The sequence below is a fragment of the Papaver somniferum genome, chromosome 3, assembly GCF_003573695.1.
Source record: "Papaver somniferum cultivar HN1 chromosome 3, ASM357369v1, whole genome shotgun sequence".
Lineage (NCBI taxonomy): Eukaryota > Viridiplantae > Streptophyta > Magnoliopsida > Ranunculales > Papaveraceae > Papaver > Papaver somniferum.
This window is the reverse complement of record NC_039360.1, coordinates 10,123,332-10,195,420: the sequence shown is the minus strand read 5'-3', so window position 1 is coordinate 10,195,420 and position 72,089 is coordinate 10,123,332. Positions and strand designations below refer to the sequence as shown.

Genomic DNA, 72,089 nt, shown 5'->3' with positions numbered 1-72,089 from the left:
GGCGCGGCATGCCAAAGTGCAAGGGTTGCATGGCATGTGCCAATGGCATGGGTGGAATGCCTTGGTCGTATGTTGCACGTTGGGTGTAAGTGGCAATGCCAGGTTGCAAGGGTTGCGTGGCATGTGTGGCGTGCCTTGGACGTAGGTTGCACATTGGGTGCAAGTGGCAATGCCAAGTTTTCAAGTGTTGCTTGGCATGTGCCAATGGCATGCGCGGCGACTTTGGCCTTGGGTTGCACGGTTTTGGCATGCCAGGTTGCAAGAGTCGCTTGGCATGTACCAATGACGCGTGTGGCGGCTTGGCCTAGGCTTGGCATGCCAGGTTGCAAGAGTTTCTTGGCATGTTCCAATGGCGCGTGTGGTGGCTTGGCCAAGGGTTTGTATGGTTTGGCATGCCAGGTTGCAAGAGTCGCTTGGCATGTTCCAATGGCGCGTTTGGTGGCTTGGCCTAGGGTTTGCACGGTTTGGCATGCGAGGTTGCAAGAGTCTCTTGGCATGTGTCAATGGCGCGTGTGGCGGCTTGGCTCCTAGGTTCGCACGGTTTGGCATGCCCTAAGTTGCAAGAGTTGCTTGGCATGTGCCAATGGCGCGTGTGGCGGCTTGGCCCCTAGGTTTGCACGGCTTTGGCATGCCCTAAGTTGCAAGAGTTTCTTGGCATGTTCCAATGGCGCGTGTGGCGGCTGGGCCCCTAGGTTTGCACGACTTTGGCATGCCTTAAGTTGCAAGAGCTTCTTCGCATGTGTCAATGGCCCGTGTGGCGGCTGGGCCCCTAGGTTTGCACGGCTTTGGCATGCCCTAAGTTGCAAGAGCTGCTTGGCATGTGCCAATGGCGCGTGTGGCGCAATGATTGTGCAGCTCGGATTTGGCATGGTTGCCATGAAGCGCAATGATTGTGCGGCTTGGTTTTGGCATGGTTGTCATGAAGCGCAATGATTGTGCGGGTTGGTTTTGGCATGGTTTCCATGAAGCGCAATGATTGCACGGTGCATGCAACTGCTATGCATTGTGTGATGGTTGCACGGTACGTGCATTCCGGCATGTTTGCCATGCTTTTGCGCAGTGATTACGCGGTATGTGTAAGTGGCATGATTGTCATGCTTTTGCACAGTGATTGCACGGTACGTGCAATTGCTATGTATTGCGTGATGATTGCACGGTATGTGCATTGGCATGTTTGCCATGCTTTTGCACAATGGTTGTGCGGTATGCGTAGACTTAGGGTTTTGTGTATCGAAAACCCTAATTCAGTGTTTGAAAAGGGGTACCCTGGTAATTTTTACATAAACGCGTTAAATGCTCTAATAAATGTGTTTAGTGTCACCGGTGACGTCATGCTATACGTAAGGTTTTACGGTTTTACCCCTTGTCTAAAAACCACCATCAACACCTAGCCCAAAAAGTATATGGATAGTATATGGAACTATTTGTATGTTGTTTTGTAGAGAGAAGTAGTGTATTTATAGGATGGTGGCCAAATTTGGCATTTATAGTGCCTAAGTACAAGTCAATCAATGAAATTGTACTTGCAAAAAATTTGAATTTTGAATCCGCCGGCGAGGTTTGTTTTCTCCAAGATGCCGATGAAATCAGGCCGGCAGGGTAGAGCTGGAAAACCAGCCAAAACCCACGGATAAATCCGACCCGGCCCGTGAAAACCCGTACCCGGCTTGGCTGGTTGTCTTAACAAACCGGGTTAGGGTTGGAGAAATGTCGGCTTGTGTGAGAACGGATAAACCCGACACGTCCCGTAAATCCGCGGATATAACCCGTATACCCGCAGTTCCATTTATGCCGCGTGTCCCTATCAATTTTTATACGTGTCTGAGGCTCTGAGCATAAATAAAACATAAAAGACCCCAGCGTTATCTTCTCTGAATCTCTGCTTTCTACTTCTTTCTTCTTCTCCGTCCGCAGCGGCAGCTGCAGATCCGCAGTTCACTGATTGGTTGAATGTTGAAATCGATCTTGAAAGACTTGACTTGAATCTTCACAATCACCGAACTCCTGGGTAAGTGTGATTTCTAATTGATTTTAATCTTCAAAAAAAACGAGTCTTCTTCTCCATCTTAACTTCTACAGATAGTGATTCGATTAGTTTGAATTTTTTCAGATTTTGGAATTGGGGTTTTGTTAATAATCTCTGCTAATTCTTCATCTTGTTGTGGAAGATTCAGAGTTGAGGACAGGTAATCTTCTAATCCTATCTTCTTTAGTTCTTCTGTGTACTGTGTTTATGTAATTCATGTCATGTCTGATAATTTCTCTATATTGGTAATGCTTCAAACTTTGACTGCTCAATCAATGACCAAAGTTGATGATTGAGTCATTTTGCAAGTCAATTGTTGGTGTTAGTCCATGAACCATGATAGTAGACAGTAGTAACAATCTGATGGATTTTGTTTTCTTTTCTTGTCCAAGTTATTTTCCCTTATTGGTTTGAATTCTTTGAGTGTTTTGTTATTTAACCATGATAGTAACTAGTAAGTAATGTACTGATTTTTGTGTCTTTGACCTATTCTTTGTGGCTCCATCCAGATTCCAGGATGTCAAGTGTACAATAACAAACTCATTATAATGATGTTATGAGTAGTGACGGTGAGGATGATGATGTTGAGATGGTAGATCCTTTGGATGGCTCTACAACTGTTGATTGTGCACCTGCACCAGTTTCAGGTGAAAAGGAACATAAACTTAGATCTGATGTTTGGGAATATTTTGATCTCATTAAATATAAAGATGGATCAAAGAAGGGAGTGTGGAAGGCTTGTAAAGTGGGATATAAATATGATAGCCAGAAAGGTGGAACCTCATCTATGAAAAGGCATAAGTGCCGTGAGCGTCATTCTCAGGACATAGGGAAAATGATTTTATCTGCAAAGAATGGCCAGTTGTCTTCCCGCGTACGCAAAATTGATCAGATGAAGTTTCGGGATCTTATTTCAGAATTACTCATTGCAAGAAATGTCACATTGGCTTTGGTGGAGTGGAAAGAATTTAGGGACATATGTGCTTATCTAAATGAGGATGCTAAACCAATATCAAGGAATACTGGGAAAGCCGATATTGTCAAAAAAACATAATGCACAAAAAGAAGTTATTCTAAACATATTGAAACTTGCTCCAGGTACGATTCAAAATTTCAAATCCTGCTGACCCACACTATATGTTTTGTTTTATACTTTTATGTATGTGTAATTGATTATGATAAGATGTGATGATATGTATGTGTAATCCTTACAGGTAGGATGTGTCTAACATTAGACATGTGGACCTCAGTTACGACTACATGGTATATAAGCTTAACTGTCCACTTTCTTGATCAAAATTGGGAATTAAAGAAGTATCTACTGAATTTTTGTGAACTTCCACCACCTCATACAGGTGAAGCACTTACTTGAGTGTTCAGATCTTTTATTTTATGTGCATGTGATATTTTACTTCAGTCTTGAGATCTTCCACCACCTCATACATGTGAACTGAAGTACTTAATTGGGAGTTTAACTTTTGTGTTCCACTACCTCATACAGGTGAAAACCTTTCTGCCAAGCTATTTGCAATGATAGAAGATTTGGGAATTGAAGAAAAAGTATCCAACATCACCTTGGATAATGCTGCAAATAACGGAGCTTGTGCTAGAATTATGCAGAGTAGACTTGTCGCAAAGAAGATCCTGTTTAACAAGGTAAAATACTTTCATGTGCGTTGTTGTGCTCACATCTTAGCTCTTATTGTAAAAGATGGACTTGTGAAGATTGATCCAGTTGTGCTTAAGTTAATAAAGTCAGTGAAGTCGCTTAAAAATTCCCAAGTAAGAAAACAAAAATTCTTGGACATTGTTGATACTTTAGGAATGTCTGCAGCAAGAAGGGGTGTTCGTCAAGATGTTAAGACAAGGTGGGTTTCCACTTTTATTTTGTTATACAGTTAAAGAATGGTATTATTGTTTATAATATACTCATTGAATGTTTGTTACTTTTTTTTTTGATACAGATGAAATTCAACTTATCTTATGTTAGACAGTTGTCTTGTGTATAGAAGTGCTTTCGCTCACTTAAAGGAGGTGGATTCAGACTATAAAGACTGCCCAACTGACGAAGAATGGGATCAAATTGAAGTGGTCACAAAGTTTCTCAAGACGTTTTATGATCTCACAACTTTGTTTTATGGTAGTAAGTATCCTACCTCCAATCTATATTTTGAAGGAGTTTGTCAAGTTCAGGTGTTATTAAAAAAAGAAAGCACAAATGAAATTGTATTCATTAGGGACATGGTGAAAGAGATGCAAGAAAAGTTTAACAGTTATTGGGAGAACTTAAGTCCTATATTGGCTATGACACTTGTGTTAGATCCTAGATTGAAACTAAAGTATCTAAACTTTGCTTATTCCAAGTTGTATCCTGATGTAAGACAATTAGAAAGTAAAGTTGCTGATGTGCGTGAAGATATGAAAAAAATTTATAATGAGTATTACACCTTGTCAAGAGCTTCTGGTAGTGGAACTCAGAATTTTGGTATTCAAACTGGTGCAAATTCTTCCCATCAAGGAAGTGAGCGGATCCAGGTAATTTTAGATCTTACTTATGTCAGTACATGTGGTCTTGTATTATTTTGTGTTTTAACCAAACAAAGTGCGTTTATGAAGTTATATTATATGTCCTCATAGAAGATAACTGGTCCTTGCACTCACTTATTACTTGTTTCATGCAGGAATATGCTGCAGCACAGGAAAGTGGTGGTGATCTGCAATCTGACTTGTCAGAGTTGGATCAATATCTTAGCGAGAAATATGGATTTGTTAATCAACCGCTCGATATCCTAATGTATTGGAAAGCCCAGGAACAACGATTTCCAGTACTTTCAAGAATGGCAGGGGATATTTTGTCAATTCCTATTTCAACCGTCGCTTCGGAATCTGCATTCAGCATTGGTGGAAGGGTAATTGATCGGTTTCGCAGTTCTTTATTACCTGAAAATGCTGAGGCGTTGATAACAACTCGTGATTGGAAACATGGAGTTGGTAAGTGTGCCTAAGTGGCGCCGCGTAATTCAGTAATACTTCATTTAGTTGAATGTGTAAATTTCATATATAACTTTGATTGTTTTTATCCATGTAGGAAAAGAAGATATGGATGAAGACAATGGGATTATTGGAGAAGATGTATTAGGATTTGAAATTGGTGCAGTGGAGGATAGGACAGATGAGAATGGGGAAGTAAGTTCTTATGCGTCTAATTAGTATGCGTACTTCTTCAATATAAAGTGGGGTAATTATGCAAATTCCATGTTTTTTACTTGAATATTTTCTTTTGTTTGATTTATTTTTGCTTGAAATTACAGATTCATATTGAATAGTTGGAGCTACTCAAAGATAGAAATGGAAAATGAGAATTTTTTTGGACAGACAGTTATCGCAGTGTCTCCAAATTTTGTATAAAAAAGATGTTGGAGATGTTTTTTTGGACAGTTATCATTTTTTTCTGATTAACCACAATATACATTTTGTGCAGGAAGTGGTTATTAATATCTTTATTGTTTCACTTGATGATACAAAGTACAAACAATGGTATTACTACGGTTTCGAATGTTTTTTTTCTTTTTTGAAAATATCATGAACTGATGAGTACTAAACTACAATGATTAGTATATTGTGTATCTGTGACTCTGTGAGTCTGTGTTCCTCTCATGATGCAAAACTAGTGTCAAATTATTTTTAAGTTTTGAAATTTTCTTGATCCTTTCATTAAGTTTTTAAATTTCGGTGCGACACCGAGTCACTGACTGTTGAATCTGTAATTTGTTGATTGAATTGAATGGAAATGTCAAATGAATTAGATGAATGTTAGGTTGCATAGAAGGAGTTTTTGATGGCCTGAATGTAGTCGGAAATAATCCAGAAATCAGAGGAAACTCTGTCAATTCGTTCGTTGACTAAGCAGAAACCAGCTAACCCGTGAACCCGCAGGTTTAACCCATTACGGATGCGAGTTGATGAAATGACCACCCGTGAAAAATATCAACCCGCGGGTTTTGACCTGTGTTAACCCGAACCCGTGTAACCTGTAACAAGCCAGCCCTGGCCCGCCCGTTTTCCAGCTCTACGGCAGGGTCATAAATTTGTTACCATGCCGGTCGTGTAAGATTTTAGGCATCAGGAGAAGGTTTTTTTGCCACAAAACCGCCGGAAGGGTTGTTATTTTGTTACCATGTCGGAAGGGTTGTAATTTTGTTACCATGCCGGCCGTGTAAGATTTTAGACATCAGGAGAAGGTTTTTTGCCACAAAACTGCCGGAAGTGTATTGGATCACTACCCTGCCGGCTACCATTCAGCCGGAAGGGTTGTTATTTTGTTACCATGCCGGCCGTGTAAGATTCTAGGCATCAGGAGAAAGGTTTTCTTGCCACACATAGCGGGCAAGGTCTATAACATATTACCTTTCCGGCTAGTGAACAGCCGGCTAGGTATCAAGCGTATTACCTTGCCGGCCCTGGTAACTACACAATTTCCTTTGTCAGGGCCGGCAGTCTGACAATTCACAACCTTGCCGGCCCTGGGACAGCCGGCAGGGTAATTTAAAGGAAGCATTCCGGCATATGTATTAAAACTTTACATAGCTAGACAAAACATTCATTCAACAACTAGAAATCCAACACTTTTTGTCCAAAATGAAAACACGTCCCATAAATGTTAAAAAAATATTTGTCCACACCATTAACTTAAACATTTGTCCACCACAACATAAAGAAATAAACTAAGAAAGCATTCATTGACCACGACCACGTCCACGACGACTACGGCCCCGTTTTGGAGCATTACCTTCACCACCACGACCACTGCTGCTACCTTCACCACCACCACCACTGCTGCTACGAGTCCTCTTTTTATCATCCTTCATCTTGGCTTGTGCTTCTCTCCTAGATTTTTGTTCAGCCTTTACTTGAGCCTCAAGTTGCTTGAACAATATATGGGAATCCTCAATGTCAACATTGGAAGCATAGTCAATGTGCTTGGTTTGCTCTTCAATCGACAAAGGCTCACCTCTTTCTCTCGCAACACAACACCCTCACAAAGGTCTTCATCTGATCCTTCTATTTTCAATTAAACAACAAACAATGAATAGAATGATTAGGTAATGCAATCAATCTTAAAATAGTAAGAGCAAAATCTAAAATACTTACAAAGAACTTAAGTATTGTTGTTGGCTCTTTCGCTTCCAACTTCTTCTTAAGAGCCAATTCTTCAGCAGTCAGTTTCCTAATCACAGTAGGACGAGCCCAATCTAAGTACCACGCCATGTATTTCTCAGTAGCTTCATGACCGGTGGTCACGTCGTCCAAAAGAGTCACATCGATTTGACCGCGACGTCTATCGTCCCAATGTGCTTGAGATGGTTCTGGAACGTAAGCGACGTTCATACCTTTTTGGGATGTGCTACAATCAGTCAATTCTACAGTAAAGGCCGGCTTTGCTACATCGAAATGAGGTTCTTGTAACTCCCCCTAAGCTAGCAACTGACTAATCCAAGAGATTAACAAAATAAAGAGGCATTACGAATCTAAATCAAATACTTAAACATTTGATTAAGAAATCTGCTACAAAAACTTAACCCAAAACTAACCCCGCTCAGAAATATATATACAAGGACTCCTCTCAAATGATATATATATAATAATCATTTGGTTTACAACTGGAATATACAACATAATAAACATATCAGAATGTAACCAACGAAGTCAACTTCTCGGAGCTTTTGATGCGCAACTCTGATCTGTCTCTGCAACTGAAAGTGGGAATGGGTGAGCACATCAACCGTGCCCGGCAGGAATAACATTTAACTTTTAAGTAATCATTGGAAATGATTTGAAAACAATCCATGTTTTCCCTAACACTAAACACGACCAACTTCACATAGGTATACAATCATGTATATGGATCTAAATCCTTCCAAACAATGTATTATATTGGTGACTCGTCCCGCACCTAGATAGCTATATGGTGAAACTCGTCCCGCCACCTAGTTATTGCAATAAAAGTAATGTAGGTATAAATGAAGGAGTTGTATCCTATATACCACAGATGGAAATTCTCAGTTTCCAAACAATCAAATGGAGATTCTTATTTCCCAAACAATTCATATAGACAAACAAAGCATTGCAATTCCTTTCCAACCATGGAAAGATTAAAATAAATCAACAGTACTTTCGGAATTTGAAATAAAACAATGCATGGAATACACAATCCAACAATGCATGAATTTTTTAAACATAAACTTTTGCAAAGGAAAACAACAATAATCACAGAAGAGCTAAATGTAAATTCCCACCTCTTTTGATGATAAGCCACCCCTACCTCGAGATCCACGGTCCATTGGTGCATCCTTTGAATCGATCGTTGTTAATACAGACTAACTGTTAATCATACAAGAACTGTAAGAATCTAGCCAAAATGGCTCATACAAAATCATACAAATGGTTCTAGGTCCATTTATGACTTTACACCTTTTCATTCTCTATCTTTAGCATAGCTAAGGTTTATTAACTCAATTAGATTGATTCTATAATCTATTAACTAAGTTTCATGAATATCTAAAACTTTGCAAAAGAAACTAAAGTCTAAATCAGACCATAAGGGTCCAATACATCAAAATAGGAAACTAAACCTAAGCCCAAGTCCATTAAACAAGCCCATTACCTAAGGCCTGGTCTAGCTAGTCAACAAACGGTCAACATCAGTCATAGTCAAGTCAAGCCTACGGTCAACAAAGTCAACGTCAGGTCAACAGTCCAAGGTTAAAGTCTAACTCGGTCAAGCTGAGTCAGCTACAGTCTAGTCATGTCTAATCAACTGAGTTAAGGTCTGATCCGACTGAGTCAGGTAAGTCAGCTACACTGACTAGGATGACTAACAGGCATACTTCTATTGCATACAAACTTCAACTCTATTCTTACATTCTCAACTTCTTGTTTAACATTACAACATCAAATCATTCAATCTTAAATAACTAGAAACTTCATTTACAAATATACACCAAATTTACCTGCAATTGCGGCTCTAAGCCAAACTCAGATCAGCTCAACTCAACTCTAGCAAAGAATAACCCAAACTACCATTACATCACTAACATATTCAATTTAACTGAACTTCATAATTAAATTACAAACATAATCACAGCTTAATTACCTGCAGTTGTAGTTCTAAGCTTTTACAAGAGAGTTTTAACTCCACACACTCATCAAACCTTCATTCCTATGACTCAGTCACATAACATCAGATTCTCAGTTAGTTCTCATTCATCTTTTCCACAAATTCATCACCACTATGACTCTATCTTATATCTTACAGCACCATCACAGCTAAACTCAATTCAACATCCACCAACACAAAACTCCACCAACACCTTTCCTGTAACAACATCATCATCACTAATTTATTTCCTTGAAGCAAAACCACTTGCATCAGCCAACATAACTATAATACCACCATATCCATTACAGGGGCATCACTTCCAACCCCATGAACAATACCACCAACACCACCAGCCACCATTCTGTAACATATTCAATTCTCACAACAACACATAGCCATTGTTCTTGAGCATAACACCATTGTCCACAACTATAACCAATCCCAACACAACCAGCTCTATCTAACATCATTCTTTCACCTGCAACTGCATTGACCCTACCAATGACAATTGGACAAACTCAACATCACCTGCAACACCAATTCCAATCATTGTACAGAACTATCAACTGTATTTCCATCTCAATTAATACTAATTCTTTTTAAGTATCAACACAGCTCCCATATAAACCCATACATCTTTCAGATATAAATTCATAACAGGCTTAAAAAGTCAATATTAGAAATTACATAACTTAGCTAAGTTTACTTAAAAGAATAAGTACCTCTAATATGCTGCTCAGGCAATTGAACTCATTTCTACTTTTCAACCCCGTAACCATTTACAATGTACACTTATTCCTTGTAATCCCAATTCTTCATGAGTTACCATTTGCAGCTTCTCTGCATCACAGAACCTCTGGACTCAATACCAAACAACCCAGACTAACACCATAAATCACTGAACAAGATAACCTCATTATATAACCATCTCCATCTCAGTTTCATATAATATCATACAAACTCTATAACTAAAATAATTCAGATCCAAAATACTAAAATTCAGATTATTTAGAGGCTTACACAAAACACCAGCATCCTCAAATTATTACTTCACCACCATCAATTTCTTCATCTGAAACTTGACATCAAATCCTACTATAACCCATTCAATCACTGAAAACCCACCTCAAATCCTTCTCACAGACATCAATTCCATGTTCTAATTCTTCCCTGAGTTTTCCCGTGAAACCCAACTCTTCATTTCCTCAAGAACAACTTTATAACATCTAATTACCCCATCTCGATTCTCAATCAATTAAACCCACTCATTAATTCTTCTTATTCATCATAAATCGACTTCCAGTTCATCCTGAGAAACCCCAATTCATTGATTCAATGAATAATTCTTCTTCCTTGTTCTCAATAATCAAAACCCATCCTCTAAAGCTCGGTTTCATCCTCAACCTATCACAAATTCAATACTCTCCAGAAACCCTAACTCAAATTCTAATGATTCTTCCATTGTGTCCCCTATTTCATGTCATACCCATCTATAATAATTCACTTGCAGTTCTAATTTCATCCTCTAAGTCTTCAGAACATCAATTCTTCACGAACACCAATTATCCATAATCGTTTTGTTTTATTTTTCACAGCAGTACCATCACCTTGAACATCTACACATCATCAACTGATCTTCCCAGTTGATCTCACTGATAAACGGCAGGAGAAGAGAACGGAGAAACGAAAAGAAGAAGAAGAACAGAGAAGAGAAAGAGGGGAAGCAGAGAAGAAGAGGAAAGAAGAAGAAAATAAGAAAGAGAGTGAGTTTATCTTCTCGGTTCGATGGGATAAGGATGACCAAATTGCTGAGGCACCCACGCCATGGATAAGGGCTGCCAAGTCGGTTTGTCTATAAAAAAAGAATCCTTCCTTCATACTCATCCGGTGATATCTTCTTCGTCCAGTGTCCGAATGACACGTTCAAGTAGTCCATTTCGCATAACTTCTCAAGTTCTATTCAATGGTACTAATTTCGTATCTAGTTCTTTGTTAGATTAATTCCTAATAATTAATGTTCGTGTTAAACTAATCGAGTTATTATCGGCTAAGACGTCTCTTGACTAGTCTAATAGCGTTGACGAGCTTGAGGATCCTTACAGTTCTTCTTGGACGTAACCTAATTGTCGCATTACCTGATGTGTATCATGCATTTAAAATCCTTCAAACACAGTCATCAAGGGTCCATAGTATAATGCAACAACTTCATTTCTAGGATGGATTAAACCTTGATTTCTATCATCTCGATACGGATCAAATATCACCGACTCCGCAGTCAATTTGTCGATGACGCTTCGGAGTTTCATAAGTTGCTGCGGCATTTCCTTATCCTGAATACCCTTAAAACAGTACCTTTTGCGCTCTTGGCCTATTAACCGCAACACTCTCATCCACTTTGACGTAGGAGTTGTCTTTGAACAAGGAAGGGAAGTGCTCATATATCCAAACCTATGCAAAAAAAAAGTTTAGTAAGAACCTTATCTTACGAGAATTTTACAAATATAAATGTTTTAGACAACAAAAATTACCTGGAAGAGACATGTGTTTCCGTTAACTTGCTTAGTGAGTTCCCTAGAACATTTTGTCAACTCATTGTTCAAGAAAGCGACCACCGCAGTACCCCAAGAATACTCACGCATCTTATGTAAGGGATACAATAGTTGCAAGTAAGCGGCCTCGACTTGGTTTTCGGAACTGTCGGGGAAGATACATTTGCCCAGGGTGTATAGCAAATAAGCGGTCGAGGTAGCATTGATTCGCACCGGGTGCACCATTCCTTCTCTATCAAGGATTGACTGTGTATCCCATAATGTGTCCCTCAACTTCTTCACATTAAACTTCTTGGTTAGACAACCATCCTTCTTGTCAAGAACAGCCTCCGTCTGAACCTGATTCCAACCGAACAATTTCTTGCTCAATTCGTAAATCTTCTCGAAAGAAATCGCATTATCGAATCCCTCAGTGACTGCTTTTCCATCAACCTTGAGGCCTAGAATTTGTTGAGCATCATCGGGAGTTATCGCCATCTCACCGAATGGGAATGACAGAGTATCAGTCTCTCCGTAGAACCTCTCACAAAATGCAGATACGGTAAATTTATCATGATCAATATTCGAACTGTCCACCGCAGGCAACAAACCATAGTTCCTCACAATCACTTTCACCTCCTCACATTCCTTGGCAAGATCCCAAGTATGAGTCACTGAACACGAAGCTTGGCGTCTCATGAGACGGATGTCATACTTGTGATCTTAAATACCAAAAAAAAACAAAATGAAAAGAAATACAAACACTTGACGCAAATTTAATTAAGATAATTACACACTTGAATAAAGAACAAAGACGGATTAAGATTACTTACGATAGTATTATAGATCGTACATGCCCATGAGTCTTTTTATCCAAAAAGAACTTCTCCACCATCTTTTGGGGTCCCTTTTGGAGGCTCACCCTCTTTCAGTGTAACCATGAAGTGTTTGGGAGGCATATGAGAATCAGCTGGTTTAGTGAACACCCTCTTCTTCGTTCCGGTTGAAGTTGAAGCCGAAGCTTCGGTGGGTTCAACAATTTGTTCTCCATCTCCTTCTTCTTCTTATTCTTCCTCTTCCTCTTCAACAATTTCATCTTCGACGGTATTCTTACCTTTATCTCTATCACCATCATCATCATCATCATTACTTCCTCCTCCAGCATCAGCCATGTCTTGCTCACCATCATCATCATCATTGTTACATCCTCCAGCAGCCGGAGTTCCTTCATCAACATCATCAACATCACCTCTTCTACCATATGGAATTGATTGGTTTTCATCTGGAGTATCGTCTGAATCACTAGGATCACATGGTGGTTGAGAATCATTCCTTATACGGATCTTTGTCGTTCCCGGCACAACATATTCCCCTCGATGTGTTAAAGTCAAGAGTTTATCACCAACACGAGGACCTCTTGAAGGAGGAGTACGAGCTTTCAGAGCTTTCTTCTTTGCCTTCTCCATCCTGAACAAGAACAATTAAGAAAAAAAACATCAAAGGCCGGCAGGGTCGACATATATAACCTATCCGGCGGAACAACGTCCAGAAGGGTCGACTAAAATATGTGTGCCGGCTATGCCACAGCCGGCAGGGTATCATTAAAATAGCCTTCCGGCTCACAACAAAAATGTACACAGTAGATACAAGGATTTTTCACTAAACAGGTCGGCAAGGTCCATTACCCATACATCGCCGGATGACAAACAGCCGGCATGGTTTTATATAAATACCCTTCCGGATTCAAAAAATCTAGGCATCAGGAGACATTCAAAGAGAAATAGCCGGCAGGGTAAAAAATAATAAGATGCCGGCTTCATTAAAAAAACTGACGCCGGCAAGGTATACAGTTGAATAACCTGCTGGCCCTGCTAGTAGCAGTTACAAAAACTATACAGTCGGCAAGTTCTTCAACCTTATAGCTTGACGGCCAAACCCTAACTATGAAAATTCGGCAAGGTCGATAACAAAGTACCTTGCCAGCGTCGCAACTGCCAATTCAAAATTTCGAATTTTCTGACCTAATTTGACATGCAAACATGAAATCGAAGTACTAGAGTGAGTTTAAGTAGGCCTTACTTTCTTAATCGCACCATTTCTTCCTTTTTGGCGGCTTCGATTTCTCCTTCTTCGACGGTTTTTTTCTTCACTTTTTGTTGAACTATTTTTGCAATTTCGGGATTGAATTCATTGCACTTTCTATTTGTTTTCTTCATCATACTAGCCCTCGGCGGATCCATTGATGAAGATTAATCGGAGTTTTGGAATCGGCGATTTTAAAGAATTGATAGTCGAGTTTTTTTTATGGTGGTGGTGGTGGGGGTCGGTACGGTGGGGAGGAGAAGAAGAAGATGAACCCCAAACAAAAATATAGTTTGTATTTTTAAAAGCTTTCGATAAGTTTGACCGCTTGTTTAAATTCCTTACTCTTATAGCACCCAACATATTGGGCATGGCTTGTCTTACGGCCTTCATTTCACTTTTGAAAGAATCACATTCCAATTTTATCTCCTTGAACCGTTCCTTGACGAGTTTCAAATACCTTGAGTTGCAATTTCCGTCTAACGCCAAAAAAACGATGAATACACGGTTCCACCAAGTATCCGATATTTGATCAGTGTCTTTTCCTAGATCTTCAAAGTTGTTTGTGACGGTTTTCCAAGCTCTCACAATGGCGCAATTCTCTTCGAAAGTTTAGGGAGTAGTCATGGTGTTTCCTCTTCTTTGTGCTCTTGGATGATAAATGAATGAGAATGAATGTGAAGGTTGAGAATTATGATTTGGGTGAAGAAGGGGTGAGATATGGGTCTCCATTTATAGAGATTAAGGACCTAACAGTCACTTTTTTGAATTTTTAACCGTTGCCCGACTCAACCACATTTGGTGAATTCAAAATTCACATTAACTGCTAAAAGGGTCGTTACTATATATATTAACAAAGTAACGACTCTTGATGATCAAAAGAGTCGTCTATGTGTTTTCTTTACTGATTGACGACTCAACTGTCAAAGAGTCTCTGTGTTAAGTGACATTTAGAGTCATTAATATGTCTTTCTCCAAAAATGACGACTCATGCCAACAATTTCAAATAATCTATAGAGTCGTCACTCGTTTTTTTACAAACCATGACGACCCTTTCTGAACTATAGTTATTGAACCAATATTTGAAGTAATGCATATTATTGAATCCGAAAAAAAACATGATTTTAGTTGAAACAAAATAGAAGAATAACACTTAAAATTGTTCAATAAAAGTAACGACTCTTGATGATCAAAAGAGTCGTCTATGTGTTTTGTTTACTGATTGACGACTCTACTGTCAAAGAGTCTCTTTGTTAAGTGACATTTAGAGTCATTAATATGTCATTCTCCAAAAATGACGACTCATGCCAACAATTTCAAATAATCTATAGAGTCGTCACTCGTTTTTTTACAAACCATGACGACCCTTTCTGAACTATAGTTATTGAACCAATATTTGAAGTCATTTGAATCCGAAAAAAACATACATTTAGTTGAAACAAAATAGAAGGATAACACTTAAAGTTCAATACATTGCGCTAGAAAATCTATACGAGATTAATTATATTGGGCGAATTGTCATTCAACTTCCTCCAAGAGAGTGTAGCAGTCCTCGTGCAAAAACTCATGGCCATACTTTAATTCGTATTGGCTCCGACCCAAAGTATACTGGAAAAATAATTTTTTAATAAGTTAGCGTTGTTGAATAATCATAACCAAATAAATAATTTTTGATGAACGGCCTATTGATTCACAAACTTACTCTACTCATTCGAGGTTCGTTGGGCATAGCCTCAGCCCGAGCTTTCAATTCGTCTCTCAGCAATACGGATTCATTGTATAAATAAGCTTACATTTCCCTTATCTGCGGGAGCGTCCTCCTAGAATGATTTCCGTTTAGTGCTTTGAAAACCTTAAACACACGTTTCCACCAAGCATAGGTGGTTTGATCCAACCCAAGGTAAGGCCCTCTGGTTGGGTCTTCGTTACTGGACACCCATTGCGCTTCCTCATTGGAGTTCTTTATGAGAGTTGTGTGTGATCTAACAATAACAACATCTTCTAGATTATTGAACGGAGTTGGAGCCATTTTTAGTGTTTGAAAGTGATGGGTGACTGTTTTAGGAAGATTGAAAGTGATGGGTGAATAAGTTTGGAGAAGATAGGTCTCTATTTATAGCAAAAATGTACCCAACGGCTATTTATTTTTTTGAATAAGAAACGGTTACTTCTGCAATAATTACTCCTACTAGACAAATTTACCATTGATCAACGTTCCAAGGAGGAAGACGAGCATCTAAGTAAACGTTCCAAGGAGGAAGACGAGCGTCTAAGTAAACTTTCAAAAAAAGAGATAGCCGAAGAGAAAAGGAAAGAAAAGGAAAAATATGCTGAAGATGGTGATCTATGGGAGGATTTCTGCAAAGATTTGGACCATTTGGCTCATTCGAAGACCGAAGTAAAGTACAATGCAAATTTGCAAAAGTTTATTGATGATTGGAGTACGGATCATAAGAAGCTGGTCGACTATTGCCTATATATATGGTTGAATACTTGGAAGGAGAAGTTTGCTTATGCATGGACCAATAAGTACAAGCACTACCAAAATGAGTCCACGAGTATTGCACCCATGGGCGTTTGAAAAAAATTCTTCAAGAGAACACTGGTGGGGTAGTTACGGTACAAGAAGCTATTGACGAGCACACCGAGGATGATCTTAGCAAGATAGTGACTCAGATGGAGTATAGTAAAGACTGTTTTATGAAGCAATACATGGAAGACAAATAATTGCTACGTGGGGTTGCACACCAAGTATCATGGTGGGCAATAAAGCATATGATGACTGAACTTAACACATTTCGAGCGAAAGCTTCCAATGAAAAAGTGATTAAATGTAATTGTACAACTGAGACGTGGCTTGGCCTCCCGTGTAAACATAAGCTTGGTGGGTACAAGGTGATCATTCCCATTGAAGATGTCGATCCTTTTTGGAAGAAACTTTCATTCACCCCAAATCCAACAGGAGCCGCTGATGAACAATTTGGAGACCTGGAGATTGGAAAGTATATCAATGAGAAATATAGAAAAATGAATTGTGCAGGAAGACAGATATTGGTTCCTAATTTGTGGTCGGCTGCCCGTAAGAGCTTGGGAGTAGAAGAATGGACAATCAAACAAAAACCATCGGGTAAACCGACAACTAAAAAGTCGTTTAGAGAAACCGTGAAAGCGGCCAAGAGTTGCAAAAGTGACCTTCCACATCATGAGTATGTCCAGGCGGAATATAAGGAGCATGAGAATTCTTTCTTCCCCAAGGCAAGGGGTCGTCCAAAAAACAAAATTTGACCCAAAGTGAAACAAAAGGAAGACATGGATGTTGTAGAGCATGTGGTCGGTACCCAGCAAAGCCAAATGAGCGGAATGGTGACGATAAGAGGAATAAAGGGTAATCTGCGCACCCCTAGAGTTTCCCAAGGAAGACCACATCGTGTTGCTTACACTTTGTATAAAGAGTATACCGATCAACTTCCTCACGTCATCTTGGATCACCTTTTATCCACCGACGACGTTGACGGCGATGGAAATTGTGGTTACCATGTTGCAACAGAACAATTAAGGCATTTCGACGAGGCCGGCGAACTTAAGCTCACCCAAATTGAATATGCAAGAAAAAAAATGGTGATAGACGCATTTATGTGTCTAATATATCTCAATTGTATATAGTGTTAGTGCTCGATTTTGTACTTAATTGGTTATTTTATTTATTTGTAGGTGTTTTTGGAAAAATAAGGCTTTGTGGAGAAATTGGCTAAAAATGCGGCATTTGGACCTCCGTTGATAACGTACCGGAAGCGCCCCAGAATTGTACCGGAAGTACCCCAGGAATATCCCGGAGGAACCCTGAAAAAGTGCGAAAAACATCCCAGAAAAATCACTAAAGGCACCCAAGTTTTGGTTATTTCCACCCAACAAATTTATTTCAGCCCCACTTGCTATTCGCACCCCATCAGAGGATAGGGGGCATCCCTTCTCAATTTTCAAACTCAAGATTTTGGCGGGAAAGGACTATGCAGCGTCTGGCAGGTTTGGAGATCGAATTTTGGACGTGATTTTAGGAGATTCAATTTCTGTATTTGGTACGTATGGACTCTATATGACTAAACAGGCCTGGTACAATCAATTGGACCCAACCAATTGGGCTGGAATGGCTGGGAGAAGTAATCAAAGTCCCAACAGGACACGGTGTTCTGTTTTGAGTTTCAAAGATTGGTAAGAGATTTTTGGGGGATTTTCTACGATGGACAACCATGTATTTAGTAGAGTTCAAGTTAGAGAAGATTTTGGGAGCAATAGAATAGCTAACAGACGCATACAAAGATCGACAGATGGAATTATTGTTCAAACTGCACGTGAAGAAAAAGGGAGATAAATTCGGATTTAATCGAGTTATTTGGACCCTGTTGTGTATATAAAGGCTGTTGAGAAGTGGTAGGGAGTTTTATCAAGAGTTTGGGGTCGAACCAGAGCCATGGGGAGCGAAGAAGAAGGAGTAGCAACAATGTTCACCTGCTGCCATTAAAGAGCTTCAAGAACACGAAGAACAGACTCTCCAGGACAGTCTTATTTTCAGCAGCGTCAGCAGCTGAGAAGCGTCGTTCTTCAACAGTTCCAGCAGCAGTGGATAAGTGTCGCAGTTCAGCTGCAGTTTTGTGGTATCGTTTATTTTTGGACATGTTCTGTGAGTCTCAAAACCACTATTTTATAACTTTTGACTCTTTTAATCACACTTTGAACTTTGAATTAATATTTTGAGTGTGTGATTGATATGAATAGCTAAACCCCAATACTGGGATGATGGAGGAAGCCATATTTTACACATATAAAAATTATATTTAATTCTTTTATGACTTCTTGCATTTTTATTAAATGTTTTATGATTTTTCTTAATTGATTGTCATTTATTTTGATGGTTTATGCTTGGTCTTAGTACTTTTGATATGCCATGCTTTCGATTTACAGTTAATCTTCTAAAAATCTACCTTGGCAAGAATTAGAGTCCCTATTTTTATGTGAGCTATAATTGTTTTGGAAATAAATATATTAATTATATGAATGATTATGGTGGAATCCTGAGTCCTAGTGTATCTTGATCCTGTGACAAACGTTTGTATATATTTTATGTTTTTAAATCTTTTCAAGTCCGAGCAACGAACTCTTATTTACCGCATTAAAATTATTACTACAACAAATGGCAGAAAAACTAATTGAGGACAAACAACTCTATTTGACAATGCTCATGGAAGGAGATCAAAAATAGAGGGAATTGAAGTTTAGGGAGTTGTTTTCAAACGTGAAATGGAAGAAGGGGTCGAAGAAGTCCGGTTATAAGTTTTGGATGCAAATGCCTTTTGGTGGTCAACTTTTGCCGGACACATTCACTTGTGTTGTAATTTTATTCAGCAAAGGCTTCCCCGGAGACTCTTGTATGTACGTACCCTCAAAAACTAGGTGCGAGGCGGCGATAAAGAAAAGAAGAATTGTAATGGCACGTGTCAATGATAACCATTACATATGCTTGAAGATTTCCGAAGAATTTCCTCTACCACGGGTGTATGTTGATTGGGGAGAGAACACCAAGGAGTGGACAAACCAGTATGAGTATGGAATAAACATTTGGAATGCTATGGACCAACCCCGGTTTACTTAGACATGGGCAATGAATCTATGAGACAAGATGTTTATTCTCAACTTTGCATTGCATTTTGAAGCATACTTTTTGATAATGGTTGTATCTTGAACCCAGATATTTGTATTTTGAAGAATGCTTAATGAATATAATGTGTTTTATCTTGCGGCATAAATGTTTTTCACTCTTGTTTATCTAGAGTCGTTATCCTAGTTGGATTAAAACACCAACGTCCCTCATAAACAATTTTGAATTATTTTACAGAGTCGTCATCCATATATACATACACCTTAACGACTCCAGTTGTACAAATTTGATGGTATCCTGGATGTTTTTTCCAACTAAGAGTCGTCATTTGTATTAACATACATCTTAACGACTCTTATGGTCCTAATGTTGTTCTTCTCCTGGATGTTATTCCAACTAAGAGTCGTCATCCATATATACGTACACCTTAACGACTATAACTGTAAAAATTTGATGGTCTCCTGGATGTTTATTCGCCTATGATTCGTCATATGTATTATCATACATCTTAACGACTTGTACAAATTTGATGGTATCCTGGATGTTTTTTCCAACTAAGAGTCGTCATCTGTATTAACATACACCTTAACGACTCTTATGGTCCTAATGTTGTTCTTCTCCTGGATGTTTTTCCAACTAAGAGTCGTCATCCATATATACATACCCCTTAACGACTCTAACCGTAAGAATTTGATGGTCTCCTGGATGTTTTTCTACTAAGAGTCGTGATCCCTATATACATACACAGTAACGACTCTAGTTATACGCCTAAGAGTAGTCATTACGATAGTGTATACATGGACGACTCTCTTGAAAATAGTAGGAAATACCATATAGTCCTAGGAATAATATATTAGGATGAGTCTAGTCCAATTGACCTAGTCAATTGATTTTTTGGTCCTTTTTGGACAAATAAATTATAGTTTGGTCCTAAAAATTATGTTTTGGTCCTAGGGTATTGTCCACCCACACGAAATATTCTTTTTCTGTTACCAAAATACCCCTACACGTGCTCAATTTATCTTTTGGTCCTAGATATTTATTATTTGGTCCTTTTACCAATATATATAAACAGAAAACCTCTCAATTTCAGTTTTATTTTCTCTCTCCTATCGAAGGTCTTCTCTCGCTGCAGAATTTTTTTTTTAGGGTTTACGGAATCTTTCAAGTTTTCGTTCTTGATACCAAGATCGAGTCGATTTACAGCAGATTAACTTGGTTATGAAGATTGATTTGATTTCGGAGTTAATTTGATTACGGAGGTTGATTTTGGAATTGATTTGATTACAGAGGTTCAGAGATTTGATTTGATTCAGAGATTGATTTGATTACAGAGGTTGATTTGATTACGGATGTTGATTTGATTTTGGAATCACAAATTCGTTGATTCAGAGATTGGTATTTTCCCACCGGTGATTGGTGTTTTTTGGTTCTATCTGAATTCTTCTTGTTGCTGGTAAGTTTTCACGCAATCTTTTCACACAATCCTTTCCTTGATTTGAAGTAATTCTATAGGTCAGCTAAGTTTTTCTTTGATTAGTTTGTTTTTTGAATTTTTAGAGCAATGAATGAAGTTATTTGTGTTAACTCTTTATTTTGTTAAGGAAGAAGTAGTGTTACTGCTTTGTTTATGTATTAGGATGTTAACGAATGAAGTCATTCTGTTGTTACGGCTTCATTCTAAGAATGAACTCTTTCTTTTGTCAAGGAATAAGCTATTAGTGCTATTATGATGTTAATGAATGAAGTCATGTAAGGCTTATTTGATGAAGTCTACAGAATGGACTTTATTTTTGGAATGAAGTCTGCAGAATGGACTTCATTTTTGGAACGAAGTTTACAGAATGACTTCATTCCAAGAATGAAATTCATTCCAAGAGTGAACTTCATTTTTTTTCAAGGAAAAAGTACTCTTCTGCTTTATCTGCTTGTTAGAATGTTATTGAATGAAGTTATGGTGTTTCATTTTTCAGATTCAGTATGACGCTCTCAAGTTGTTATGCAGTTGTGTACTACAAAGGGAAGAGTAATCCATTGGAAGTTTCTTTAGATACGATGATGCGTGACCTCAAAATACATGTTTGCGATTATTGGAGAAACTTGACTCCTCGGAGCATAAGATTTAGGGATAGCGAAGGTTGTGATAAGGCTGTCATAAATTGTGATTATTCTCTTCAAGGACTAATTGTTGTTACTTGTTCAAAGAATTTTCCAAGTTTTAATTTGTATGTTGAGGAGGCTTCTAATGGTGGTGCTTCTATCTCTTCATCTGGTATTTCTACGCAGTCCCTCAGTGACGATGAATGTAGTGGGTTCACTGAGACTTCAAAAATCAAATACTTGACGGAAGGTCATGAGGAATTAAAACATCTTTTATCTGCAGGGTAGGAGGATATTTTTAAAGGTGTTGGTCAAGTTTTTCATGGTGGTGTTGACGAGGTTTGGTTAGATGTCAGCAAATATTGCAGCAAATCTGGTTATACCGTTGCAAAGATTAAGAATGATAGACTTAGATTCACAGCAAAATGTGGTAGGAATGCAGAAAAGTGTCCTTGGTATCTGCACTGTATTCCAATTGATACCCAGAAAAATGTCTTTGCTATCAAGGAATTTAACGGAGAGCATAAATGTGGTGGTGCTTACAATCTGAAGGAACCACCTGTGAAGAAGAAATTGATAAAGCATATGTTCAAGGATCAAATACAGTTTAACCCGTCTTTAAAGCCTAATGATATGGTTGCTCAGGTGAAGAGTTGTTATGGTATTAACATAAAATACCACCATGCACATAAAGGGAAGGAAGCATCTAAGGCAGAGATATATGGCGATGATGTAAAAAGTTATACAGATCTTGTTTGGTATGTTGAAGCAATAAGGGCTACCAATATTGGAAGCTATATTAAGTTTGAATATGATAACGAGACTCAACATTTTCAGAGGCTTTTCATATGTTTTGCTGCCTGTATGAAAGGATACCGGTTCATTCGTCATATGCTTTACTGTGATGCAACATTTCTCACTGGGAGATTCAAGGGAACATTGATGGATGCCACTGGTGTGAATGGGAACCAAGGTACTTTTCTGGATAACTAATTGTTTTCTTTTTGATTAGTTTTCTACAGTCCATTTTATACAGAATGGACTTCATTTTTGGAATGAAGTCTGGGAAAGTTATATATATATATATATATATATATATAATGATTCTACAGTCCATTTTATACAGAATGGACTTCATTTTTGGAATGAAGCCTATAAAAGATATAGATATTGATTCTACATTTCATGTTATAAAATAGACTTCATTTTTGGAATGAAGCCTATAAAAGTTATAGATATTGATTTTACAGTTCATGTTACAGAATGGACTTCATTTTTGGAATGAAGACTATCTATAACTTTCATGTTCAAGTTTCTTAGTGAACTGGCACTTTTTAGTTCTATTGTTTTCTTTCATTTATGTAGGTTTCTTCCTTTTTGCGTTTGCTTTAGTTCCTTCTGAAGACATCGATGGTTGGGATTGGTTCATGGAAAACTTGCAGCATTGTGTTGACCCTCGTCTTATCACCCTTATCATTGATCGTCATGAAGGGCTGAAGCAAAGTATTCCCTAGTATTTTCCCAACTATTTTCATAATTATTGTTTCTATCATTTGAAGAATAACATCCCCATCAAGAAATCACATGAGAAGTATAAACAAGTTATTGATTTGTTCCATAAAGCTGCATACTGCTACAACATTGCCAAATATGAGTCTGCTTTGAATGAAATGTCCACCATAGGATGTGACTGGGTTTCCAAGTACATCAGAAATATCGATCCCAAGCACTGGGCAAATGCTTTCTTCGTAGGATGTAGGTATGGCACTCACTCATCAAGTATTGCAGAGTCTTTCAATAACTGGATTCGTGAAAGGGATCTGCCTCCAGCTGCTCTTGTTGATGAGCTCAGGATAAAGATTATGAGGATGAGTTCAGAAAGGCGTGAGCTTGGTAGAACTTATCAGGATAGTTTGACTCTCATCTACAAAGCTTTACTGAAGTAACATGTCGATATAGGTCGTCCAAGGAATGTTAACGAGTCAGGTAATGGTATATATGAGGTTCATTCTTGTTAGAGCATAGCTCGGTCAACCTCGCACGCATTGTTATATCAAGCATGTTTGTCAATGTTCGTGATCAAAACTATGAGTCTTGATTTCTAGCCTATTGTAGCTAAGTCTCGGACTAGGATAGGAAAGTGTAGTAAGCTCAAGGACTTCATGGAGATTCATCATACAACGACGAAGATATACACTAAGGAACCGTGGAGCTTCATCAACAAAAAGGTATGTGGAGACTTGAACTTATCTATCACTCGAAATTCTATTTATTCTTCTCCTACTTCTTGAGACGTAAGTCGTATGCTATATATATAGACTATATCATACACACTTGACATTTCGAGCTGAGTATTCAATGCTTATCTTGTTTCTCGAAATCGTGTGCTGGTAAAGCATTTCGCTTTGATCGAGTTTATCTTTACCTAGTGACGAAAGTCATGAAAACATTTCAATTGTCTTTGGAAATTGCTCTGACGAGAAAGGTTGTGAATAACGACTAAATAACGTCCTCTGAGAATGTTTCAATGGTTGTGTTAGAGCGTAGCTCGGTCAACTTCGTATGTGTTGTTATATCAATCATGTTTTTCAATGTTAATGATCAAAACTATGAGTCTTGATTTCTCGCCTATTGTAGCTAAGTCTCGGACTAGGATAGGAAAGTGTAGTAAGCTCAAAGATTTCATGGCGACTCATCATACAACAACGAAGATCTACACCAAGGAACCATGGAGCTTCATCAACAAAAAGGTATGTGGAAACTTGAACATATCTATCACTCGAAAGTATATCTATTCTTCTCCTACTTCTTGAGACGCAAGTCATATGATATATATATAGACTAGATCATACACACTTGACATTTCGAGCTGAGTATTCAATGCTTATCTTGTTTCTCGAAATCGTGTGTTGGTAAAGCATTTCGCTTTAATCGAGTTTATCTTTACCTAGTGACGAAAGTCATGAAAACATTTCAATTGTCTTTGGAAATTGCTCTGACGAGAAAGGTTGTGAATAACGACTAAATAACGTCCTCTGAGAATGTTTCAATGGTCGGAATGTAGAGTTTAAATAACGTAACCATATTACTTGATCTGAAGTTCTTGAACTTTGTTGAGCAAGTGGAATCGGTAGGATTGTGGAATTGGCTTGACAAGTCCGCGAACCCAGTCCGCGAACTGACGGAAGCTCTCATCCCGAGAATTTCTGCTGGGATTTCCAAAACACTCGTTTGCGTGCTCAGTCCGCGAACTGGCGGAAGTTCTAGACCCGAGAATTTCTGCTGAGTTTGGAAAACTCAACCGATTAAACTTAAGTCCGCGAACTTGTTTGTGAACTTAAGGGGTTATAATCTAAAGATGTGCTCTGAACATAGATATTAAATTACTAAGGAATGCTTTATGAAAACCGTGGATATAATGTTCATTGAGACGATTCAATGGAATCGAATCATCTTAATTCAATTGTGTCTTGTGTAGTTACATAAGATATCATAGCAATTGAATGACTCTCTAACTAGTTCGTTTGAGTCAAGTGAACTAGTTATGATGAATGAGGAACCAGGTCAATATGAGAAGCTCATATGGTTGCCTTTTGGTTACTATGTTGAACCAACATAAGTGTACACGTTTGGGCCGGTTTTCACGAACCTGGAAAACGTTTACCGCAAGTGTGTTTGACAAGCTATGTCTTTCAATCTAACGATTGAGAGATATTGGCTTGAATCTAAATCAGGTTTCATCTAACGGTGAATATGGATTGCTTTGTAACTAAGGCAAAACCCTGATTTGAAAGGCTATATATAGGAGACATCTAGCTAGAGCAAAACTTAATCCCCACACGTCTGTGTGATACTAGTGCGCTCGCTAGAGTCGATCTCCATTAACCCTTGAGTTTCTTCTGTAAATTCGGGTTAACGACTTAAAGATTTCATTGGGATTGTGAAGCCAGACCGATACTACTTTTATCGTAGTTGTGTGATCTGATCTTATTTTTCTATCGTACGAGTACAATCGATTGATTGGATGAGAACGTCTGAGTTCTCCGATAGGTAAGATAAAGAAGTCACGAACATCTTCGTCTCACTGTTCGTGATACCTCGATAATCCGCTTGTGTATTCAGAAAGGATTATTGAGAGGTGATTGATTAATCTAGGTTGTTCTTCGGGAATATAAGACCGGATTATCAATTGGTTCCTGTTACCTTGATTTCATATCTAAAGACGGAACAAAACCTAGGATTTATCTGTGGGAGACAGATTTATACTTTGATAGACTTTTCTGTGTGAGACGGATTTGTTTATTTATCAAAGCCTGCGATTTTGGGTCGTGCCAACTCTTTGTTGTGGGTGAGATCATCAAAGGGAATAAAGTACGTAGTATCCTACTGGGATCAGAGGCGTAGAGGTGCAACTGTACCTTGTATCAGTGGGAGATTGATAGGGGTTCAATTATAGTCCAGTCTGAAGTTAGTTTGCAGTAGGCTAGTGTCTGTAGCGGCTTAATACAGTGTGTATCTAATCTGGACTAGGTCCCGGGTTTTTTTTGCATTTGCGGTTTCCTCGTTAACAGAATCTCTGGTGTCTGTGTTATTTCTTTTCCGCATTATATTTATATAATTGAAATAATACAGGTTGTGCGTTAAGATCATCAATTGGAAATCCAACCTTTGGTTGTTGATTGATATTGATTGATCCTTGGACATTGGTCTTTGGTACCGTCCAAGTTATGTCTCTTTGATATAGACTCGCAGATTTCTATTTGCTTGAGTAAAGATCAAATCGAGAGATTGAGATAATAACTCCTTGAGATACTTTTTATCTAGATTGAGTCTGATTGTCTAGTTGATTCTCTAGCAAAGTATTTCGGAGTTAGTTCATACATATTGCTAATCGAAATATTGGGTGGTGTTGTTAGACCCCCGCTTTTTCAATTGGTATCAAAGCAAGCAAACACGTTAAAGACCTTATAAGTCTGTGTTTGTAGCGATCTGATTATGGACGAGTCTATTTCTGATAACATACCAATTCAAAAAACACCAGATAATTCTGAAAGCTTCGTTTCACCTGAGAAAACTTTCACATCCAAATCAATATCTAAACATTCTCTGGATGTAAAAACTGTTGATTGGGAAACACTCCTAGAAGAACAGTTGGATGAACTTTCTGATGAAGGTGATTCAGATATTGATAGAGATGTTGATGAGGAAGTCTCAGAGTATGTTAAGTTTTTGGATTCGTGGAAAACGATGAAGATTACAACTTCTCATATCACACCTCTTCTGACTCCTCTCTGTCGAGAAAACAAGAAATTGAAAAGGATTTACGGAGGTCTTTATGGTCGGAATCAGTCTTGTGAATCGATCCTCAAATATACCGAGGAAAACCTGAGTAGAAAGTCACTTGAATGTGATCGTGTTTATCAAAAATACTTTTTGTTAGAAGAGAAACTTGCAGAAATTGAAACTAGGATTAACTCCCAGCAAGCAAGTTTTGATGACAGAGAAAGCGTTTATCTCGCTCGAGAAAAATGCCTTGAGGCTGATTTAGCTGCTGCTCTTGATAAGGTCAAGATGTTGGAAGATGACTTGAAAAAGTTCAATACTAGTTCAAGCAAATTAACCACTATGCTAGGAGCAAGTAAAAATCATCGTGATACACGAGGATTGGGCTATAAGGGAATGGATGCTCCAAGTATTAACAAAGAGGCAAAAATTTTCAAGGCTAGTGATTCTTCTCAACGAAAGGTTTCCACTGATGACAAAAGTGAAATACCTTCACCAGAAGTTAAGGTTCAAAAGAGAAAGGTATATCAACCTCCCAAGTCAGCACACACGGATCGAGGTAAGAACATTCCTTATGTTTGCCACTATTGCGGGAACAAAGGTCACCTGGAAAGGAGATGTCGTTTCCGTATAAGGAATGAAAAACTTCATGATGTTCTTGTTTGGGCATCACAAGAAGTTGTGAAACCAAGATCATACGTTAAGACTGATCCTCTTAATGTTACAGGTTGTAACTGTTCAACCTTTAGGCAAATGAACCAGTGTTGTGATAAACCTAGATTTGCCTATAAACGTCGTACGAATCCTTTTCACAATCGTAATGGTTATCAAAAGCATAACTTCGTAAAGACGAAGACAAGATCCGATGCTCCCAATTGGAGAAAGACTAACTTGCAAAAGGATAGTCAATCTAATTCTCTTCCGAGAAATCTTGAAGAAATTGATGGGAAGAAGGTTCCAGTTGTTCCTAAACGCAATCAGAAGTGGGTACCAAAGAAAGCTAATGATGATTTGAGTGTGAAAAGGAATGATCTTCCAGAAAATTCCATGACTATGGAGAAAGCAGTATCCATGATGTTGGAACTTAACAAGTTTTTTGAAAAATGGAATTGGATGTGAAAGGTTCTAAAAGCGATCTCTTTCATGATAATTCAAAGGTCACTTGTGGTGAGCAAGACATTGTTCACCCCAACAAAACTTGATTGTGTTGTAAGTGCATCCTCACCAAGGAATTCCCTGCTATGTATACGGTGAGGGAAGCACGAGAATTGGGGCACACAGATTATGTTCGATAAGGTTGTAGAATTCAATTGGACTCTTATAAAAAGGTATGTCTATAAACTTGAGCAATATTTGTGTTTTTATTTGCTTAAAGTACTTATAATGATCTTGTTTATCGTTCATTTCTACCTAACTTGATCTGTGTTTAAGGTTTTATATGTGTAGGTTGGAAAATAATAGTTCGGGATGTTTGAACTTCATGGAACACATACCAAGTATGCATAACACCATTTAAAATCAAAATCCAGGGGTTTAAGTTCGCAAACTCAGTATGCAAACTGGAAAATTCGTGTGCATACTTGCTTGTAGACGTTGATATTTAGTAAACTTGTTTTGGCCGTAATGTCTTCGTCCAAACTCGGAATGACCTCATTCTTTTTGCATTCTCTTTCTATTTGAATTCTCTTCAAAATGGAGATGAGAAACCTTGAATTTGGATGAGTTAAGATGTGCATTACGAGTTTGTCTTGATGCCTAGGAAACTTCTTATGAGAATTTATTCTTGTTTTTGAGAAGGATTACTAGAGTTTGGAATAGCAATTATTGTGATTACACATAACTATGTCCAACGTTTTCATCCTCATATTTTTAGATTTATTGGTTTAAAATTCTAAAAACATTTTGAGGATGATTGTTATTGCAGTATTTTATTGGTTTCATATATCGCAATATTTTATGGGATATGTATTGTTTACGGTCGTGAACTTGAAGGTCCCATATGTTGTCAAAGGTAAAGTCGTTTATGATCGGTATTCGTATTAGCTCAAGGATGAATCGACTTTTGACAATTACAAACGTTAATCCTATGCAATCATGTATTTGATGAAAAATAGGATGTGATCGTTTGTTTTGCAAGGATAAAGTTTATTATGTCACTTCGTGATGCAAAGATAGAATTGATCCTTGTATGTTTATCCACGGTTTTGGTCTTTATTGATCTATTGTTTGTATACCGTGAAGGCTCCATTGAGTGTCTTATGTCGAGCACCTTACAACTAAGTCGATTAACCTTGGCTTTGTTGGTTGTTCCATGAGATATTATATGTTGAACATTATAAACTAAATTAATCATCCTTGGTTATTTAGTTTGTACTCCATAAGCTTCTTTCTCTATTATGTTGAGTACATGTATGGTTAGGTTTGTCATATTCTTGATGAACTTAGTCGGGGTCCCATAATTCTTTTATGTTGAGCCCAAAAATAATTAAATTGATTACTTCGGTGATTAGTTTGATTATTCGTATTCCGATTAGATTAATTATAAGTTCTCTTGTAGTTAATCTAGTTCAAGTTTCAAATATTCCACAATCTCTTGTGTTGAGTATTTGAAATACTATGTTAATAATACTCTTATGGTTATTGTTGTCATATATTTCGTAAGGATTCTCCCTATGTTGAGTATTTGAACGATTGAGTTAGTTATCTCCGTATGGTTAACTTTGTCGTAGCCGGTTGCTCCGTGAGTTTACTTGTGTCGAGCACCTTTCAATTAAATTGATCACTTTTATGGTTTGATTTAGTTGCGTATTCCAATTGAATTAATCATGGGTTTACTTGTGGTTAATTTGGTTGAGTTTTGGATATAAAAGATCATCTTTTTGATTTTTGGCGTCCAAATAAAAATCCTTCTTTTCTTTTGAAATTAAGGTCGCTCATGTTGTTCTCTTGGGAATGACATCAAATGGGGGAGAGTTCTTTTGAACTTGTGCTTAATGGTAATATCTTGCAGGGAGTGCGGCTGTGGAATTTTTAGGGGTTATCTTGTATCTTTAAACTCCTTGATGAATGATGTTAGCTTCGGCTATAAGATTGCATCGTTAAGTTGATGTGTGTCTTTTCTTTTGGTCATGAAATGTCTCTTGTGAAAATTTCATTATGAACCTGTTCTTTTACCTTTGCCAATTTTATTGACAAAAAGGGGGAGAAATATTGTAGGTCACACTACAAATACATATGGTTCTCGGATCATTGTGTAAGGGGGAGTGGTTTCCATGATCGAGATAGAGTATTGACTAAGGGGGAGTGATACATATCACCATAGTATTATTGTTAAAGTCGTGATACAATTGGACTTTGATGTTCATAATAATACTATGACACTGTAAAATAATGATCGAGACTCTTGATTTCTCTCATTATTTGTGCTATGTATCTTCAACAACGGTGATGCTAAACTTACAACCTTTGGGATCATTGGAGTACTTGGAAGGACGAAGATTTCAAGGAACGTTGAAGATTAGACTATGGAATAGGATTAGGAGCCACTAAAGTTTATCTTTTTTGTATTCCATATGTATTAATAGTTTTGTCACTAAAATTGACAAAGGGGATATTGTTAGAGCATAGCTCGGTCGAACTCGCATGCGTTGCTTTATCAAGCATGTTTGTTAATGTTAGTGGTCAAAAATATAAGTCTTGATTTCTAGCCTATTAGCTAAGCCTTGAACTAGGATAGAAAAAGTGTAGTTGAGCTCAAGGACTTCATGGCGATTCAACAGCAACGACGAAGATCTACACCAAGGAACCATGGAACTTCATCAACAAAAAGGTATGTGAAGACTTGAACTTATCTATCACTCGAAAGTCTATCTATGCTATCTCCTACTTCTTATGAGACAAAATTCGTATGCTATATAGACTAAATCAAACACATTTGATATTTCGAGCTGAGTATTCAATGTTTATCTTTTTCTCGAAATTTATGTGTTTGTAAAGCATCTCGCTTTGATCAAGTTTATCTTCATCTTTCAATCATATTTGAGAATTGCTCTGACGTGGATACGATCTGTGAATAACGGTTGGGATAGCGTCCTCTGAGAATGTCTCAATGATTGAAATGAGAGTTTAGATTACATAACCATGTATTCCTTGATTCGAAGTTTTCGAACTTTGTTGAGCAAGAAGAATCGGGTGGATTGTGGAATTGGCTTGCCAAGTCCGCAAACCCAGTCCGCAGACTCAGTCCACAAACTGGCGGAAGTTTTCGAACCGAAAATTTTTGTTGGGTTTTTCCACTAACTCGTTTGTGTGCTCAGTCCGCGAACTGGCGGAAGTGCTCGACCCGAGAATTTCTGCTGAGTTTGGAAAACTCAACCGATTAAACTTAAGTCCGCGAACTTGTTTGTGAACTTAAGGGGTTATGATCTAAAGATGTGCTCTGAACAAAGATATTAAATTACTAAGGAATGCTTTATGCAAACTGTGGATATAATGTTCATTGAGCCGATTCAATCGAATCGAATCATCTTAATTCAATTATGTATTATGTAGTTACATAAGATCTCATAACAATTGAATGACTCTATAACTAGTTCGTTTGAGTCAAGTGAACTAGTTATGATGAATGAGGACCCAGGTCAATATGAGAAGCTCATATGGTTGCCTTTTGGTTACTATGTTGAACCAACATAAGTGTACACGTTTGGGACGGTTTTCACGAACTTGGAAAACGTTTACCACAAGTGTGTTTGACAAGCTATGTCTTTCAATCTAACGGTTGAGATATATATGGGTTGCTTTGTAACTAAGGCAAAACCCTGATTTGAAAGGCTATATATAGGAGACATCTAGCTAGAGCAAAACTTAATCCCCACACGTCTGTGTGATACTAGTGCACTCACTAGAGTCGATTTCCATTAACCCTTGAGTTTCTTCACTAAATTCGGGTTAACGACTTAAAGACTTCATTGAGATTTTGAAGCCAGACCGATACTACTTTTATCATAGTTGTGTGATCTGATCTTATTTTTCTATCGTACGAGTACAATCGATTGATTGGCTTGAGAACTTCTGAGTTCTCCGATAGGTAAGATAAAGAAGTCACGAACATCTTCGTCTCACTGTTGGTGATTCCTCGATAATCCGCTTGTGTATTCAGGAAGGATTATTGAGAGGTGATTGATTAATCTAGGCTGTTCTTCGGGAATATAAGACCGGATTATCAATTGGTTCATGTTACCTTGATTTCATATCTAAAGACGGAACAAAACTTAGGATTTATCTGTGGGAGACAGATTTATCCTTTGATAGACTTTTCTGTGTGAGACAGATTTGTTTATTTATCAAAGCCTGCGATTTTGGGTCGTAGCAACTCTTTGTTGTGGGTGAGATCAGCAAAGGGAATCAAGTACGTAGTATCCTGATGGGATCAGAGGCGTAGAGGTGCAACTGTACCTTGTATCAGTGGGAGACTGATAGGGGTTCAACTATAGTCCAGTCTGAAGTTAGTTTGCAGTAGGCTAGTGTCTGTAGCGGCTTAATACAGTGTGTATCTAATCTGGACTAGGTCTCGGGGTTTTTCTGCATTTGTGGTTTCCTCGTTAAAAAGATCTCTGGTGTCTGTGTTATTTCTTTTCCGCATTATATTTATATAATTGAAATAATACAGGTTGTGCGTTAAGATCATCAATTGGAAATCCAACCTTTGGTTGTTGATTGATATTGATTGATCCTTGGACATTGGTCTTTGGTACCTTCCAAGTTATCTCTCTTTGATATATACTCGCAGATTTCTTTTTGCTTGAGTAAAGATCAAATCGAGAGATTGAGATAATAACTCCTTGGGATACTTTTTATATAGATTGAGTCTGACTGTCTAGTTGATTCTCTAGCAAAGTATTTCGGAGTTAGTCCATACAGATTTCTAATCAAAATATTGGGTGGTGTTGTTAGACCCCCGCTTTTTCAAATGACATATCAAATTGCTCGATTGAACTAGGGTAGACGCGTCCGTTTCTAAAACCTTAATTCATATTTGCGGCAATATGCTACTATCGCAACTCGATCATAACCACTCGTCTTCGCCAGCCGAATTGAGTGGCTTAGATCTGATTTTACATAGCCCAGGAGATGTCAACATACTCACTAGCGGATCGACTTCACACATGGCCGATTGGCCTGTTTGAATCAGCTCCCGGAGCTTGAAAATCGACTAACCAAAATAGGGTATTTGCACGGCTGCCAAAACCTAAATCAACGACAGCTGACAGCTGCTTCAAAACCGTCTCGTTCGTCCATCTTTGACGTCTTGGTCGGACGTATTAGATCGAATACTAGTCGATCGATGGGGCGAAAAAACTATCACCGTCCACCTCTCCTTCACAGGAAATGATCGTCCAAGTGATAGCTCGCCCATACGGTTCTCAATTGATCATCCAAAGGTGATCGATCATGCTGCCTTTTTAAGACGCCAAATCTGCGACTTACTCAGTCAAGCTCTCAAACAATGATGCTTCATGCACATCGATTATTTTGAGCTGCTTAAAGCCGATGCTTTACGTGCATCGAATACATACGATATTTTATATCGACCTCATAAAAAACTTAGTTGTTTAACCTAATAGCACCATATGTTATTATTTGCGGCAAGTCCCATGACTTGACCCACTTGCTCGAGAAATCAAACATGTCACAAACTTGGGATACTTACTGGGGTATTGGTATGACAGTTTACAGCGCGGCGTGCAACGCCCCCACTATGAGAACGTTTCAGGAGGACGAACGGTTAATAACAATAAGAGTAGTGGGTGAAGGAGTGACCACGTGATGATCACCAGCTCTTATACAACACCACTACTCCACTACTTAATCTTCTCAACTTCCTATGAGATCAGGATTGCGCTCAAATGACTTGTATAAATAGGTTTTCAACCTATTTCGACAACAAGAAGACAAGTGTTATTAACACAGTATCCAGAAAACACCAAGAACTGATAGCTTACGTTCTGTAAGCCAGTTCCACATTTTGATCTCAAACACCTTCTTCGCTTCTCTCCATCATATCAACCCCTTCTCCTTCACCTTGTGACCGAATTGAATCTGGAACATCCATTTCTTGGTTTATTCCAGAGTCTTACAGATTGATCTCTCGAATCTAAAAGTACTCCCGCGCAGTGCATTGTTTAGGGTTTGAATTCGTTTCTCATCAACACACCTAAATTTACCAAAAACAGCGGAACCAATTTTCACCCACGAACACCTGTTTCTTCTCTTTGAGATTAGAACCATATTGATCAATTTGAAAGCAAATTGTCCGAATCCATTACCAAGATACGGAGACCTTCAAACGGTGAAGAAGATGGAAAATCCGGGACTAACAATTTGAATGCAGACTTAGTTTGAGTTTTGGGGGATGTAGAAGATGTATGCAATGGATGCAGACTAGGATAAACAGAGTTATCATGAGATTCAAAAATAGACGAAGCAATTGATTCAGAAGAGATTGGAGAAGTTAAATTTTCTTGGGCATCTTCAAATGGGGGAAATGAGAAAGACAATCTTCGATTAACTAAGAAAGTTTCTGGTTCTAGCATAGGACTATTAGGATTGGATGGAACCTGTGCCATCCTATTATCTTGTTCCGGGTTGTTTTCAATCTGTGCCATTGAGTTGATAACTCGGCGAGTCTCCGAGTTACCCGATCCAGAAGACTCATAACTTGAGTCATGCAAAGGGATAAAATTTTCAGGCAGGTTAAATGGGAATGTTCTCTTTCATCATAAGTTATCTATCCCAACACCTCGTATGACGATTAACAACCGCAGGAATAATACTAGGATGCTCAACAATGGGATGATCTTCTCTAAATAGCTCATACAATGTTTCTCCATTTCCTGGGATAACCAAATATTGTTCTACAGACTCCATATTTCCATGAGCATCAGTGTTGTCTTGAGGGTTCCAAATATGGATATGCGTATTATCCAACCAAAAAATGTCGTCCCCCAGAACCGGAGAATGCATAGAGATATCATAGATATCCTCCAATGGCCTATGTTGTAGAATGGCACATTTATTGATCTTATGTCCAAAACGGTGGCAATTTGAACAGATTCTAGAGGGGAGGTTGTGATAGGTGAAAACTATCTCTCTTTCAGGGTAATGTTCCACCTTAACTAGAAGCTTCATAACTAGTGGTTTTTCAATGTTAACCCACACCAAGACTCTTGGTTCACATTCAAAGTTGCCCCTTTTTATTCGACTAACTGCCCTACCCTGCTAGCAATTAAACCAGTGTGTTCTCCTAATCTATGTTCATGTCTTGTGTTTGAGACACTATCCCAAAGTTGGATTTCTTTAACATCTTCAGTTGTTATTTGCATACCTGGAGATGCAGATGTAACAAATAGAACATTACCATAAGGATACCATGGACCAATTGAAGCTATCCATTTCAGATCTTCGGCCGTACGAAAAGTTATGATGAATAAATTTGGATCAATTTCACGGATTTGTAAACTTATATTAAGACCCCAGAAGTGACGCAATACTCCTCTTATATCTTAAGTTTTATAGACTTCAGTGGAGAAAATTCTAGCCAGTTTGTTGTTGTCTTTAATACCGTAATCTCTCATTAAGGATGGGGGAGTTGGTTGAATACCAATATTCGTGTAATTTGCATTTCTCTGAGCTACATAAAGACCACTAAGATACTTATATAAGTTATTGCTACTCATATTGAATAATAAAGAGGGATCAGAGAATCAACCAGAGGTAGTAGAGCAAAACCGCAAGAAAGGAGGAAGAAAAGATAGTTGGGACATTAGAAAAGAAGAGGATCAACGGAAACATGAATTAAAAAGACTGTCTACATTATTCCAACAGCCCAAATTTCTCGAAAGACTCACCTTAAAGAAATGAAAGAATCTAATTTAGATTAAACCTCAACCAATCAAAACACGACAACAAAAGGAGAGAAGAAATAGAGCACGGAGGATACATGGCTCATTAAATATCTTGGATTATACAAAAGAGTGACACCCTAGTCAGAGACAATAAAATACACGATAGAAAGCAATAGCAGCAGGAATTAAATGCTAACATAATTTGACTAAATTCATATGCCTATTAGGTTTGAGGAAAATAAAGGTTATAAGGAAGAATAAAGGTACCCTAAATGAGTTTGAATATCGTGATGTTCCAAGGCAAGGAGATTGAACATGTAGGAGTCTAAATCAATAGGATATCCATGTATTTTCTAGGTTAGCCTGCATCTTATTAATGCAAAAATGCCACTAATCAAATATATTCTGAGAGATCGAAGAACACAAAAAGATAAGACATCTGAGTTTATCTAAAAAAAACTTAAAGAGGTTTAAAGGGTTTAAATGCAAAGAGAAACCCAAGGGGCTCCCTAGGCTATAAAAGCCACAATCCGGCACCGATAAGGACTATTACAGAGAAGATTGAGAGAAGATCAAGTGAAAATAGAAAGAAATGGCTTGTAATCACTGTGTAATTCCTTTAGGGGCTCAGATTTCATCAACTAAGGTTATACGATGTCAGGAAGGGCAACTACATCGAACGCAGTATTAACGATGTGCAGTCTGTCAACAAGAAACTTTCTTGTATCCTGCTCGGGCACAGAGATTGGCACTATGCAATTTAAGTATAGCAGAAAAAGAAAGGTTGGGAAAGCAAGCCATCAAGGACTTTCAAACCAGGTTGGCCACCGGAGTTCCGGTGACTTCCAATAATTTCCTATCTGAATATCCTCCAGGAATGGATTATGCCTATGTACACGAGAAGTTGGCAATCTATCAGAAAATACGAGGATGAGGCTTAATAATGATGGACGAATCAAAAGACGAAGGCTGAAAGAAACAAGAAAGAAATAAGCACCAGGGGGAGAAGCCAGTAACTGTTATCGTTTTATATTTTCATGTTTTATGTTTTTAGGAATTATGTTGAAGGTCGTTTGGGTTTTCTTTTTATTAGGAGATACGTAATGTTTGGACTCAATACTGTGTCTTGAGCCCTACGTATTCGGTCTGGATTCTGAGACCAACTTGGATAGTCTGGATTCTGAGACCAACTTGGATAGTCCATGTAGATGGTCTGTTTACGTAAGTAGCAAACTTGAGACCCAAGTATGATTTAAATTTATGAATCTCCACTAGATTATTCCCTGCAACAATCAAATCATCTACATAGACCAAGACATTAAGCTGCATGTCTCCCTTGGTCATAGTAAAAAGAGAGTAGTCTGAGTATGCTTGCCGAAAACCATATTTCTTCAATGTTGTTGATAGTTTGGCAGACCAACAACGAGGAGCCTGTCTTAAACCATATAATGATTTCTTCATTTTACACACCATATTTGTCTGACCTTTGGCAAATCCAGGTGGTATCTTCATATACACCTCTTCCTCCAAGTATCCATGAAGAAATGCATTATGTACATCCATCTGATGTACTTCCCAATGTTTAACTGCTGCGACAGCTAGAAAAGTACGTACCGTTGTCATTTTTGCAACTGGTGCAAATGTCTCTTTGTAATCCAACCCTTCAACCTGATGATTCCCAAAGATCACCAATCGTGCTTTTAATCGTACCAACTTCCCATTTTCATCATACTTCTCCGTGTAAATCCATTTAATCCCTAGTGCTCTCTTTCCCGATGGTAATTCTTGCAATTCCCAGGTAACTTGTTCTTCCAAAGCTCAGATTTCTGCTTCCATGGCTTTCCTCCACCCTAGATGCTTCATGGCTTCTTTAAAGTTGCGCGGTTCAGACCCAGCTGTTATAGCTGCAAGATATTTCTTATGCACAGCAGAAAATTTATCACAACTAACATAATATGTCAAAGGATAAGGCGTACCTGAGGATGATGACTGTGTAGAATGAGGATGAGGTAGACTATTTTCTCGAATGGTGTGCGTCACAAATCCTTTTAGTCTGCTATAAGGGATATTCTGACGCTTCCCTTTACCCATGTCACCCTCAACTACAACATCATTGCGAGAAGCAATATTTTCTTCATGTTGTTTCGGAACATCGTATTGTATTCTCTCACCCATACCCTCGGACTCAACTGAAACACCAGCACCTGCAGTCTCAGTAGAAGCACCAGCATCCTCGGTCTCGGCTGAAGCACCAGCGCTGTCTGTCTTAGTTGAAACTCCACCTTGAGGAGCTAATACTGCTTCTTCTCCGTTTTCATCCTCACTCCAGTACTCATCAGGACTGGACTGAACCCTCTCAGCCGATACACCTTGCATATCAGTCGCAGATGAAGCGTTAAATCTCGACTGCATCATCTCAGTCGCCATCTTACTCGATACACCATCAGTCTTAAACGGAAATTGATGTTCAAAAAACTTGACATCTCTTGACACCCGAAATTGTTTCGTGTCTAAATCATATACTTGCCATGCCTTTTTACCAAACGGATAACCAAGGAAGACACACCTTCTTCCTCTACTCGCAAACTTATCCCCTTTACTACTTTGATCATGCACATAGCACAGGCATCCGAATACCTTCAACTGATGATATGGAGGTTGTTTTCCAAACAAAAGTTCATATGGAGTTTTATGATCTAAAATAGGTGTAGGCGTATGATTGATAAAATACGCATCCGTCAATGCGCATTCCCCCCAAAACCTTATTGGCAAATTGGCTTGAAATCTCAAAGCCCTTGCCACATTCATTATATGTTGATGTTTTCTCTCAACTCTTCCATTCTGTTGTGGTGTACCTACACAGGATGTCTCAAACACTATCCCATTAGTTCGAAAGTATCCACGCAATATATTGAACTCAGTTCCATTATCACTTCTAACAATTTTGATTTTTTTATTAAACTGATGCTTCACAAGAGCAATGAAGTTAAGAAATGTCTGTTCAACTTCAGTTTTGTTTCGAAGCAAATAAATCAACACACCTCTTGAAAAATCATCTACTATTGTCAAAAAATAATGTGCTCCACACGATGACTGAGTCTTATACGGACCCCATAAATCTATATGAACCAACTCAAAAATACAACTGGATTTACTGAGACTACTAGCAAAACTACTCCTATGATGTTTTGCTCGTGGACAAATATCACAAGCATCATTATTCTTCTTTATTAATCTACTCACTCCTTGTAACTTCTGCAAAACTTTTTCTGAAGGATGTCCCATACGCCGATGCCATAGCTCATACGTATCTCCACTAACATCCATAACTTCAACTTGAGGCACACCACATAAAATATACAGTCCACCTTGTCTCTCAGCCACTCCAATCATCCTCCTCGTCAACCGGTCCTGTATAAGACATAAACTGTTAGTACATTGGATAATACGTCTTTTCTCATCAATAAGTTGTGTAACCGAAATTAAGTTACAAGTTATCTGAGGCACATAAAGCGCATTCTCTACTCTCAAACCCCCAGGAAGGATAACAGTTCCTATCTTCTCAGAAAGTGCATACTTCCCATCTGGAAGTCCAATAGTGCATGCCTTAATATCTTTTATCTCTATCATGTCATCCCTTTTATATGTGACATGATTTGTAGCTCCCGTATCTACAATCCAAACCGTTTTATTCTTCTTACCTTGGAGCTGAGGCGTGGATTTTCTTGAGTTTAAAAACTCAAGCACCTGTTGAAGCTGTGTTGTTGTGACTCCGGTCAAACCTGACGCTTCTGATGAGGGCGCTCCACCTGACTGCCTTGTGTCTGATATATTAAGGTTGTGTGCTCGAACCTGGTTACCTGCACCTTATCCTCGACCACCTCTACCACCGGTAAAGTTAGTGCCACCACGCTCTCTACCATTGGTTCTGCCTCCTCGACCAGATCCTCTTCCGCCTCTAAGTATGTCTCCCCACCATTCTGGGTATCCAATACGTTGAAAACACTCATCCTCTGAGTGTCCATCTCTGGTACAGTACTTGCAATGCTTGTTAGGATCATATGTATTTTTGAGTTGACGTTGATCAGATTGTACTCTGAATGCCATCACATTGTCATGTACCTCCGTAGACATGGCTACTTCTCTTGTACGCAGACGCTCCGAATTCACCATTGTCTGGTATGCTACATCTGTTGATGGTAACGGGTCTCTAGCCAACAGTTGTTCACGCACGGAACTATACACAGAGTCTAATCCAATCAAAAAATAATGCAGAAATTCTTCTTCTCTCAACATACTTACTTGTGATGCGATATTACAAGTGCACTTACCACACTTGCACTGAGGTACCTTCATGTATGTTACCATCTCATCCCATATCTTGTTCAATCTCCCAAAGTACTCAGCTACACCTTCTGCTTTCTTTTGTTTGCACTCACTTAACGAATCTTTCAGCTGACAGATTCTTGTTCCGCTTACAACACAGTATCTTCTCTTCAACTGTGTCCACAGCAGTTTTGCATCATCATAGTCTCCCAAGCTCGATCTAATTGATGAATCTAACGTGTTGCTAATCCATGAAACAAGCATTGACTGGACAATAATCCACTCTTCCAACTGGTCACTATCTTCAGGTTTTGTGATTGTTACATCAACAAAATCAAACTTCCTTTTAGCTATCACTGATCGTCTTATGGCTCTAGCCCATTCATCATAGTTAGTCCCCTTTAAAACAATCGGCGTGATGATGATACCTGGACCATCACTCGATCCTAGATGGTAGACTGGATTCTTCTTCTGCATATCACACTCTATATTTTTCTCTTTGGATGACTCTGTTTCACCATCCATCGTTTTTTTTTTAGGGTTCTTAACCGGCTCGTGATGCCATGTTAAGTTTTGGTAATTCTCTGTCTTTTCATTCATTCATCACGTCTTTACTTATACAAGACCAAACTTGGGTTACAAGACACAAACCTTAGACCTACCGACTTGAGACCGATTACTTGGATCTCAAGTTTGCTACTTACGTAAACAGACCATCTACATGGACTATCCAAGTTGGTCTCAGAATCCAGACTATCCAAATTGGTCTCAGAATCCAGACCGAATACGTAGGGCTCAAGACACAGTCTTGAGTCCAAACACTACGTATCTCCTAATAATCGTCTTGCTTTGGCGCAAATATCTCCAAACACTAAATATCTCCTAATAATATTTCTAGGTATCTTAATTTTTCTATTTGGATTATGGCTTCCGTGTTGTTTCAAAGTTTCAAAATTTAATGAAAGAAGTTTAAAAAAAAAACAGGAAAAGAATCGCCCCTATTCTACTGTCTTACATCTCCTTGCCAACTACAGAACAATTCCTCTAACTAGATCTAGGAGTCAAATTCAAACTTCGAACTAGAAAGCCGGCGGAAAGGAAACAATGAACTTAGACAGGATACAAGTAACCCACAAAGTGGATGAAAAACTGATCAAGATATAAAAATGCAAAGAGAACCGGAAGGATGCAGAATGCCTTATGAATTTAAAGGATATAAAAAGAACAAGCCTATGTATGCAACACATTCAACAGATGTATTAGATGCAGAGGATGCATTAAAAGACTATCTAAAACTCGGAACCCGAATTCCCTAGCTTAAGAAAGTGATCGAACACAACCATGATAATATTTGATATTATTTATCCCTTTCCTAGATCCCATATGACTTGGGATCGAAATCCAGATGAGTAGATTACTCGGAACTCGTAGGAACAAAAAGAAAGATAGACATAAAAAAAAAGAACAAGATCAAGGAAAAGAGTCGTTGAGAGGAGAGAGGGTAGAGCTGCTCGAGTTGCAATGGTTGGTTGCTTGTTGATTTATAAACGCTACAAAAGGACTGTTTTGGTGTAATTTTTACATGCATGGGAGGTACAAGACTTTGCCACTTAGTACAACAGGTAGCGAACTATGAATATCAACATTCTTGTCCTCTAGTGGAATGATAACCATCATCAAAACTTTTTCTTATCTTGTTTGTCGTATATGCGGTAGTCTTGGGCACGAGGTGGTCAGCCAAATTAACAGGTACCATTTACAACAGGGTAATTAGATATTTTTTCATAGGAAAGCTCAACTTAAAATTAACATAGATGCAATTTGGACTTCCTTGAATTTGTATGCAGGTTTTTCTTTAATTGTAAAGAATGATGTAGGAGACTTCAAGATTGGTAGAGCAGGACCATTCACAGTCTCTACCTCTGAAGAAGCGGAAGCCTTAGGATTACTTCAAGGATCGCAATGGACAGCTAAGGAAGGATTGTCAAACTTCTCAGTAGAAGACGACTGCAAAATCTCTTTGATTACCAGAATGGAAGAGAATCTCAATTGGATTGGCAGAATCAGTCTATTTTGGATGAAGTTAAAAACATTTTCAATGCCTGTCAAAAAAATTTGTGTATTAATTTTGCTCCAAAAACAACAAACAATGTGGCAGATATATTGGCAAAGGAAGCCGAATCTTTTAGCGTCCTTAATTGGGAGAATGTTCCCCCTTCTTGTATTCAATCTGCTTTAGAAGTAGATAAATCAAATGTTAGAGTGGTTTCCAACAACTCAACATTCCATGTAAGGGTTACTAACTCTCTAAGTTAGTTCTTTTGGAATGCACTTAACTTCCAAAAAAAAAAAATAGATATTTTTCCTGCCTACTAGGACACCCCCTAACCACCTAAACATTATAAACTTGGAAAAACCCTAATGAAAAAAGTCCAGTTACAGGCCGGGTTTGGACCGGTTTTTCTACCCGTTTTGTTTATTGAGATGAGTATAAATCTGAAAGCCAGCCGCAGAAGCAGCATTTTAAGAGTTTGAAGATCTTCGCTGGTTGTTTTACTGGTAAAAGTCTTTATCTATTTCGGTTTCATTTTCTAAGTGGTTTATCTTAGACTGAACAATTTCTTTGATATTCTTTTATTTTCATTATGTGGTTTATCTTAGATAGGACAATTTCTTTGATATTCTTTTATTTTCATTTTCATTTTCATTTCGGTTTCATTTTCACTTTCTATTTGATTTCTCTGATATTTTTTCCTATGGTTTGGGTGTTAAGTTGGAGATCTTTAGAAGTGGAATACCTGCCGCTTCTTTCAGATCTATTCTTATGAATGATTTCTTTAATATTTTTTCTTATGATTTTTTTCTTCTTCATATGACGGTGCGGCTATGATGTGGTTGGGCCACATCATTCAAGTATGTGGCCCATCTTTAAATAGTGACACGTAGATTTTTTTTTTCCAAAATAGTTTCATTACCTAACTTTTTGTCTTAACTTCCTACTTTTTCTCAAAAAGGTAAAGCAATTACGGGATTTAGAAGGGGCAGTTTTTTAATTTGAGTACGTGTCAACATATGAAGAGGGGTCACATATAAAATATATGTGGACCGACCACATCATAATCCGAGCGTTCTTATGAATCACAGTTGGAGATCTTTAGAGGTGAAATACCTGCGGCTTCTTTCAGATCTATTCTTAATTTTGCGTAACGATGCAAAAGACAAAAATGTATATCTGTTGATCTCTTTTGAATTCATAGTATCTATTGTTGTATGTATGATCCAGTTAAAAGGGAGGGACCCTAAGTTATTTTTTAGATTATATCTAGTTAATGGAGTATAATGTATTTATATCAGCGTCTTTTTCTTTATGAGCGCAATTTTGTGCCCACTCTTTTATTAGAGAGGATTCAGATAGAATTCTCCACAAAGCAATACTTCCGAGTGGAGAGCCTCCGCAAATAAGATCAGAATACCCGACCCAAATTAGTTTATGTACTGCTTTATTTATCAGCTCTGATTTTCCTTGGCAGCCTCTTAAAACTAACATTTAAGGGAATAAAAGGTGTCCCCGAACTGATTTCCTCGGTTGTAGTACGTATCGACTACATCTACAAGGCACCCGAGCAGTGTTTTGGTCCTGGAGATTTTTTATGCACCCTCCAAAATCATCTGAAATTTCATCATTTTGCGTAAATATATTTACAATCATATGTACCTTTGATTTCTTGAAATTTGAAATAAAAACCACTATTCTTTTGCAAGTTGGTCTTTCTCCAATTGGGAACATCTGATCTTGTCTTCGTATTTACGAAGTTATCATTTTGATAACCATTATGATTGTGAAAAGGATTCGTATGACGTTTATAGGCAACTCTAGGTTTATCACAACATTGATTCCTTTGCCTAAAGGTTGGACAATTACAGCCTGTAACGTTAAGGGGATAGTACTCAACACGATAGAACAAAGTAATATTAGAACACACAACTACAGAGAAAATAGTTGGGTCTGGCTTCAGAATCCCAATGAAGTCTTTAAGTCGTCAACCTATAATGGTTTTAGAAAACCTAGGTTAAAGGAGAATCGACTCTACTCGCAACTAGTATAACACAAGAGGTGTGGGGATTAGGTTTCCCAGTTGTTAGAGTTCGCCCTTATACAGTCTTCAAATCAGGGTTTGCAATCAATTTTACCTTGGTAACAAAGCATTCATTATTCACCGTTAGATGAAAACCTGGTTAGATTCAAGCTAATATCTTTCAACCGTTAGATTGTCTTAGCTTGTTACACACAAATGAAATGTACCTTCATTTTTATATGGCCATATGGGTAACCGTACCTAAACGTGTACACTTAGTTGGCTCAAACAATGGTTAAACGAAGTTATCCATATGAACACTTTCATGTCAACCTGGTTCATCTTAATCACAACTAGTTCAAATGATTCAAATGAAACTATTTATAGGGTTGGTCAATTGTTTATATTCTTATAGAATTATACAATACACAATCGAAGCAAAATCAGTTTTGATTCAGTCGAATTAATTCATAAACATTTTAGCAACGGTTTGTTAAGATTGCATTCCTTATTTTATAAATGTATTTGTTCATGAATAACCTATTTTAGAACTTAACCACTCAAGTATGCAAACGAGTTCCCATTGTATTTCACGATCGAACCGATTCACATATTTAGAGTTCCCGGACTTGGTCTTGTTCACCAGTATGCAAACGGGTACGCATACTGTCATTCACGATCGAACTCAGTTGAAATCAGTACGCATACAATTATGCATACTATAGATCCCGGAATTCAACTGTTGAATCAGTACTCATACGGGTATGCAGATTAAATTCTCGGACTTGGAATACACTTGCAACAGTTAACATACAAGTACGCATATTGTGCTATATCCAATCAATGGTTAATTGTTATAAACTCACATTTTAATCATTGAAATATTTTTAGAAGATGAGAATAGCTTTCTCACACAAATTATTAGCTTCAAAGCAATTTTCAAGTGATGAAATGATCAATACGAAACATTATGAGTCTACATCAAATGACTGTCTCACACAAATCAAATAAGATGTTACCAGGCGATTTTCACATGATCATCTTTTCATCTTCGTCAAGAATAAAAGATTTGAACTTGGTTAAAGCGAAATCTTACCAACACATATTTTGAGAAATATGTAAGCGAGTTAAACTCAGGTCGAAATATCAAATGTGTATAATGTAAAGTCTTTATAGCTATACGACTTTTGTCTCAATATGAGATAAAATAGAAAGAGACTTCTGAGTGATAGATGAGTTCAAGTCTGCATATACCTTTTGTTGATGAAGTTTCACAAGCTCCCCTTATTAGTTCTTCGTATTCAATCGATGAACGCCATTAAGTCTAAAGCTCAACTACACATTCTATTCTAATCCGAGAAATAGCTATAAGTAGACTAGAAATCAAGACTTATAGTTTTGACAACTAAACTTGACAAACAAGCTTGAGATAGCAATGCTTGAATAAGCATGGCATGAATTATAAGTGATAATATCTTTTTTTTTTTTTGCTTAGGTGATAACTTTATTCATCTTTCAAAACGATACTAATCGTCAAGTTGATGACGTGGAAGTTAATATAAGGGCTAAAGATCTTGAGTTTGTTGATGTAAATACTCATTATTCGTTACCCGTTGAGGCGTATTTACTAAATCTTGATCCTTATTCTCTTTAATCATTAACGATGCATACTCCTTTCACTATTCAATGAATAAAAATACTCGTATTTGGAAAGAATTACTTCATTAGATGTTCGTTATAAAATTTTATATTTAAGACACTTAGAGAGAACCTTTGTGATTTCTTCATACGGACTCCAATAATACCATATAAAATTTCAGGAGTTTTGGGAGTGCATTTACTTAGGTGTTGAGGCCATATCACGTAACTTGTTCATCCATTTGAGGTTCCATTTTAGCATGTTGTATTACAGACATGAGGGAATAATTTATCTTAGAAACAACCGCCAGATTCCTCACGCGTCGTCTTCAGTAGTCATGTCGTCATGACAGAGTGTGCGGCTGTAGTTTTTATTAAATTCTTGGCATGCTCTATCTCTTATAATGCTACTCCTTAAATTTTATGACCTGATTACCTCTCCTTGACTTATCGGAGAGAAGCATGACCGTATAATGCTCGAGATTTAGTCTTCAAGGAGGACAACTGATACTTTACGGGTAAGAAACGTCTGTGGAGAGGCATGTCAAGATCTCTATCGCATGGACAAGACGTAGCAATTGTTCTTCTTCTGCTATATATCTTGACAAGGACCCATGTGGACTGTTGTACTAAATCATTTGTTAAGATCCATCTTATTTATAATAGGTGATTTGAATACGTACCTACACAAGATTACGATCTGATTACTTGTTTGGTTTGATCTCCTGATTTGATTCAATAACTTTTCATTCCATTGATTACTTAGTTCTAGTTCAATTAGAGTTTACTAATTTTCTCTTAAATCGGTTAACACAGTTAGCTATAAAGGAAATAGGAGAGATAACAGGAAAAAATTATAGTTCTTATTGATTAGGTTAGACTGAATACAATGTCTTAGTTTAAAAGATTAGCCTCTTGTAATTATATACAGTTACATATGTGTGAATCACGCTAAATGTATGTCTAATAACGGTCCACTCATGTCTATGTGGAGATGACGTGACAATCCACTAAGACTTTACTTTCCCTCTAAGTTACTTTCTCGACCCGGACTCTTCATTAGTTATACGTCTCTAGGTTTTGATCCATGACAGCCTTCGGTCTTGTCCTCGTTTCTTGCTTCAAAATTCATGTCTTGCACGTGTCATAATATTATCTATCTAGTCTCGTACGTGGTTGTGTTGCTATATTTACAGGTCGAGCTAGAGCTGAATACTTGTTCTTTTTGTCTTGACATGAGTTCTATCTTGGTGCTGAGCTCTAGGATCTTACAACTGTCGAATTGTTTGGAAAATATTATATTTTTTCATATAAATATTTATTGATTAGACGTGACCCATTGTTTGAATATGGGATTTCGTCCCGAATTACACAATTTTAATTTGTTTGTTTGTTTTTGGGAGAAACAAGGTTATATTGAGAGAAAAAACATATTACAACTCAGGAAAAGAACAAGATTGAGATTACATGAATGCCCTTAAAGGTATCCTATCAGAAATCTATAAACAGTACAAAATTTTTAATCAACACTGCCATTCATCCAAACTTGACCATTTCTTTCATTTTATATGTGTCAAACAATTGCATAACGAATTTTCTCTGAAACCTCCTTACGCCAACCTCCAAAACTAATATAACTTTACTCTTAGAATTGAATAAGTAGCGTATTAGGCATGGTGATCCACGCATCTCTGAAACCCTTGATACGTATTGAATACTATGTGAATACCTGCAATGCGGGAATAAGTGGTCTGCAGATTCTATATCTTGTTGACAAACAAAAAAATTCTCGATTGGAACGTTAATACCTTTGTGCCTCTACATGGAAGGAGATTCTTGAGAATTTGATTTTTTAGAAAAGTAAAAGCAAATTAAACTTTTTAGGATTAAATTTGATTTTTATCATTACTAAATTTTCATATGTTAAGATTATCCGACGAGGTCGCATCTCGCTATAATTCCGTCCACCTTAGAAAGTTTTTCAGTCAGATCTCGTCTCATCGAGATTAAGGATAGCTATAAGTCTCATGGTGTCTGCTCCTAGATTAGACAAAAAATATTGCATATTCTTATCTTCTACTTCTCTCTCCAGATATACCTCGAATACTAACTAGTAACCATATGGCTGCGTTTTTTCATTCAGCAGAACCAGAATTATACTTTTCGCAGAAGAATTCAGCGAGATTGTTTTATTTCTTGATCCTACGATCAAGATGGTTGCGATGTTCAATTCAACGCAACCAAATTCTACTTTCCGAAGTATGATTTAGCACTTCTAGATACTATATTGAAATTACCATAAGACTTGGATGGATATTCTAGCTCGCGTGCATCTAGATTGAAAGACCATAAAACTAGTGGTAATTGAATTTTTGTCCCTACTTTTGATGGTCTATACAATTATCCTTATCACACAATAAATATATCCCTGATGGAAAAATTGAAATTTTATCTAAAAGATTTATTTTCATGTGTTGCCATTTTTAACCTTTTATGTGTTATATATTCTTCTTCTTCTTCACTTCGGATGAAAAAACGAGCAACACGGTTTATCATGGCTGCCGCCACCACTACCATCTCTGACGCCACCACAACCAACACCACCAGTACCATCACCATAACTACCACCACCATATCTTTAATCACGATCCACATCTCCATCTTTCCAGATCGAAAATTACTTTCTCCTTCTCTTCTTAAAACAGCCATCGCCACCACCACCACATCTGCAACTACGACCACCTTCTCCGCCGCTAATGGATTCAGATTTAATCGAACTATCATCAACAGAATTTCCACCACCACCTCTGCAACTACGACCACTTTCTTCTTCTTCTTCTTCTAAAAACTGAATTTGAAATCGGATTCAAATAGATCGAGATCTGTTTTTATGTTGCAATTATAGATCGAGATCTGGTTCAGATTACGATTTATGGTGCTGGTGTAGCAGCGACGGCGGATGAGGTATGTTTCTTTCGGTACTGGTGGTATTGTGAGTGATTGTGACGTAGATTAAAATAGTTTAGAACTAAGAAATTGATGATGTAGACGGAGGTGGTTTTGGTTGGAATGATAAAGTTGGTGTTGGATTTTGGTTCTGGTTGTTTTGGTGGTGGTGGTGGTGGTGGTACTGGAGATGTGTGATTTGTTAGTGGCAGTGTTGGTATGAGTTGTTGTTACAGAGATTGAAGCATGTTGCTGAATGAAATATGATGGTTATCTGGGTTGAATCAGGCAGTGATATTAGATCAACTATGGTTGTTGATCCATATATTTTGGATCAACTCTTGTTGTTGACCCAATTTCTTATCGGATCAGCTATGGTGGTTTTGGTTGGAATGATGAAATTGGTGTTGGATTTTGGTTCTGGTTGTTTTGGTGATGGTGGTGGTGATGGAGATGTGTGATTTGTTGGTGGCGATAATGGTGGAGAAGTACGAATGAGAAATTAGTCATGGAAATAGTAGTAGAAGGGTGGTTCTGGTTGTTGTAGTTGTCGAGATTGGTTTTGAAGCTGGTCTTGGAGCTGTTGGTGTTTATGAAGCTACAGGTAATGATCAACTTGTTGTTGTTTATATGTTTTTATGGGATCAATTGCTGTTATTGATCCATTTTGTGGGATAAACTCCTGTTGTTGACCCAATTTTTTATTGGATCAACTATGGTTATTGATCCATCTATATGGGATCAACTCCTGTTGTTGACCCAATTTTTTATTGGATCAACTATGGTTATTGATCCATCTATATGGGATCAACTACTGTTGTTGATCCTTTGAACTCCTATTGTTGAAGATATTTCATTGGATAAGTATAATCATGCTTGTAGTTTAAATCATGATTTGTAGTTTAAATCATGTAAATTTCTTCCAATATTGAACTTGTGGTGCAATGGTAGCATGACTGACTCCATGTCAGATGATGCGTGTTCGACTCACGCCAAGTTCACTCCATTTTACATGGATCAACTTTCATTGTTGATCCAATTTTACATGGATCAAATTCCATTGTTGATCCACTAAAATTGGATCAACTTCTACTGCTTATCCTTTTTTCTTGGATCAATTATCGTTGTTGATCCCCTAAACTAGATAAACTTCTATTGTTGGTTCTTTTTTTATTTGGATCAACTATTGTTATTGATACAAAAATATTTGAACCAGTGGTAGCGGCGCCGGCGGAGGCAGTGACGGTGGTGGCGGCGGCGGTGATGGTGGTGGTGGCGGCGGTGACGGTGGCGACGGCGGTGGTGGCGACAACAGACTATTGGTGGTGGTGTAATGGTGGTGGTGGTGAAGGAGTGGTGGTGGAATATTAGTGGTGGTGGTTGTTGAACGGTGGTGGTGGTGGAATATTAGTGGTGGTGGTTGTTGAACGGTGGTGGTGGAATGGTAGTTGAATGTTGGTGGTGCTGGTGGTGCTAGTGGTGGTGGCGAAGTGGTACTGGAAGAAATTTGTTCCTTTTTGAAATAAAGAAAAAATATTACTCCCTCCGTACCTATTATATAGGCGGAATTTTGGATTTTGCTTGTACCCATTAGATAGGCGGAATCCTATTTCCAAAATAAATTTTCCTACATATACCCTTATTAATGGTACATAGGTAATTGTATTGAGAATAAGACAAAGCGCAAGACAAGAAAAAACCTGTAAAATTATGAATTCCAAGTAGTTTTTTTAATCTAAGAGAATAGTCTCTCACCGCCTATATGTGTGGTACGGAGGGAGTATACGGGTGAGGATATTAAGGTAATCTAATATTAAATGGATAAGGTTATTAAAAAAGGAGGGACATATTTATCCTGGCTTGATTGGGGTATACCCAGATTAATTGGGGTATACCAAATTTAAAGTCATCCAACCTAGTGTGCTAAGGGGTGTCTAAATGGTGTTAAAAGACCAAATTGTCCCCCCCAAAACCTTGCCGACTGAATCCATCCTAAGAAAGTTTCAAAAAAAATTTCCCAAAACTCTAATCATACATGATGAGATTAAAAAAAAAAAAAGGATCATACGGGTTTTGGGATTGGGTACAAAATAATACTAATCTCAGATACCTTATATTAGGTTAGAAATCAAAATTTATGATTTTTGTGTTTTTGGTCGGCAAGGTCGTAACATGCATATCTTGCCGACTTTTCATAACAGCCATGGGACTATAAATTTTTTCAACAGCCGGCAAGGTATTTTTTGAAGATATTGCCGACTTTTCATAACAACCATGGCGACTGTAATTTTTTTCAACAGCCGGCAGGGTATTTTTTGAAGATCTTGCCGACCAACAAATTTTTTTCAACAGCCGGCAGGGTATTTTTTGAAGACCTTGCCGACTAATAAAAAGACTTAACAGCCGGCAGGGTATTTTTTGAAAACCTTGCCGACTAATACATTTTTCTCAATAGCCGACAGGGTATTTTTTGAAGACCTTGCCGACCAATAATTTTTTTCTATCGTCTCCTGAGTGCCAAAAAAATAAAGTCGGCAAGGTCGACGAATGAAGACCATGCCGGCCAATTTTTATCTTTGATTTTGAGTATGATTTCATACAACAGATTTGCAATCACCTTTTAGAAGTGTTTCGGTTGTGTACTTCATTTTCGTTGCAAGAGATATTCTCAAAAAAAAAAAATCTCATCAAAAATCATCCCACAAAAGTTCAATCGAAAACAAAATTTCATAACTTCGATTCCTAAGTTTTAGTCTATTCAATTAATCTAAGCTCGATTAATTAACCAAATCAGAATTTTTAGTGTTAATTAAACAAGGGCATATTAGTCATTTAGAAAATACAAGGTTAAGGGTGGCTTGGTTTTACTTCATAATGACCAGATTTTGTCTTATTGGGTATACCCCAATTAGTTTGAGTATACCCCAATCTCGCCAGGATATTTATTGTTGCATAAAGATATATTTATAGGGAGTTAAAAGTAGGGACATATAATTAATATACCCATAAAACTAAACCATATCACTAGTCTTGCCAATAAACCTAGACGACTTCCCAATGCAACCTAGACCCTAGTTAGTAATTCTCTGAATCATTCCCGAATGATTCGCGAACGTATCCGAACTGACCGAATCCGAGTGATATTTCCGAACTATTTGAACTCCGAACCTAGTTTTCGGATTATATGGACCCGATGAATGATTCGCGAACGCATTCGAACTGACCGAATCCGAATGATATTTCTGAACTAGAACTCCCATAGGTAACTCTATGACCAGAGTTTTGTTGATTGATTTTTGTTTGATTTTGTATATACTTTATATTTAAATACAATTATTCAGTTAAAATTTTCTATCAGTAGTTGTTTAACCAGTGTTTTATGTGTTGATTTTTGTTAAAAGTCCATAAACTCGTTTTATAATATATTTATGCGATTAAATTGTTTACTTCTTGTTAAATAATCATCTTATAAATCATATACAAATAAAATTAGTCTCGTAATAAGGTCATAAAACTTGTCAACTTATCATATATGTAAACCGGATTCTAAGTGCCGAACTCACATTTATAAAACGAATATGCACGTACGTATGCGTTCCGAACTACTGTCCGAACAACGAACAGTTGATCGGATTTTAGACCGAATCCAACCTATCTAAATCCGTTAATTCTCGTACGTATGTCGTCCGGAACTACTACCCGTGCCCCGAATTGCTAACTAGGACCTAGAATATATCACTGAGTCAAAATAAAATGTCTAAACCGTTGACTAATAAAAGTCACCTAATAACAGGTCCACATAAGTAAGTGGGTCCCAATCTACGATTTCTTACATAAAGAAAGCAACGGATATAATCAACTCGATTGATCTGTGTATTCGGATTCTTCAAGAACGCCCCAGGAATAGCATCAGATCCTCTGCTCCTCATTAAGTACTGAAACAACAAACAATAATTAATGTGTGTGTGTCACTAATTCCAATCATCCCATCTTCCTTCTTCCTTCCTCATCTCTCTAGGAAACATCAAAACAAGTCTCTTTTTTTTTTACTCCTCTTCTCTGGTTCTCATTTTCATCAAAAAATGGGGTTATCATCAAGTAAACCACAAAGATATGATCAAAACCCATCTCCATCTCTACTCCTTTCTTCTTCTTCCTCTTCATACCCAAACCCCCCTAATTCACTCCCTTCAACTTCCTCTTCCTCTTCCTCTTCCTCTTCCTCCTCCTCTTATTCTTATTCTTTTCCTCCACCATCACAACCACCACCACCAAATTGTTACAGCTCTTACCCTCCTCAAACCCCTCCTCCTCCTCCATATAATAATTCACCACCCCCATATCAAAATCCCCCACAACTAAATCACTACCCTATGTATCCTCCTCCACCTCCATATTATCAGCAAAATCTATATTCTTATAATCAAACTAATACTAATCAGTGGCAACAACCTTGGATTAGACCTCATTGGATGATGCCCCAACAACCTATACAACAAGTACTACCATTAGTACCGTATCAAGAAGCTAAGAAAATTAGGAATGATGTGAATGTTCATAAAGATACTATCAAGATTCAGATTGATGACCATAACCCTGATTATCATTTGGTCTCTTTCACTTTTGATGCCCTTGTTGATGGAAGGTATGGGACTCTTAAAATTGTGTGTTTTTTTTAATGAACTTGTTTGTTTAATTCGGGTTCTTAAATTAGTCTCATTTTGATTGTGTAATTTGAATTGTGAATAGAGATGAAATATAAGCAAACTGGTTATTACAATATGAAGCTGTGATTATGGTCAATGGTTTGTGTTTAAGTAATTCATTTGAACATATTTTAGGAATCTAGTAGTTTGCGTGTACTCATAATTGCCAACGGAGGCGTATTAGGAGCTCCAAGTAGATGTTTGTTACCACTATATCATAGCTAAGTTATGGGGACTCAGCTATTTCTTGGAGAACCATGGGGTCTTTTAGGACTCCTAGTTTCAACTTTCAAGTATTTGGAATTGCTCGAGATATTGTAGGGTAGTAAGGATACATGAAGGACTGCTGCAAATATTGTAGCTTAGGCGGATTCAAATATTCAATGATTTCTAAACAAGTTTTGGCATAATGTTTAAGTTGTCTTGTTAAGACCTTTCAAAACTAAAATATTTGAAAGCTTAATTTGTTATCTATAAGTAAACCGTAGTGTGGAGTTTCAATGGATGAAGTGGTGTTTGTAGTTATACAGGATACACATTAATCTTCCGAAAGGGGTTATGCTTGGAGTGGGTCTGTAAATTTTTATTTAGAACTAGTCTAGGTTGCTTAAGTTTGAGAACTTTTTTATAGCCAGTAACTGCACCTAAAGTTTGAGAGCTACATGCTATTCCCTAAAGGAGTATGAGTAGAACAAGACCTTTGGGACTACATAAAATGTTTGGACTCATTATTTTGTCATTCTTTCAGCTCCTGTACTGCGTAGAATACACTTATGATACACAATTTCCCTAGAGAAGTACAGTCTTACATGAACTTATCGTACAGTCCTGCTTTTAGATGCTTTAGTTGGTATGTAATGTATTTCAATTCTTGGATTAGATGCGTTTGGTATGAGATGCGTTATGCTGTGAAAGCTATAGTAGTACTCTAAAAATTTAGCATTGACATTATGATGATTAAATAGTACTCCCTCCATTCCTTTTTAATAGGCTGGTTTTGTTTTTAGAGAAATTTAAGGAAATTAAGAGAACTAATCATTGAAAGTGGTCCTCATGACACTTGTCAATAAAAGAAGTGAAGTGAAATGGTCCCCATGACATTTGTCAGCAAAAGAAGTAAAGTACAATGGTCCACATGACACTTGTCATCAAAAAAAATTAAGAGAAAAGTGGTCCCAGAAAATTAAAGTAACATTTGACTTTCCCAATTAGGAAACCAGCCTATTTTTTTGAAACATTTATTTATAGAAACCAGCCTATTAAAAAGGAACGGAGGGAGTACTATATAAATTGGATTGGGAAATTGGTTTTTATGTTGACATCATTTATATCCACCGGAGAGAAGGAATAAGCTTGTCTTGCTTCCTTAAAGAGTTATGATGAAGGGCCTTAACCCCGGACACTGGTAAAGGAATACGGGTGGATGAAGCTCTATTGATTTAAAAGAGTGGAAGAACTACCTTTGTTGCATGCTAATTTAGATGTTCTCGATATTCTAGTTATATATATTTTTGAGAATCCTTTTCAGAGTGTGGTATTATTTCAAATGAATGATGGGTTTTCGTATTGTCTTAATGATAGCATCACCATTTTTTACTTCGCCAAGGAAGGTGCCAACTGTCAATACTCTCCATTGTATCCCGATGCTTGTATGCCTGTTAGAGTCCTGTTTCAGAAAGGTGTAGGTCAGAAATTTCATCAGCCTTCAGGAACCGGTATCGACTTAGGTTTCTTCGATTTGGAAGATCTATCAAGACCGTCTCCAGGTGACCAGGTGTTCCCGCTTGTAATATATGCCGAAGCATGCCAACCACCTTTGCCTATGATTGAAGATTCTGACCATCCGCTACCCAGTACTTCTCGTGCACAAATTTCTGAAGCTGTCCTTGAGAAGAACAACCAAGGTGCCTTCCAGGTTAAAGTAGTCAAGCAAATATTGTGGATTGACGGGGAGCGCTATGAGTTGCGTGAGATCTATGGGATTGGCAATTCGACAGAACCGGACCTCGATGATAATGATTCAGGGAAAGAATGTGTAATTTGCATGACTGAGCCAAAGGACACAGCTGTCCTTCCTTGTAGACATATGGTGAGTACACAAACCATTTTGTTTTATCTGTTTTTTTTTCCTTCTTATTATTCTTGGGACAAACTTGTTGCTATTTCACTAATGTAGCTATTGGGTAAGCAAAACAAGTTGAGCTAAGACGAAAATACTAACTGATTTGAATCAATGGTGCTTTGTGGGACTCCACAGTTTCCATTGAATCATATTACTTGGGTTCCAAGACCAGATTAGTTGTCCCTGGAAAATAGCATCTGCTGGATTTGGGTTGGGAGTGTAGCCTGTGATAACCCAGAACCTTATTGCCATCATCAAGCATGAATCGCTTTGCCATCATCTTTGTAGTAGAAAGCTATATATATTTGGTAGAAAATGTCATGTTAGTTAGGTTTATTTTTGTCCGAAAGTTTAATGAACAAGTCGTTTGATGATCATCTAATATATTATACCATCGCCACAAACAAAGAAACATTCACATGAAATGGTATCTGTTATGCTTTCAAATTTTGACCTATCCCGGTTGCCTAGCTTGTTTGTAACTCTCTCCATTCTTTGGTTTGTTAAAACTTCTGCCTGGTTTTTGAACTATGGAAAGAAACTCTATTCAGTAGTGTCTCATTATTGCTGCAAACACTTTCTTGATCATAAATTTTGTGCCGGCATTGTGCTCTTAGTTGACAGAAATCTGTTGTATTTTCAGTGTATGTGCAATGAGTGTGCAAACGAGCTGAGGCGCCAAACGAACAAGTGTCCCATATGTCGTCAACCCATCGAGGAACTTCTTGAGATAAAGGTGAGCAAACGTGAACAATGAGATTCAGGACTGCCAAGGTTTTTTCACATTCTTTTTTTCTTTCTTTCCATGCTTGTTATATATACACATGTCTGTTCTCCAAAGAGTTATATTGTTATAATTACCCTCGAGAAAAACATCTCAATAGAATTATTATGATATTTCTTACCAGCACTGCTATTAAACACAACAAGTGTATCTCAATTTCCAGTGTTTTGTTGAAGGAATTTCGATTGTATATACCAACAAAATTAGGGTGGACACTGAAAATAACTTTTATTTTGTTTGAATATTCATCTTCTATGTTAGTGAGTATTTGCCTGCTTTTGCACCACCTGAAACTGTTCAGAAAATACACATACATAAACATTCTTATGATTCCTTAAAGTGATAAGTACATACTTCTGTTATTAAGAATATATGGTTAACTTGACGGAAAGGACTAGTATTTCAGTTGGATACATATTTTTTTCATTCGGTACACCTGCTTGTCTATTAGGTTTCATACCATGAATGCACACTTTGAGAAATCAAAACCTTTATTTTGTTTACCTTTTCTGCAATTCCCACTCTTCAATTTTGTATCCATTACAGGAAAAATAGTATTTGTTCACAAGAAAGTAAGAATGTGGTCAAAAAGAGTAAAGTAAAATGGTCCAGGTGGGAAATGTGGTAAAGAGGGGAAGACCAACTTTTATCTTTAGGTAGGACCAAAAAGGGTAGTAGGAGAATATTTGTTCTGTAAGCAAGCTATTGAGGAAGTAGTAAGGGAGCAGCAGTGCAGACTTGGTATCTTTAAGACTTTGGGATATAGCTCTAGGATCTGTAAGGAGAATAGCAGACAAAAGTTAGGGTTTTCATTTTTATAACTATCAGTAGAAAAGAAAAGAACACACTATTAAGCCTTTGTCAGTCTAGGATCTTGGTGAACTTAGAGAAATGGTCCATGAACTTGAGAGTAAGTTTTTGGTCTTGCCCTACTAGCATTCCACTATCACTTAGAATCAGAAACTGGCACATTCAAGAATGGCTAAACCCCATTCAGCAAACAACAACAACATACAAACAAAAACTACTACTCTTCCTTAAGGAGAAGTTACCTTGAATATTTCTTTGTTGCATTTTCTTTCGTTATCTAACACAAGTACTTTTCCTTGTTCTTAAGGAGTAAAAGGGTTTAAATACACTGTAAGATGGTGGGATCTTTTTGATTTATGGCATTACCCTTTAGTGATTGAGAAGTAAGTTTGCAGGACCATTTAGTTAATGAGATTATTGGCCTTTTTTTGTTTTTCATTATTGATTTCTTGATTCATCCAGCTACCTACTCTGAGATTCAGCTAACGGTACTCTTATAAAACAAGCCAGTTTAGGTTTGTTTCAGTTTTAGGCAATGGATGGGGTACTTCTATCCCGAATTTACTTGCAGGTTGTGATTCTTGTGGACAAACCCCATCAGTTCTTGTAAGATTTTGGTTCCTGGCCGGTGTCGTAAAGTGGTAAAGTTACTGGGTGATGATACCAGTGACCTGAGTTTGAAACTCGGTAGCACCAAAATTTTTTACCGATTAAAAGGATTTTGGTTCCGGGATGAAATTCTACCTACATTTCTCTTGTGTGTTTCCGGGATGAAATTCTACCTACATTTCTCTTGTGTGTTGATGAATGAGGATATGATGGGAGCTAGTGGTTTTTCTTATCTTTTTAGTCCCACCACTGCATGAAAGCATCATGTGGCTTGCAGAAGGAGTCTGTTGGCAGTTCTTTTTATGTGATCTCTCTCAAGTTAGTTACTAAAATATCATACCAGAGAATTGTTGTTTTAATGACTTCTCTTAGCTTTTGACCCGACATAATGAATTACTTTGCTCTTATGATCAGTGAAAAAAAGAGAGAAAGAAATTCATTCCAGATACTAAAGCTTTTCTTTATTCAGACTCTACTCTACAATACCTCATCATGAGATCCCATGCAGTAATATTTGAACGTACAAATATAAAGATCTCAAGATATATCCAGCATGGCCATCTGAACCAGACCTTGATTCTTTGATTTGATTCCACTCATGGGCGCCTAAGAAATTTAGGCATCTGATGAACCTTGCAGCAGCATCCAGCATGGAGTGGTTATGGATGTGGATATCTCCTTTGCACTGTCATGTCGGCAGTGTCACGGAGAGGATGATAAATGGCACATTGCATTTATCACAAAATGTACAATAAATACATGCATGATCATCTTTTCAATCAAGTCATAAAATCATCCCACAAATGCTGGCATACAGTTCTACCAGAAAATATAACACTAGAGTCTTGAACTTATATATTACAAATCAACGGATAAGACAGGGCGTTGCACTGTGAATCTTCCCCAGCAAGCCGAATGTTAACACTTTGTATGCACATCTTATAGTCCACAAAAATCAGATCTAGAAACATAATAAAAAAAACTTGATGACACTCAAAAGGTCATAATTAGCAACTAGGCATGTATAATTTAGAAAATTATTAAACAAAAAGGATTTAAATTTCGAAAATAAAAGGGGGAAAAAATGTTAAAAGAGAATTGTCTAAATGTGAGCTTTTTAGAAGAAGGAATAAGCAAACATGGGGGACTATGAACTTTGGAATGATAAATAATCAACTGTTGATTTCAGTAAAAAGATCATAAAATTCTCTGACTAATTAATGATACTAATTACTACTTGTAGTATTTGAGTATATGGGGAACTCCCTAATTTACGCTAACTTGATCACTATTAATTAACAAACAAGTTATCTTTTTAATTAAATTTTTAGTTACTATTGATTTGGTTTTGATCTCTTTTTTGTTTTTTTAACTCTTTCTAACCATTTTTATAAGCTAAAGTTTGTAGGCTTATGCGAATGGGGCTTCCTTTATTTACGCCAAAACACTAAACCTCAAAATTAGCAAACAAAAGAAAGGAATTTCGCTCTTTAGGGTTTCGTTTCACATTCTCGTTACTTGGAAATTTGTGAGCCAGATTTCAGTGAAGAATTAAAATTCTTTCAACACAGATATAGATACTCTAGTAGAACAGTAAAATCGCAAAATTTGTGAATATTTTAAAGCCAGTAGAATTGCAAAATGTCCAGATTTCTGCATCTAATGTCTGAATTTGAAGTTCATCACCCATATCCTGATACTCGTAAAAGCAGTTTCATATATACCAATAGTTGATTCAAATGCTGTAAGATCAAAAAATACTTGAACAACACGCTCGGCAAAAGAAAAATTCCCATCTTAAAACCCAAAGAAAGAAAAGCCACCAAAGGTATGAACAGTGCACTCCAAAGTCCAAACTAGTAAGTTTGGCAAGCAAAGAATGAATGTCACCATCCAACGGCCATGTGGTGGTCACATGTGACATATAGTAAATAGTAGTAGTAGCAGTACCACCACACCTAGATGCCCAATGTGTACCAAAACCCTACCTGGTAACAAAATTACTAAACTTGTATAAAATACCAAAAATCAAATTTCACAGTTTACCTCAACAGATCAACCTATCTCTAGCTTGATTGTTAGCACAATTTGTCATTCTATCCATGTAAAAATAAAATCAACCCTTTAATTTTTTTTGACAGCAGTAGTAATTACTTACTATAGATTTACACACAAAATACCTCTTCTGTGACCTACAAACTTGAAAGCCTATAAAGCTTGTATCAATGAAACACATTTTTAGGGTTTTGGGATATTTTGTCTATGACTCAGACACTCACTAGACTAGTACATTTTTACAGGCAATTAAAAGGACTTCTCAAAGATAAAAATAATAATTGAAAAATAAAAATAAAGGACAAATTTTTCTTCACTTGGGGTTGTGGTGAAGCTTTTAAGAAAGATAACAACAATAACTTTGTTAATAAAGTTAAGATTTATAAAGTAAGAATTTTAAAAATAAAATTTGACTTCATATTATTGAGTAAATTTATTTTATAATTAACTAAGATTTTTTTAATTAAACCAGGTGATACTGGGGGGGATTATTTTATACTAATAGGGAAACCTAGTTAGGCATCATGATGATCATATCCTTAAGTTTCTTTCAACACTCTATCAGAGGATTAGTACTGCTAATCCCTTTGTTTAATCTTTAAGTACAATTCATAACACGAATGTTTTATCTCTCTTTCACGTGACACCTTCTGTTGCACGTGACAAATAAATTAACCATCCACTTGACTTGTTTAGTCCAAAACTAGTGTACTTAATAATAATAATTCAAGAATTTCACTAATATTATTCTCAAGTGATAGCTTATACCCATCACAAAGATATAAAACAAACTTGCATAACGAGTGTAAACATGACTATAACATTATTTCTTTTCTTTGAATAACAACGATCACGATAAAATGTTGTTTTAGAATTGTATCATATTTGTTGTGCAAAGTGTTCTTTTATTCTTTCACAGGAATTTAAAGAAAAATGCTTTAGTTTGAGTTGAAAAGAGTGATATATTTTACCAAATTATTTTTATTCAACTTAAAATAAGATAATTATTAGTGTTTGTTATTAACTGAGGAAAAAATATCGTGTCATTTTTTTCTTGCACTAAAACTCATAATGCGTGACCTATGTTTTGATCTGGGACCATTAATCTTGAACCAAGATAATTTTTCTTCATTTTTTACTTTCCTGAAATATGATATTTGCCCCTCCTTTTGTCCAGCTCTCTCGTAGCCTAGGTGACCTGAGTAATATAAACCTCTCAATCAGAAACCCGAACTATAATTTTGTACACGCTTAAGATTAAAAAAAATTGGTTGATATATGATCGTTATTTTATTTTGTTTTTGATTATGTAGTCAGTCAGTAAAAAAAGTTACACAAGGTGGCTAAGGTAATTTTTAGAATAACCATCAGTTTTAATAATTTTTAGAATTATATCATATTTGTTGTGCGAAGCGTTATTTTTTCTTTCACAGAAATATAAAGAATAAAACTTTAGCTTGGGATGAAAAGAGTGATATATTTTACCAAATTATTTCTATTCAGCTTAAAGAAATAAGTTAATTACTATGTTTGTTGTTATTGGACAATTTTAATCTCTTTCGACAATTTCTTTCTTGTTTGTTTGGAAAAGGAAAAAACCTAAAGTCATTTTTTTCTTGCTGTAAAACTCATAACGTGTAACTTAAGTTTTTAATCTAAAACATTAAACTTGAAACATGATAATTGTTGTTCTATTTTATTTTATTTTTTTCTGTTTTTCTGAATGGATATATGCCTTTTTTTTGTATCCGCTCTCTCATAGCCTAGGTGACCTTAGTGGAATAACCTTTCCGATTCAAAGACTTGAAATCTTATTTTGTGTAGACTCAAGTTTAAAATTTTCATACTGATATATGATCGGATTAATATTTATTTTGTTATGTAGTCATCATCTTGGTCAGCAAAAAAAAATTATACAGGATGGCTAAAGTAATTGTTAGAATAACCATTGGTTTATTTTCAAAATTAGAACATCAGTACAAAATATGATCGATAATTTTAAAATTCAAGGGAAGTCGATGGTAATCAACGAGTCTCAGTACCATGTGATTAGTAATTTCGTCCAACATTTAGAAATTAAATCCACTTAAAGGATAAAATACTCTAGAAAACACGCACCAACTCGCACTCGTAAATTCGTTACAATAACCTTGATTACTATTTAGAGTATTGGGTGGTAATTAGAACTTGTTTTGATTAAACATATAAAATGTTGTTAAACATGAAAAAAGAATAATGTTGTATAACCCTCCTATTGAAAGATTGGAAATCTTATTTTGTGCACATCCAAGATGGCTAAGGTAATTGTCAGAATAATAATTGGTTTCAATATTTTCAAAATTACAACGTCAGTACAAAATATGATCGATAATTTTAAAATTCAAGGGAAGTCAATAATTATATTCTATTTGAACTCAATCCGTCACTTGTAATCGACGAGTCTCATCACCCCGTGTATTACTTTTTTGTCTAACATTTAGAAATTAAATCCACTTTTTGAAAGACAAAATTGTAACTATCATTTGGACATACTTTAGAAAACACACATCAATTCGTATCAGAAAATTCGCTACAATAACCTTGGATTACTTTTTTTTATTACTATTTAGAGTATCGGGCGGTAATTAGAATTTTTTATGGTTAAACATATAAAATGTTGTCAAACAAGAAAAAGGAATAATTAGCTTGTAAGTAAAAATTAGTTAGGGCACATTAATCCAAAGATGTAAAGAAACAAAGAAGCAATAATTGTGAAGGCTTCCTCCTATAATAATTTAGGTTGGCTTTACTTCCCTGACTTACTTACCTGACTATCCATCTGACATAACATAAGGTTCATTCACACATTTCGTGTTTACCATTTAATTTTTGGTAAATTCTAAAGAAAGATTCAGTAAAACCAAATGCACAGAGTAATAATAAAGTTTGATGCAGTAGAATAGAAGAAAAGAAAAAATCCAAGCCATAAGCCAAGCCAAGCCGATCAAAGAAAAAAAAGTACGGTCACAAAACATAACGCCAATAAATTAAGGTGAAAAAAGAAAGAAAGGAAACTCAACTCATATCTCCTCTCTCTGTGTGTCTTCAAAAATACAACCCTGAAATAGAGGAAACAGAGGGTGAAAGGGAAGTTACAGTCCCAGTCTCTCTTCTTCTTCTTCTCCTTCTCCTTCTCCTTCATTACTCACTGCTACCCACCTCTCTCTCTCTCTCTCTCTCTCTCTCTCTCCATTAAAAACACTCTGAGCTTTGTAGGAAACTCTCCTGTTCTTCCTTTGTTTGCAGAAAAAAAAACCAACCTCATTTGTTCTTTTTCCTATCATAAAACAAAGAACTTCTGCTTCTTTCTTTTTTGGAATTTTTTCTTGTTGAATTCAATTCATTTGGGATCTCTGATCAATTAATTTCACCCCCATTGTTGTTATTTGTGAAATTATTGTACTACTTACTACTACCTGGATAATTATTCTGATTGTTGTTATTCATAACTGAAAGAGGAAATTATGAGTAAAGAAGAGTTCTTGAAGATCCAGGTACAATCTCCTTTTTAATTAAACCCTTTGCTTGTTTTTAACTCAAGATCTTCTAAAAATCTCAGCTTTTATTGTTTCATTTTAGTTTCAATGTTTTTGGTTGTTTACTCTGTTCTTTATTAATTCTGCAGACTTGTGTTCTGAAAGTGAATATACACTGTGATGGATGTAAACAAAAAGTGAAGAAATTATTGCAGAAAATTGAAGGTAGTAATTTCATTTCATTTCATTTCATTTCATACAAATTCTTACTCATTTTTCAGCTTCACTAATCAATTTGATTCATTTCATTTCTGTTCTCAACTTGTGTAAAGAAGATATGATTATTGTTCTTATAGAAATGTCTTCTTGTTTTGGTTGCAGGAGTATATAAAACAAGCATAGATTCAGAACAAGGGAAGGTGACAGTTTCTGGTAATGTTGACCCAAATGCTCTGATTAAGAAGCTTGTCAAAGCTGGTAAACATGCAGAGCTTTGGGGTTCTCAAAAACCACAACAACCCAACAATAATCAGAATCAAAATCAGCTCAATGCACAGTTCAAGAACATTAAAATTGAGAGTGGTGGTAAAGGTGGTAAAGACCAACAACAACAACAAAAAGGAGGACCTCCACAACAACAACAACAGCAGCAGCAACAGAAAGGAGGACCTCCACCAAATCCACAGCAGCAACATCAATTGCAACAGCAGCAGATGATGCAGCAATTAGCACAGATGAAAGGGTTTAAAGATCTTAAATTACCAAATTTGAAAGATCCAAAATCAGTGAAGTTTGACGATGAAGATGAGTTTGATGATGATGATGATGATGAATTTGACGATGAAGATGATGAATTTGATGATGACGATTTCGATGATGATGAGTTTGATGATGATTTTGATGATCCAAATCATCCTATCAATAAGATGAAACCTATTGGTGGTGGAGGAGGAGGACCTCAGATGATGTTGAATAAAGCAGGTGGTGGTGGTATGCCACCAAATGGGATGATGATGCCTAAAGGAGGACCAGGGGGTGGTGGTATGCCTCCAAATGGGATGATGATGCCTAAAGGAGGACCAGGCGGTGGTATGCCTCCAGGAATGATGATGTCAAATGGTATGCCTCCAGGTATGATGCCTAAAGGTATGCCTCCGGGTATGATGCCTCCGGGTATGATGATGGGTAATGGTCAGCAGCATCCTCAGATGATGAATAACAAAGTTGGTGGAGGTGGTGGAAATCCTGCTGCAAATAATGGTGGTGCTGGAAATGGTGGCAAGAAAGGAGGTGGTGGTAATGGCCCTGTGCCGGTACAAATGAAGGGTAATCCTGGAAATAATGATGGCAAAAATGGAGGTAAAAAAGGAGGTGGTGGTGGAGGAAATCCAAATCAAGCTGGTGGTGGTGGTAAAAATGGCAGCAAAGGTGGAAATTCACAAGATTTAAAAAATGTTATGAATGGTGGAGGTGGGAACAATAAAGGCATGCCAAACAATGTCAACAATGGTGGAAAGAAAGGTGGCGGCAAAATGGACAATATGCTTCCGGGTGATTTTCATGAAATTAATATGGCACAAGGTCGTGGTGGTGCTGGTGGTGGTGGAAATGGAAATGGAGGTGGTCCGATGGGGAATTTTCCGATGGGTCAAAAAGGGAACATGCAGATGAGTGGTCAGATGGGTAATAATATGCCAATGGGCATGGGAGGTCAGATGGGCAACATCCCTGCTGCTGTTCAAGGTCTACCAGCATCCGCCATGAATGGCGGCGGAGGACCACCACCAGGATATTTCCAAGGAGGCCCAAGACCTGAAGGCATGGGAGGAGTAAACCCACAACTTCAACAACAGCAGCAGCAGCAGCAGCAATACATAGCTGCTATGATGATGCAGCAGCAACAAATGCAACAACAGCAACAGCGTGCAGCAGCTGCTGCTAACATGGGTAATAACAATCCTGAAGGTTTCCATCCAATGATGTACGCGCGACAACCACCAGCTGTGAATTACATGGCACCGCCGATCCAAATGCAGCCACCGATGAGCGATCCATACACGCATTACTTCAGTGACGAAAACACCAGTAGTTGCAATGTGATGTAAATTTTTGAAGCTGGAAAGTCACTAAACCTTCTGCTTTGCATCAGTGATGGATCATGGATGGTGTCGGTGAGCGTTCGATCAAGACTGTTTTGCTAATTATACATGAAAGTTGGAGTTGATGTTCAATTTTTCTTGTTCTTAGGGTTTATATAAATCTATCTATGTTAATTAGGGATTTAATAAGTAATTTATAGATTACTATATATAAATCAAAAAGTTTTAGGTTGTAGTAGTAGCTCTTATGACACTCTATAAGATGCAAGTTAAACAGAGAAATGAGAGGTGTAAGAGAAGTGTAAGAGAGAAAAGAGAGTTCTTTTTAGTAATGTTGTTAAATATGTGTTTATATGTTGGAAAAACTAATAAGAGAAACAAATGATTGAGGCCACAAACATGCCTCTGCATTCAGACTTTAAATCTTTGTGTCTTCATTTATTTTACTTTTCCTGTGTTAATCTCTTTAGTGGAACAGTAATTCTTAATCAACATACGGAATTCTTGCGGTAAATCTTACGATTCATTTGAAAATCTAGAAGTATTGAACGATTTACCATTTATTTGAAAATCTAGAAGTATTGAACGATTTACCATTTATTTGAAAATCTAGAAGTATTGAACAGTGACATTCACAGTTTACATCATGTAGTGAAGTTGAAAATCTGAACAGTGACATTCACCGTTTAAATCAAGTAGTGAAATTTTATGTATCTTTTTGGGTTTTTCTTCGATCGGCATAAGTACTACTCTTTCAATCCGAATTAAATTTGTATTTTTGGGACAATATTTAATATTTTCAATGCGAATGGAAACAGATATCAGAATTCTGTACTCTTAGATAATATTTGATATTTTGCATGTGAAAGCAGACAGATATCTGAGATTAATCGTATATCCGTTGAAACCCTTACCATTATCGCAAAAAGGGACTAACTGATAAACTAAGGGCTAAAAAGGACTATTTGATGATCTAAACTAAGTTTGTCGGTCTGATATTAGTGATATTCACAGCTTAAATCAAGTCATGTTCCTAACGAAATTTCTGATATCTTTTTGAGTTTTTCTTCGGTCAGCTTGAATCAAGTTTGCATCTTCAGATAATATCTGATGTTTTTAATGCAAATCGAGGCGGATATCAGACTTATGTTTTCAGATAATATTTGATATTTTAGATGTGAATTCAGATAGATATCGGAGTTTCCGGACATCCATTGAAATCCTTATTATTATTGGGAAAAAATATTACTTGATAAACTAACGGCTAGAAAAAAGTACTTGGTAATCCAAGGGCCAAGAACTGTAAACATTTGAACAGAAGACAAGAACTTCAGTTGTATGTTAATTATGATTGATAGTGAAGGGGCATAGGCCCCCACTAATCACTATCTTAAGAAAGCAAAAGTTAGGTTTTGATTAAAGAAGGGAAAGATAATGGGGCCAGAGTTGGTATATGTTATAAATATGTTAAATCTACTTGATGATAACTCTTCATGGGACCTACTACCCTTCACTGATCTATCTCTATCCATCTCTTTTGTAATGGAGTTGTATGGGATTTTTACTTGTAGGACCCAATCATTTTCATTGGCTAGTGATAAAGACAATTTAACCGTCTGATTGAAAGATCTAATGGTATTGTCAAGATTTAATAGAAGAGTCTAATCAAAAGAAAAAAAAATCTTGGTTTTCTGATTGGCTTACATCAAAAAAGAAATACCTTTTACTGTGGGGTCCCTCCCTTATAGAATTATTTTAGAGGGCAGTGGGTCCTATAATTCATCTATCTATATAGAGAGGTGTTGAAAGTTTGCCCGTTGCTTCTTCTTGTAGTGGTACAGTTCTTTCCTACTATTGCGATGTCTAAAAAGTCATGGAAGTTTCTAATACAGATAAAGTGGTATTTGAGATGAATAGTGTATACTTTGTTCCCTTTTTCGTGTATTTTGCCTTTATCTAACGGTCCATGATGTTCAATCTACTGATTCTTTTGCTCGACAACTTGCACATGATACGGCAACGGCTATAATGAGAGGTGATATTTAACATCTACCAAGTCCTCGAAGGGCAAACCTTACTAAGTACGGTTGTGATGCCGCAAAATCAAAAATATTCGAGCAGTATACGAATGAGAATATATTTAAAATGTTTTTCAAAATGTTCCTTCCTCAATGCATATTATATCGATAAAATAATTATTTTAACCGATATGATATTTGAACAATGTTTAACTTGTAGACTTTAAAAAAAAAAAATCTTTCGTTTCACACGACGATTAAGGTTGAAGATCATCTTTTAACAGAAGCATAAAGGAGCTTAGGGATGACGATCAATAAGGTGAGCACAGAGATATGTATGAAGGAACTCGCTGGCTAGGTGGAGGCGGTCCAAGGAAAGAAAAAAAACTCAACATCCTTTTGGAGCCTCGAATTTTTAGAAGGAGGTAGTCACGAGAAGAAGGAAGGTTGATCCCCATAACCTCAATCATCAACTGCAGCTCGCATTGAGTACAAGCCTTTTGTGTTGGTGGTATCCTGATTAATAAGGAAATTAGAAGTAGTAGAGATATTGTTACAAGAAAAATGTTTGGATAGGCATTTGATCCTCCAACCTAGCCCAACCTAGAAGATTAAAAATCGTGTTTTTAACAAAGAATACAGTTGAATATTCAGCTAAGAAAAATTCTAAAAATCAAACGAACATAAAAGTGAGTTTTCGTTGAAAACACAAAAATGTAGAGTTAAATGTTCGTCCAGGTCATGGAACAAAGGATCTAGCCGAACCTAAGATGTTATGGACAAGTTTTGTATGTCAGGTTCGGCTAGAAAGTCAGACAGACAACCTAGCGGAGCCTAACACTGTCCCGGAGTCTTCTAATGTGCATTTTTTTCCTGTTATTGGTCTCACAAGAGCTTAAAAAAACTGGTCTTGAGAGAAATATATAAGTAGACATTCTTTATAAACAAAAGATTTTGTAACAAAAAGTTCAGCTCAAATTTATAAAATATAAATAAATGATGACAATGACGATACTGAAATTGAATAAATAAATCATTATTTTGTTATCAAATATAGAATTAACTTGGTTAGATTTATTGAATGGATATTAAGTTGTCAAGAGTTTGTGAATATTATAGCATGTAGTGTACCTGGGTGTACAACTACAGGACTTGGATCATCAACACTGATAATATCTCGATTCTCACGAATCAAGTCTGTTGGTTCCGAAGAACACAAACTAAATAGAATAAACGATTCATTTGATTAATATTTTTCATAAGCGTTTCATTAAAGACTTACCAGCTTATAAACCCTTACTCAGACTGTCCTAGAGTCCAGGCTAGTATTTTCCCATGTGGTTATATTTAAACCAATCATTACAAATGATGAAGACACCCATCAATAAGCCTAATACTAAATACTGACACTGAATCGGATAAGGTGCACTCTTCTTTCGATAGTCGGGTACATGACAATACCTTCCCCTCCAAAACATCCTTGTCCTCAAGGATGAGGAATTGGATCAGTTGTCTTCTCACGATAGTCGGGTACATAACAATACCTTTAAGTAAAGCATAGACAAATCTTGAATGGTTTTATCATTGCTAATGAGCTAATAAATTCTAGAATGAAAGGCGGTACCCCTGGTAAGATGTGCAAAATATACACTGAAAAAACTTTAGATCTTGCAATTGAAATTTCCTTGATGAAGGCTTAAAAAATGATGGGATTTGGTATTAAATGGAGAAAGTAGGTTCAGTGTTGTGCAGAGCATGTTAGATTCTTTGTTCTTATAAATGGGTGGTGTTGAATGTACTTTAAGAGCAAGAAGGTATCAGACAAGGTGATTTTTTGTCACCCTTTTTGTTCATGATAGTTGCTGAAGCTTTAACTGCTATGATGCTTAAGGCTCAAGATGATGGCTACATTAAGGGTTTTCAAGTTGCTACTAGTGGTACTAAGGCATACTCTTTGCTGCGGATGACACCTTAATTTTTCTTGATGCCATATCAGGTGAAATTTTAAGAAACTTGCTTATGTGCTTTGAACTTCTTTCTGGTTTGCATATAAATTTTTATATAATTCATATGTATGGTGTTGGTTATAATGGAGATATGAATTATTTTACTTCTCTTTTTTGTTGCTAAATTTTCCACTTTACTAACCAGTTATCTTGGTTTGTCTTTGGATGATAACTCCAAAGTTACACAAAGCGAGACAAAGTGATCGATAGGTTCAATTTTGAATTGATTTGATGGAAGTCTGCTTAACAGAGCTGAGAAGATTACAATGATTAATAGTGTCCTCATTAGTTTTCCCGTCTACTATATGTCTCTTTTTGAGATGCCTAAGTTTGTTGAGGTTAAACTTGAAAGGTTGATGAAAGTAACAGATTCAAGAAGATTCATTCGATCAAGAAGAATCATATATGCATGGAGAAGAAGAATGGTGGTTTGGAGTTGAGAAATTGAAAGAAGTGATGAAGTTCCTCCAAGCTCTTCAGTAGATCTTCTTCTTCAACTGGTGAACGCCGTGAAGTCTAAAGCTCAACTAGACACTTCTATCCTAATCCGAGACATATTTATAAGTAGACTAAAAATCAAGTATATAGTTTTTGATCAACTAAACTTGACAAGAAAGCTTGAGATAACAACGCTTGTGAGTTCGACTGAGCAGTGCTCTAACACAAACTACATTGGATTAAAGCAACTATATTGGATTAAAACTAATCTATCATTCAATTAAACTAAATTATAAATCTCGTTCATTAATGTCCTCATTTAATGACCTGGCCGTGGGGCATTCAGGTAGTAGAAAGGGTTGTACCTGTGGATCACTCTAAGAATGTTGAAACAAGATTCGTGATCGAAGGTTTGTCGTTAAATTATTGCCATTCGCTGAAGTTCTTTGTATCAGTTTCATTATTCCTTCTACAAAGGTTAAGCTACATTGAAATTCTTAAGAATTGATTGACAATGTGAGCTACTACTTGAAAACGATGGGATAATCCATGAGCATCACGCCTCATCGTGTTTCCCGTTTCTTCTGCGAATCTTGCAAAAATATTCTGACATACGTAACCCCCGACATATTTTAATGACCATAAACACGTTGTCTTGTTCTAAACACATAAGCTCTACAAAGATCTAAATCCTCTTCTTGAGTATACTTAGAAACACGGACCCTGTGAGGAACTAGTATTAATTAGAGTGACATTAGCTATAAATGGAAAGAAATTATAGGAAATTTTGGGTGAAGAAGGCGTGATTTTGGAGTTGAAATTGATTGAATTTATAGAAAATGAGATGATAACCGTTGAACTAGCCTAACCGATTTCGGCTCAGTCGAAACCGAACTGAACGTCGTCTCAACATGGGCGAAGCTCGTCCTAAGATAAGACGATCGTCTCAGCTTGAACCACTCGTCTCTAGTTAAGGCTCCCGGTTCACAGTGTGAAACGAAATGGGAAAGCTCCACATTGAGGCATTGAGTGTTTACTCATCATTTCCTTGGTCTCGCAGTCCCACTCTGAGATGGCGATGGGAAAATATGCTCATTTGCCCGTCCCAGTTTACTTTCCCTAACTCCTACTTATGTATGATTAAAGATGGGGAAGGATCCCCACACTTTTATTTTCACACTATTACATTTTGGGCCCTAATCTTTTTAACAAACACAAATAATAACATGATTGAAACTAATAATTTGGGGATATGTTCGTGTTACAAAGCTCTAGATACCCATAAAAATGAGCACATTCGGAAACGTATAACTCCATCTACTACATTAAGACAACTGTCGAAAATCAACGAATTTTCAACTATTAAAATTAAGATTGGTAGATGGTGATGTCTGGTATTCCGGAACGCGCTCATTTTTTATGGGTATGTAAAAGTTTGGGGGATATTGTGTTTCCCCCTCAAAATAAATAGCTAATTTGCATTTCCCCCTTTATACATTAATAATTGGTGAAACCCCCTATCTGTTATAATAGTCGTGACTGGACAGTTAATTATGCACGTGCAGTGCACGTGTGTACCATAAATGAATAACTGTTTTTAAACCCCTTAAAATGCCGAAACCCTCCACCTCCATTTGATATCTTGGTCCCCTCCCATCACCGCCTCCTCCATTTGGTTCCCTACAAGTGTAATCAAAATAATGCAGTAAACACACCAACTCCTCTTTGATTCACTCGCTTACTGTTCTCTCTTACGCACAGCAAAATCAACATCATCCATGTTTAAAAAAAATCCTAAATTTTAATTAACCTAACCCTAATTTCAAAATGAATAAGAAATTTCTAGTAGATTTTTGAAATTAAAATCTTGGGTTTGAGTATATATTGTTGCTATAGAAGAAGGGTTTGAAAGAATAAGACGAATCAGACGAAGGGTTTCAGTAATTAGTAGTTTCAAATTAAGTTTGGTGAAAAGAATTTGGAAGTTTCGTTCTTCGCTGCCTACTTGGATCCAACTCGAATTTTACAGAGAGAAATGATTCTTTGTTGCTCAACCAACTCGAATTCTACAGAGAATTTGCTATTGTTCTTCAATATTTCACTTGCTGCTGCTTCCAAGGTTCCCTAAATTGTTTCTTCACCAATTGGATTTTTACAGAGAATTGGTGCTCTGAGTTTTATTTGGATGTAGTCACCGGTGTAAAATT

General features: G+C 37.0%; 2 protein-coding genes and 1 long non-coding RNA gene across 3 annotated transcripts; 2 read left to right on the top strand and 1 right to left on the bottom strand.

The window, feature by feature from the left end:
• Positions 1 to 6,659: 6,659 nt before the first annotated feature.
• Positions 6,660 to 10,927, bottom strand: LOC113355292. The gene is made up of 5 exons (XR_003362341.1): positions 9,180 to 10,927; positions 9,037 to 9,082; positions 8,323 to 8,407; positions 7,178 to 7,779; positions 6,660 to 7,087 (listed from the first exon to the last, which is right to left on the bottom strand). It is a non-coding gene; the product is annotated as an uncharacterized LOC113355292 (long non-coding RNA).
• A 41,676-nt stretch (positions 10,928 to 52,603) lies between these two features.
• Positions 52,604 to 56,597, top strand: LOC113355291 (probable E3 ubiquitin-protein ligase LUL4). The gene is made up of 3 exons (XM_026598115.1): positions 52,604 to 53,365; positions 55,008 to 55,515; positions 56,192 to 56,597. The coding sequence occupies exons 1-3, from the start codon at positions 52,803 to 52,805 to the stop codon at positions 56,303 to 56,305; spliced, it is 1,185 nt and encodes a 394-aa protein (XP_026453900.1). The 5' UTR covers positions 52,604 to 52,802; the 3' UTR covers positions 56,306 to 56,597.
• A 6,260-nt stretch (positions 56,598 to 62,857) lies between these two features.
• Positions 62,858 to 65,843, top strand: LOC113355290 (heavy metal-associated isoprenylated plant protein 33-like). Its single transcript, XM_026598114.1, has 3 exons — positions 62,858 to 63,339; positions 63,471 to 63,546; positions 63,703 to 65,843. The coding sequence occupies exons 1-3, from the start codon at positions 63,310 to 63,312 to the stop codon at positions 65,424 to 65,426; spliced, it is 1,830 nt and encodes a 609-aa protein (XP_026453899.1). The 5' UTR covers positions 62,858 to 63,309; the 3' UTR covers positions 65,427 to 65,843.
• Positions 65,844 to 72,089: the final 6,246 nt, after the last annotated feature.

Bases quoted from the DNA above. Each gene is read 5' to 3' on its own strand.
- LOC113355290 (XM_026598114.1), top strand. From the start codon at position 63,310: ATGAGTAAAGAAGAGTTCTTGAAGATCCAG. The intron at 63,340-63,470 runs GTACAATCTCCT...TTAATTCTGCAG, and splicing joins AAGAGTTCTTGAAGATCCAG to ACTTGTGTTCTGAAAGTGAA. The intron at 63,547-63,702 runs GTAGTAATTTCA...TTTTGGTTGCAG, and splicing joins ATTATTGCAGAAAATTGAAG to GAGTATATAAAACAAGCATA.
- LOC113355291 (XM_026598115.1), top strand. From the start codon at position 52,803: ATGGGGTTATCATCAAGTAAACCACAAAGATATGATCAAAACCCATCT. The intron at 53,366-55,007 runs GTATGGGACTCT...TCTTAATGATAG, and splicing joins GATGCCCTTGTTGATGGAAG to CATCACCATTTTTTACTTCG. The intron at 55,516-56,191 runs GTGAGTACACAA...TTGTATTTTCAG, and splicing joins TCCTTCCTTGTAGACATATG to TGTATGTGCAATGAGTGTGC.